Raw genomic sequence first — 72089 nt, 5'->3', positions numbered from 1 at the left:
GTTAGAGGCTCATTAGAGGGCTGATTGCGACAATGTGGAGGAGGGGGTTGTTGTTTTTGTTGATGTTGGGAGCTGGGCTACCCAAACTGAAGGTATGGGCCGGGCGACTCTCTGCTCTCAATCGACATGTATGTTTATTTTCTGTATTTGGGTGAAATCCGAACCAGGATTTACCGCTCCTATACTTAGAAAGGTCTTAACAGCCTTCCATTAGTGGACAGATATGAAAATGGGCTCAATAAATTTTCTCATCTGCACATAGGCCGGGGAGAGCGTTGGTTCTCTGTGCCTTTAGCAGGTGGATGTCCAGTTTATAAGATGCTCTGCTTCCCTCCTGGATGGCGTTTAGGCCGGTATTAACCGAGGAGCCGTTCTACTGACAGTAAATAAAACCAGCTGTCCTGAAGGGCTTTCTGACGGGGATTTAAACAGAGTGACACTGAAAGCCGCACAATGGAATTAGTGAGAGCCCAGAAGCCCGCAACGTTTCCTGTCCACCCAGCGCGATACTGGACAAGAGGCTCTGGGTAGGGTTACCAGGTGGCATTCCATTCAGTCACTCCTCCTTTGGCAAACCACATCCGAATTGGTGGCTGTCCCCTGGGGTCTGCAGCTCGGAGAGGGGAGTGGGGGAAAGGGTGTGTGTGGCCGTCTGTCTGCACGGGGAGCCAGGGCTCAAGCCGTATCTCCCACTGAGACCTGGAGCGGAAGGGCCTGCAGGCAGCTAGACCTGGGGTCTGGTTCTCCGTCCCCAGTCCTGCTCCCTCCGGCCACAGTGGAGGACCGCAGGGAAGGGCCCCGCCTGGTGGCAAATAAAAGCTGATCATTTCAAATTCTCTTGCAGCAACATGGATGGAACTAGACTTTCATCCTAAGTGAAGTGAGTCAGAAAGAGAAAGACAAATGGCATATGATATCACTTATATGGGGAATCTACTACACGACACAAATGAACCTTTCCACAGAAAAAAACTCATAGACTTGGAGAACAGACTTGGGGTTGCCAAGAGGGAGGAGGGAGTGGGGTGGACTGGGAATCTGGGGTTCATAGAGGCAAACTATTGCCTTTGGAATGGATTAGCAATGAGATCCCGCTATATAGCAATGGAAACTATGTCTAGTCACTTATGATGGGACACGATGGATATGTATGTGTGGCCAGGTCACTTTGCTGTACAGTAGAAAATTGACAGGATGCTGTAAACCAGCTATAATGGAAAACATAAAAATCATTTAAAAAATTTAAATAAACAAATAAATAAATATAACGTTTATGACTGCCCCTCCCCCCCCAAATAAATACAATTCTCTTCAACGGGGCTGGGAGAGCAAGAGAGAACTGTGGTACATAAAGCTGGTTCATTAAAAATATTCTTCGGAGGAAGCAGTGTTCCCCAGATCCCCACTGGCACAGGCTTGTGCCAAATGCATGTTCTCTGCCTTGTGACAGGGTTCACTTCAGCCAAGAGCCGAGGTCACAACTGCTCAGCCCTCCAGGGCTCCCCCTCATGTGGTAAAATTGGAGGCAGGCTCCTTGCCCGTCCTTGATCTGGGCTCCGCAGGCCTCTCAGACCTCGCCTCGGATGCCCCGCCCGAGCATCGGTGCCCTGCGCATAGGCCATGCTCAGGTCCGCTTCTGGCCCCTGTCCTTGCTGTGCCCTCTGCCTGCAGTGACCTCCTATGTGCATGGGCGTGGTGGCTCCCTCATCCCTTAGTTGCTCCTTTTGAAGTGCCCCCTCCTCAGAGAGACTCACTGAGACCACATCTGATGTTAACGCCTGTATCCCGCATCCAGCCCCCGGCGCCCTGGTTTATTTCATACATGGCTCTCCTCACTACCTAAAATCGCCCTCTTTTGCATCTTTCTAGATGTCCTGTCACCCCCACAGAGCCAGATGACCAAAGGGAGCAGCGTCCTTGTCTTGTCTCTGCTGTATCCTCAGCGCTTGGCCTCACAGAGGTACCCAGCAGATGCTCCATTCATCCTTGCTGAGAGGCTGAAACCAGAAAGACTTGACAGGGAGGCGGGGCCAGCACCGAATGAAATGTTTTCCCTGGAAAGGCCCGGCCCTGTGTGCTGAAGGGGAATTTTGCCGGCCTGCTAAGTAAGGTCGACCCAGCTCAAAAAAGCCCCATGAAGTGTGCAGAGGGGCCAGCAGGGGGCACTTCGGAAGCGGGCACCAGGGAGAGACTGCCATGGCCAGGGCTGGCCATGTGCAGAAGGGAGCAAACCGCTGCCCTGTCTCAAGGCTCTCCATCACATAAGCATATTGATGCTTGTAAATTTCCCTCTGTTCTAGGCCAGAACACCAGTGAAGGCTATAGGTAACCTTCCCCGGCCGGGAGCCTGGACCACCTGGAGAAGTCCTGGCCAGAGACTAGGCCAGGCCCAGAGTCACCATATGACCGAGGCTCCAGAAAGCCAGACTCACTCAAATCCAGCTGTGTCATGACCAGAGTGACCCCAGGAACCAGCAACCCAGCCCGCAGGGCTGAGAATGACTCTCCAGGCACCAGACATGGGGATCGGCTGTGTGGTAATGGATGCAGAAGCAGCCCCCAAGTTTGGGATAGGCAGGGGCAGGTTCAAGTTCAGAAGGGACCACACAGTCTTCAAGAGCATCCCATTGCGGGTGGCTAGGACCTGCACGGGTCCTACCGGGACCTTCAAGGGAGGCCGTGGGGCCTGGCTGGTGGGCATGGCCTGGGCAGCAGAGGACACAGTGGGGCATGGGTGCTTGCCAGGGGTGAGGAGGGGTGAACACGGGCCTACACTGCCTAGGACGTGGCCTTGCCCAAGAAATGCGGCAGCTCTGTGCCCTGGTGCCCTTATGCATATTCAGCAGGCTGGGCTGGGGAGTGGCCCCAGTCTCAAGGAGAGTGCTTGCCTAGGGAGCATAAGACAACCCATGGTGCTCTTGAAATAGTGTAAATTTTTTTGCTTTTTATAGCCGCACTTGCAGCATGTGGAAGTTCCCCAAGTAGGGGTCGAATGGGAGCTGCTGCTGAGACCTACGCCACAGCCACAGCAACGCCAGATCCAAGCTGCCTCTGGGACCTACACCACAGCTTGCAGCCACGCTGGATCCTTAACCCACTGCAGCCACACTGGATCCTTAACCCACTGAATGAGGCCAGAGTTCAACCCTAAATCCTCATGGACATTGTGCCGGGTTCTTAACCTGCTGAGCCACAGTGGGAACTCCTCTTTCTCAGGTTTCAATACAAGGGCATTGATCCATCCTAAGGTGTCCTCTGAGCACCGCACGCCATGCCCCCACCTCAGGCATACTGAGCCCTTGTCCATTGGAGCACATCAGTGGCTTGCTTTCTGCCCTTTCTCTGCACAGACGCCCTCTGACAAGGGTCACTGGCTCTGAGCTCCTCCTGTGGCTCACAGTCACTTGGCGTGTGCCTGCATGGGGCTGGGCTGGGGAGCTACCCACAGGGCAGATGCTCCCAGCGGTGACTGTCTTGCAGTCCCCTCAGTGGCTCCTCACTCTGGACCAAGACCAAGAGAGCACATCACCGTCCCCAAACTCTGGGCAGAATGGGGTGCTGGGACCCTTCCCTGCAGCCCTCAGTCTACTGGCTTCTGTCTCAGGCCAGGGTGAGCCACCCATCAGTGTCCAGGAGGGAGACTCACCTTCCTGAGGGCAGAGATTGGGGCCCCCTGGGGCTTCACGCATCAAAAAGGAAGTCGGTGGAGAGCGCCCTCAGGTGGCTTTGCAGCTCCAGGCTGACCAAAAGGAGATGCTTCAGGTCAGGTCTGTTTCTCAAGTCGTGATGCTGATGATGGCCAAAATAAAGCAGAATTAAGGGCTCATCACAAAAGTGCAAGGAAAGGACCGACAAGCCCCACCCCTACCCCCAAGAGGAAATACCACTGCTTTTCAAAGATGTTTTCATACATCCACCTGCATGAAAGCACACCCTTCTTGCTCTTCTCATTTCTAGGCCACATTTTGAAGCAAAAAATAATTTGTGTTTGTGTGGGGTGTCAGGTGTGAGGGATAGTGGATTGCCTCGTGTGTGTCTAAATTCTCCTAAGCCATTCCTCCAATGGCTTTCCCCATCTGAGAAGGCTCTCTCATCAGCGCAGCTCCCTGCATTTCTGCAAAGACATACATGAACAAAATAAAAAAGTATAAGGATGGTGCAATGAGACCTCTGGGTCAGGCAAAGCCAGTGGAGTCTGAGCCGGTTACCAGATAAATACAAGGGAGCGATGATTGCTGGCCACGCTGCCGAATCATTTGGGGAGAAAGATTCAATTTCATAAAAATGATTTTCAAGAGCTGTTTTGTGAGTCGTCGAATGCTGGGGATTTTTTTTTTTCCCTTTCACCAAAATGAATAAAAACTTTATGTTCAGTGCGGTACTTAGGTATTGGTTTTGTTAATTTCTTAAAACAAATTGGCTCCCCAGTAAATCCCAGACTTGGACAGCCACATTAAGCTAGCAGTGGGGAGGCAATCTGAGCTTGATTATCCTGCGAGAGAATTCCCAGAATTTCATCCAAACTGTGATTTGTTCTGTTATAAAAGGCCTATAAAACCCAGTATAGAAATTCCTGCAGGAAACTCGAGTGTTTAAATATCGGCAATTACTCTCTCGTGATTAAAGAAAGATATGAAGGACAGGACATCAGGGCCCAACAGAAAGTTCGAGGTGTGGCCTGAACCAGAAGTCACAGAGAGGGGTGGGGGGCTGGGGGTGCCCAGAGGTTCGTTCATACGTCAGCTCAGGACACTTAGACGCCCTGAGGGGGATGGGCTGGGTGAAGGGGAGGGCCTGGGTCGGGGGGAACACAGTCTATCTTGCACCCAGGCTTGTGGGGAATCACCCTAGAAACTTCTGGCAAAGGGAGGCCCTGAGGGGCTGGAGTCTCTGTGATGACGGGATGAGTGGGTTGAATTGCCATCTTGCTTTCTGCCAAAGCGATGCTGCGGACGGACGAGCACAGGTGCTTTCACGCCTCATGAGCTCATCATTCACACGAGCCCACCCCACGCGCTCCAGACTCAGGCCCCCGGTTCTAGAATCTCCAAGTGCCCAGACGCTGGGTCGGCCCTCTCAGGCCATGAGTGGGACTCTTCTGAGCTGGCTCCGGCCGTGTCCTTTGGCTCAGGCTCCATCTTCTAGGGGGTGATCTGTAACTCCCCTCCCCGTGATGGCATCTGAGGAGAACACCTTGGGGCTTCCCCAGAGGTCCCATGTTACAGATGAGGAGGCCGAGACCAGCCCTGGAAGGAAAGCCCATCCTCCGGATTCCATCACCTCCGCTGCCCCGGGGGAAACATCTATCATCAGGAGAGTCCCAGCCAGGCCCCAGGCGCGATCCCCCCTCCCTGCACACTCACCACCCGGCTGGCAGAAGGCTCTCCAGTTCGCTGCTTGGCAGGAAGGAGCTCCAGAGAGCCAGCCTGAAGATAATCTGCAGGGATGATCCGTAGGGACCCCTAAGAGCCTCGGGCTCATAAAGGGGCAGCCTATCTGCCCGTGGCCACATCACCTCCATGGCTCCCCCAGGGATTCCTCCTCCAGGGCCCCAGCTTACCGGAGCCCCCACCAAACACCCTCTAGCCCCAGGCGCCTGCAATTGCCAATATCTGGATTCCTTCTCCATGGCCACTTTAGTCCTCCAACACCCTGGTAATGGTCTCCCATAGGAAACGCCAACGGGGGCGGTCGTGTGTGCGGTGCAGGGCTCCTGGGGGCAGGAGCTGTCAGCTCCCTTCTCCGTCTCCTCCCCTCCCAGAGCCCAGCACAGTGGGCGCTTGCGGGATGTATTTTGAGCAGACGGATGAACGGCCTTGAAGGACGTTCTGTGGCGTTTGCACTTCACCCTGGAGACCGTATGTTGAATGTCTTGGCTAATTCACTCCCCTTCCTTCTCACCAGGGTCCAGAGAAGTAGGGCAGGGCTGCGCGGGAGGGCGATTTTCCCTCTGGGAGTGGCAGCCTGACTTCCCTGGTAACCAGTGAAAAAGAGGACCCGTCCCCCAGCTGACCTCAGAGGGGTTTGGATGTATTGGCACCTGACATCCAATACCAGCCAGCTGGAGCCAGCACCTTGGGGTCTCTCTCTCTCTCTCCCTCTCTCTCTGAAGACCCCTCCTTTCCCGGCTCGCTCTCTTCCCACCACTGCTCAGCTGCTCAGAACTAAAAACAATACACAGACGGGTCAAAGTGGAGGATCGGATCGGGAAGATGGTGGAAACACATGGAGCACAGGTTCGTATAAACCCCGGAACGTCCATATAGGTCAGAGATGACAAATGGCCGAGCCCCGAAGGTGTGTAATCCATTTATTGATCTCTCACTGTCCCTCCCTCCCGGTCTGTGGGCCTCTAGGGAGAGAGAGAGAGCCACAGATTCTTCGGGCTGAAATTGTGCAGGAGGAACACGGGTTTCCTATGGGCCAGACATCTGCAGCTGCTTGGTCAAAATATGGAGCCCATTACAGGGAAATGAGGTTCACGTTTCCGATGGAGACAAACAGCCCCGCTTGGGTGGACAGCCTGGGTCTCTGTGTCTCTGGAAAGGCAGCGGTTGCCCCTTCTTGCTGACAGCCTGGTGCACCAGCGAGGGTCAGGGGCTGATCAGAATAAAGGGCACAATAGCATTGACTAAGGACTGAGGATTTGCTGTGTGATGGGGACTCTTCTCCCACTCACATTTACTAACTTGCAGTGCCCGTGCAAAATGGAGTTGGTGCTTCTCTTCGCAGATCTGCGCTGGCTTGGAGACCACATGATCACCCACCTCCACCCCCGGCTTTACCTAAGCTTCATCGTTCTCATTTGGAACATAGGGATAATCACAGAGCCTTCTATGTGGCCGAAGTAAAGAAGTAAAACCTTTTTGTGAGTTGTATAACTTCCCGGACCATTCATTCTTTCCAGAAACATCTCCATGAAAGATCTGGAAACATTAGTCCCCAGAACAAAGAGGGGAGAGAAGGATAATTTGCAATTCTTTTAAATGGAGGGGGTGGCACATTTTTTCATAGCGAGCCAGATAGCAAAGGTGTCAGGCTGTGGGGGTCTCTGTGGAAATGCCTCGATTCTGCAGACCAAGAGCTGCTAGGGACAATAGGTGAAGGAAGGGGTATGGCTGTGTCCCAGCGAAACTTTACTTCCAGAGACAGGTCATGTCTGCCCTGGGCTGAATGTGACCTCCGGGCCATAGTTTGCCAAGCTCTGCTATAACCAGCAAGGTCTAGTCCCCCATCGGGCCAAGGGCGCATCTGCCATAAAGCCAAGGAGTCATTGAAGGCGGCTCTGAGACATAGACATTGAATATTGCCATCTTCATTCCTCTGGCTTTTTATTTTAGGGGCAGATGAACCAAACAAGGTGACGCTAATCAAAATGTTTGAACCCTGAATAATGGAAGCTCTCTAATTCCCGTAGTGAATGAGCCTGGGGTTTTAATCTTACACATAGAGAGTTCATGAATGTAAGTCTCTGGCACGGTTTACCGAATTATAATTGACAAAAGAAACGGTAAAAATAGATTAATGCTAACATGAGTGATCAATTTCCCCCTGAAGTACCAGGCAGGATTACTTTGCACATTTACCTCATCCTCTAAGGCTTCCTTCTGACAGCCTCAAATCCTCTACAGTAGACGCTGGCATGCCTCATGCTACACTGGGGTGACGGTACCATGTTTCAAAGTTATTCCGAACCTGATTGGCCGTGTTCCTGCAATACATTTTCCTAACCTCAAGATAAAGATCCATGCATCTCTTTACCCTTTAAACAAAAAAGCTATTGTAATAGCATGTAGTCTGAGGCATGGTCTGAATACCAAAATCTGTCCATGCCCTGCTAAACTGTTTAAGTATGGAAGAAGTCGTGTCTAATAGCATCAGGAAATTGAAATTTAAAAATTTTTCTCACTCACTTATTTGATGAGAACTGGGTATGCTGACAGGTGAAGCAGAAAGCCATTTTTCAAGTTAAATGCCAAGTGGTTATATAGCATAATATTCAGTCAAAATTAACCACCTCACTGCCGCACTGACACCGAGCGTATTTAATGCCAACTGTTCCTGCAAAGAAAACGGCAGACCTTTGGGAGTGCCTGCAGAAGGGGAAAGAAACTGTTACTAATACTTCAATTATTGAGTAGGCGCCCCTACTCTCTGAGTGGGAAAAATGGACTGGCAGCTGCACGGACTCCTGCAGACGCCACGTGGAGCTTCCAGGCCCCTCTGGGTCCTCTAAGCCAAACCCCAGAAATTTCTGGATTTACACTGCCTCTGGCAGACTGTCTACTGGCAAACCCTTTTGAAAAAAAAAAAAAAAAAAAAAAAAAAAGCAAGCAGACACCTGCCTGCAGGCAAAGGCGCCAGGAATGTCAGGGAGACTGGTGTTCAGGGCCGGTTTCCTAGTGACTGTAAAGCAAGATTCCCCAGCCTCCAGAGAGCCCAAGACCCACGTCCCATAGCATTGTGGGTGCAGAACAGGCAGAAGGGAGGTGTTGTCTGCTAGGATTTGCACCCCAGGAGGGGACTCCCATCGGGGGAGGTGGCAGGACAGAAACAGCCCCTTGCTAGAAATTCTGAGCACTCTCTTTTCTGACCCATTCAATTCGTGAACATGCCCTTGGCTCCAGCCATTGGCCCGGGTAGTGTAGCCCTCAGATTCCAAACCCCCCCCCCCAAAAAAAGTCAGACTGTGAGAGCTGCTCCAAGCTTCAAATCCTCAGGGATGGAGTAACCAGAGGGACCCCCTTCTTCCCTCCCACAAAGATGGGGCATTTATCTTAAAGTGCAATGGCCCAGGGTAGCTCCTGGGGGTACCAGGACCTGCTGGGAACAAGGGGACAGCCAGGCTAGACCCAGGGCTATGAGGCATGGATCAAATTCTTCCCGCTTAAGGATGATCTTGAAATATTTCATCTCTTCAGCTTTTCAATCCCCATGCAGTGTTTTATTGGCCTCTTGGAACCACCCAAAGAGACAGGAAGGGAGAGGTTATTGGGGTCCTCAGGTACCCCCAGAAAGGGATACCTATGGCCCCCAAGTCATGGCATCTGTTTGTAGATAGTCCAGGCCTGGTATTCTGGTCTTGGCTCCAAATCTTATGAGCCTTCTTTAAAAAAGTAACTGATATTAAAAATATTTTTTAAAAGGAAATAAAGAAAACATTTTCCTTCCTGTTAATATTTATTTCTGCACACTTGGATAGTATGGAAAATTAAATTTTAAAAAGTCACTGCTTTTCCTTCTACCACCTACCTAATGGCATTAAACCCATCGGTCTATTTCTCTCGGTCTTTTTTCTGTTGTCCGACTATGAGTATGAGTGTGTGGGGGGGAGATGTTTGAAGGAGGGGGCCTTCTTTTTCATTAAATTTACCTTTTTAAAAGTTTTATTAAGTATAGTTAATTTACAAGGCTGCTATAATTTCTGCTGTACAACAGAGTGACCCAGTCATTCATGTATATATATATATATATATATATGATATATGCACATATCCATTCTCTACCTGATTCTTTTCCCACATAGATTATCACAGAGTTCCCTGTGCTATATAGCAGGTCCCCGTTGGCCAGTCAGTGCATATACCTCAGTGTGCATATGCCAGTCCCAAACCCCCAGTCCATCCCTCCCACCCTCATTGAATTTAAATTTACATACATCGTATATGTTACTAAAGTCACTTGCAGACATCTTTAAAATCCATCATATGTCAAAATTTATTTAGCCACTCTATTAGCATTGACCATTTAGGTTTTTATTGTTGTTGTCCCTGCAGTTTTGAATGTCTCTGTGCATAAATCAGTATCAGCCACTCTGACTATTTCCTTGAAGGCAAATTTCTAGGTCACAAATTACCAGGTCACAAGCAAGGGCCGGGGCTTGCCTCGATACCCTAGACTACTCTCCTCGCCAAGCCCAGGCTCTCCCTTTGAGCAACGCAAGCCAGACTCGCTGGGCTCATTTAGAATGAATCAGTCCTGGCTCAGGACACCTTTGAGCCGCACCAGGGCTTCCCAACCTCCATGGTGACAGTCATGAGATTGGGAGCCAGGTGATTCCTTATCATGGAGGCTGTTCTGGCCACTGCAAGGTGTCTAGACGTATCCTTGGCCTCTACCCACTAGATACCAGTAGCGCCATTTATGGCAACCAGAAATGGTTCCATAAATGACCAAAGCTGTCTGGAGGGAAGAATCGCCCTTGCCTGAGAAGTCCTGAACTAGACCGTGTCTGGCAACACAACCGAACGGATGAGTTAGCGCCATAACGGTGGAGAAAAATTTATTTCCAAGAAAGAGCCCCCTAATTCTTCCCAAGGCAAGCCGTGTATATTACATGTAGATCTACGCGTATACCGAAGAGTCATTACTCTACGAAATTAACTGTTCCTCCCTGTTCCCAAAGTATTGTACATGCACTTCTAGCTGTTAATCATTACTTAGGTACAGTGGTTATTTTATTGCCTATTGTTTTTTTTCCCCTTCTTTGGACTCCCGCGTCTCTGGAGGCAGAGGGATTCTTACCCATTTCATTGTCTTTGATGTAGAACAGTATTAATACTGAATAGATTACCTCAAATGTATAAATGAATCAATGCGTTACTTCATCGAAAATGAGACCAAGACACACACACACACACTCACACATGCACACCTATGATGTGTGTGTGTCCATATGTACCCTGTGGGTGCACATACACACTCACAGCATTTGTGGAGAAAAGCAAGGGGGACCAACTATTAAACCATCTTTTGTTTTTTGACTACACGGTGATTTCAAATGGTAAAATTTCTTTGTGGAAGCACAGAAAATGTCCTTTAAGTCTGCACAGACTAACATCCAGGGAGGCAGAAGCAATGTATTTTCCACTGAGGTGGGATCCCTCCTTTTAAATAAGGGTACTTAGGGTTGTCAAAGGAGAGGAAACTTTCTCTGTTGCTCTAAGAGACAATTTACTGCATCATTAACATGTGTCGTTTAATGGAAAGTCCTGTTATTTTTGGAGGAAGAAATGCATATTCCATACTAAATATAATAACAACATAAACCTTTAATAAATAACTGTAACAGTTTATAAATATTTAAATAGTAAATCTAAAAGTCCTGAGGGACTAGCGAGAAGGCACGGAGGGAGGATCTGACTTGTAAAGGACTAAAAATAGGTTCTGACACACACGCCTGTACGGTTTTTTTTCTTTTCTTTTCAGGCAGGGCCCTGTATAGTGAGGTCTTTTTGCAAAAACAATGGCGAGGGCAAAGTGACCCTCTTAGAGTTTTAATAACAGTAATGAAACGGTTAAGCGGTGAACTTGATCAAAGGGCTCAACCAAAGAGAGAGAAGCCCCCAGACCTTCCATGGTCTGTCTCTGGCTTTGGCTACAGATAGTTGAAGACTCATCATCAACACTGAATAAGCAGAGGCAACCTGTGCCAGAGCAAGCAGACCCAGTGGACCTGCAGGGCATGCTGGGAAAGTCCCACTATGCGTTTTTGAAAACCACTGTGTGCCCAGGTGGGTGGTGAATATCCACCGATATGCACAAACTTTTATAATTCAAGGCCAGTTATTACCCCTTCGACTACAGATAACAAAACAGAGACCCCGAGAGGTTAAGAAATGCCACCAGAAGCCACCTGCTACTGAATAAAGGAGGAGTTGGGATTTGAGCCTCAGCTTTTTGCTGGAATGGAAGCATTCCCATATCAGGGAGTATGTGATCTTCCCCAGATCTGTGCCAAAGTAGAGAAGCTATATACCTCGATATCTTCAGCAAATATAAATTTCATTCCTTATCCAGTTAGGTGCCATGGCTGGTCCACATGCAGTCCTGCCGTGACTTTTTTCCTTAGCCTTTTAAAAAATTATTATTTTTTAAGTAAGCGAAGTAAGTCAGAAAGAGAAAGACAAATACCATATGATATCACTTATATCTGGAATCTAATATACGGCACAAAGGAACCTTTCCACAGAAAAAGAAACTCATGGACTTGGAGAATAGACTTGCGGTTGCGAAGGGGGTAGAGAGCAGAGGGACTGGCAGCCTGGGGTTGATAGATGCAAACTATTGCATCTGGAGTGGATGAGCAATGAGATTCTGCTGTATAGCACAGGGAACTCTATGTAATCACTTGTGATGGAACATGATGGAGGATAATGTGAGAAAAAGGATATAAATATGTGTGTGTGTGTGTGACTGGGTCACTTTGCTGTACAGTAGAAATTGACAGAACATGGTAAATCAACTATAATGGAAAAAATAAAAATCATTAAAAAATAAAAATTATTATTTTTTAGACTGAGGTATCATTGATTAACCATGTTGTGTTAGTTTCAAGTGAACAGCAAAGTGATTCAGTTATAAATACATATGTGTATATATATTCTTTTTCAGATTATTTTCCCTTATGGATTGTGATAAGATATTGAATATTGTTCCCTGTGCTATACAGCAGGTCCTTGTTGGTTATCTATTTTATATATAGTAGTGTGTGTGTGAATCCCAAACTCCTAATTTATCCCTTAATCCCTTCCCCTTTGGTCACTACAAGTTTGTTCTCTTTGTCTATGGGTCTATGTCTGTTTCATAAATAAATTCACTTATTTTGTTAGATTCCGCAAATGAGGGTTATTATATGATATGGCTTAGTCTGATAATCTCTAGGTCTCATTTGGTATGATAATCTCTAGGTCTATCCACGTTGCTGCAAATGACATTAAAACCTCACATATAACAGCATCCTTACTAAGGCCAGAAGTCAGAAAGCTTGCTCTGTTAATTATTGCTCAAGAAGTTACCTTAAGCTCTGTTTACCTGAGGATGCATCTCATGCGCGTGACACAAAAAGCTTCCCAGGCGTGTCCAGGTTCCTCCCGTGGTCTTTACGGGACGGAGGCTGGAGCTCCCCGCCTGCCCCAAGCATCTCATTTTCCCCTGCCCAGGAGCACCAACCTTAGACTCTGTTCCTTTATACTATGGCTGAAGTTAAACGTGCACATGACAAGGCACCTGCTCCATCGGAACCTGAGGCTCGGGAGGGTTGAGGAGAAGTGGCAGAGAGAGTGCCCTTGCTTCAAGGTGGAATTGGCAGGACGCCTTCCCACTCCCCCAAATCTTCTGCTTGCGGGATGTTCTTGCTTCAAATTCAGCGCTCCTCAGCCCGAAGGAGCTGGGCTTCCTCCTTCTGCTCTCTCCCGTTGCAGAGTGAGCTGGCACTCTGTCCTGGGGTGCTCTCGTTCCAGGGGTGCTGAGCCAGGGCGAACATGCAGGCTGAGAAGCAGGGCTGACCTTCCTCTGGGGCTCCACCTCTAGGCTCCTTTTGAAGCTCATGGATAACTCCTGCTCTATTATCAAGCTCCAAATCAGGTCCCAAGTTTCTTCCACGAAAATACTCTTTTTTTTTTTTCTTGTTAGGGCCACACCTGAGGCATATGGATGTTCCTGGGCTAGGGGTCGAATCAGAGCTGCAGCTGCCAGCCTACACGGCAGCCACAGCCATGTCAGATCCCAGCTGCATTTGTGAACGATGCTGCACCACCAGAGCCTCAACCCACCGATCGAGGCCAGGGATTGAACCTGTATCCTCCTGGATACCAGTTGGGTTCTTAACCCACTGAGCCACCACGGGAACTCCTAAACTACCCTTTTCGTTAAGAAATTTCAGTGGCTCTCACGTGCCCGAAAAGCAGTAGAGCCTGGTCACATGGCATTTAATGGCATTCATGGTCTTCCTGCAGCGCCTGGTTCCACATCACTTCCCAACCTTCCTGACGACTACATATGCCAGGATAGAGATTCACCAGCTCCCCCAAAGAGGTCTCGTGCCCTTCTGCCCCTCTGCCTGTTGCAGGGCGTCCTCATTGCTGTCCAATCAGCCTGAATCGAGTCCTTCATCCTAGGGACTCTCCATCGCCACCTAACCTCCCATGAGGCTCTTTCTAGGGCCTCCCCCAGGCACCTGCCAACTGTTAGCACCCACCGCTATGTGTGGTCACTTGTGTCCAGGTGGGCATGCCTTCTTTGCCTGTCTAGACCTCAGGCTCCAGGGGCACAGGGGCCAAGGTGCCTCCTCTCCTGCAGCACTTACGACCAGGATCTCCGTGAGAGGTAGAGTCCCAAGAGAGGTGCTCAGTTTGCTGCCATTGTCCCACCATAAGCCAGGCACTCACAGGCAGGAATCCCAACCCAGGGGTCTCCGGGACCTTGGCTCACTCCCCTGGTCTGGGGAGCTTCCAGGGCAAAGCCCGCCCTGGCCAGCGTGAGTTGTGATGGCTGATGAAAGGGCAGACGGCTCACCACGAGGTGAGCCTCAACAAACCAGAAAAACCACAGTCGATCCCATTCCGAAGGACCTTGGTTAGGAATTCTCTAACTTCGGACCTTTATTTTATAGGCAACTAAACTCAATTCCAGAGGAATGTCCCCAAAGCCACAGAGCTAATTAACGGAAGAGTCTAGACCAGAATCCAGGTCTCCTGACCCCTGGCAGATGGTCCGTTCTATTGCCTTGCCTCCGTTGATTAACACTCCGTTTTAGTCTAGTTCTGCCCAATTAAGAATTTTTCAAAACGGGTTCTTCAAGTTTTTTGGAGGTATGACAGAAAGACAGGGTCCTGTGGTCAGATAAATTGGGGAAAGTGATGAACCAAAAATTAAACTGATGTATTGACTCAGAACATCTCAGAGCTTTTACTGTGTTCATCCAGGAGGGCAGCGTTGTCTACAGCATTTCCCAAATTTTATCGAGCATGGAATTCTTTCTCGTCCATTGTGTGACAAAATGTCTCGAGACATGAATATGCTGGGGTTAATGAGGGCCACTGGACATACCTAGGGAAATGAGGGCTAATGGACATTTCCATGAATGAAGGTTCATCATCCCCTCATGAAAGCCTGGCATCCACATGGCTGTAAGTCCTTGCCATGCCAGGACATAAGCACCCACCATCGCTAGGAAGCATCCGGGCTTGTCTGCTTGGAGAATTCTAGGCTTTCACTCTTTGGGAGTGTCCAGAGAGTGAGGGGAGGGGGTTGTTTTAATGTTTTGTGAAATTTTACATGAAAATTTACTTGTAAAAGGTTAATTTTTTTTTGAGTTTTTACCTTTTATTTTTTTTTCTACTATACAGCATGGTGACCCAGTTACACATACATTCGTTTTTCTCCTTTAAATCTTAAAAAGCGGCCCTTTCTAATCAGAGCTGTTTGACACGCGGGTGTGTGTCTCACCAGTTCAAAGACAGCCCCCTTCTAAGACTCCTGACAGGTCTCTCCAGAGCCATTGGAGACAGAATGGCACAGAGGGGACCTCAGTTGTGCAACCGACCCATCAGATCAACTCCCCGGATGGCTATGGTGCAAGTTATCTTAAGAAAAGGCATTATCATTACTGCATCTTACCACACATTTCCAATTGAGTTATCACCAGGGTATTACAAAAAAAAAATCATAGGAGTTGGCAGTAACTCAGTAAATAAAATCACCACTTTAATTGCTCCAGTGTAACAGGTCGATCATTATCAAGAAAGGTTTTGATATATTTTTTAATTAAATGGTGACTCTGTTGATCGATTTCACTGATAATCAAGCAATCCTCCTCTTTCCCCACCCTCCAAACAGTCTGCTTCACGAATAGAACAGTTACTTAGTGGTGGAAACAAAAGGAGATCTAACTACTGTGCAGCCTTAGGCAAGTGACTTCCCCTCTCTGTGCCTCAGCTCGCCAATCTGCAAGGCGTGGAGAACGAGCAAGTAGGCGCTGAAGCCCCGCCCCAGTCTGGGATGCTATGATGGGAACTCATGCTAGTGTTTTACTGGGCAGTATTTTTTTTTTTTTTTTTTTGTCTTTTTGCCTTTTCTAGGGCCACTCCCGCAGCATGTGGAGGTTCCCAGGCTAGGGGTCCAATAGGAGCTACAGCTGCCGGCCTACGCCACAGCCACAGCAACTCGGGATCCGAGCCTCGTCTGCAACCTACACCACAGCTCACGGCAACACTGGATCCCCAACCCACTGAGCGAGGCCAGGGATCGAACCCTCAACCTCATGTTCCTAGTCAGATTCGTTAACCCCTGCGCCACGACTAGGCCGTATTTTTTTCAGTGACAGAAACAGACACTTTCATCGTTCACTTGCAAGAGCCCATCAGATATCAGAGCTCAGCACAGGCCAGCCCGCATCCCTCTAAAAGGTCTCTGATATCTTCCCTCTCCACCTGCACCAGAAGGGAGACACTCCCTAAGCCTGTTTTCTGGTTTTCCAAGTGGGATGGTGGTTTCTGGTTTATTTGTAAAATCCAACTGTCCCTTCCTGTGGGTGCAATGAACCTCAATTCCAGGAGCATCAAAAGCCCCCTCTGCCTTGTCCAATCCTGCCCTGTCTCGACCCCTGTCCTTTGAAGACAGCACTGGGGCTGAACTTTCAGGGCATGTGGCTGACGGCCTCAGCTATCACCCCAGTCCACTGCTCACTGGCTAAGTGATGCTTGGCCCCTCTTTATTTTTCTTTTTGCTTTTTGGGCTGCCCTGAGCATATGGGGTTCCTGGCCCAGGGGTCAGATCCAAGCTGCAGTTGCAACCTACACCAGATCCTTTAACCCATTGTGCCAGGCTGGGGATCAAACCTGATTCCTGGCACTACAGGAAGACTATCAATCCCATTGCACCACAGCGGGAAGTTAAGGTACCAAGAGGTGAACAGCAGAATCATTTGCAGGGTTCGGTGGGAATAGGTGTTTATGGTTCATGCAGAGGACTTATAATGGGACTTGATATGGGGCAAGCCCTAGCTTTATTCCACCTCGCCATGACTTCCATAAAAATCATCCACTTAAACCAATGAATTCCTGAAATGATGACAGCAGTGACACTCTGGTTGGTCCCCTGACTAGGGTGCTCTCACCCCCCCCCAACCCCATGCTCTCCCTCCCACCTTCCACAGCTGCACTCCAGCTGCAGGGGCAGCCTGGGAAAGGATGTCGTGCAGCCCAGCCGCCGGCCCCGCTCAGCCCTCCCTCCCCGCCGCCAAAGACCTGACACGGTCACTGGTGAGGTGGGTGATGCTAACACCCCCAACAACCCAGACCCAGACCTGGGAGGACCCTGGGGCCTCCTCCTCCTCCCCCTCCCTGGGCCCCTGGGCAAGCTCTCTGGGGTCTGCCCACTTCTGCAGAACCCCGGGCGTGGCCCCTCCCCACTGCCATTCCCAGGACTCATTACTACCCGGACATAGCCCCGCTTGCTCCACAGCACAGAGGAAGTGGAGCTGCAGAGGAACCACCTCCCAGAACCCCCGGGGCAGCTGCGCTCGGGCACACGGTTTGAGGTCTGCGAGGCACTCAACTGGCAGGAGCTGTTAGAGGCCCCTGAATCAAGAAGACTTTCTGCTTCTTGTTCACACCCCTACACACATACTCACTCACACACACACACACACACACACACACTTCCTCCTCCAGGTTGGCAGGTTAAGTAAAAAGAAAGGAAGAGTTCCCATTGTAGCGCAGTGGTTAACAACTTTGACTAGGAACCATGAGATTGCGGGTTCGATCCCTGGCTGTGCTCAGTGGGTTAAGGATCCGGCGATGCTGTGAGCTGTGGTGTAGGTCGCAGATGCGGCTCAGATCTCAAAAGGCAGAAAAAAAAAGACTAAAAAAGAAAAAAAAAAGAAAGAAAGGAAAAGAGGCAGAACCCTCTAGACTAGGTTTTTGACTTTGGCAGTATTTATGCTTGCCGTGTTTAATGCCACATCTGACCCTGATCTGCCAGATGCCTGTAGGAACCCCTCCAACTGTGACAACCAAAAATGTCTCCAGATGTTGCCCAATGTCCCGTGGTGGTCGGGTGGGGGGCAAACATCCCACCTACCCCATGGAGAACTACTGGCCTAAGTACACCCATCAGTATCACACTGTGTGGTTGACAGGAGGGTCTATTTGGGTCTTTTCTGTTTTGTTTTGGTTTTTTTTTTTTTTTGGCTGTGCCCTCAGCATGCCAGAAAGCATGCCAAAAGAAGTTCCAGGGGCCAGGGATGGAACCTGAGTCCCCCACAGTGACAACACTGAGTCCTTAACCACTAGGCCACCAGGGAACTCCAGAAGAGGGTCTTTTATATTTCCCCAAGAGTTTATAATTTTAAAGCCATTCCCATACCTCTGCTCACCGTTTCCACGTGCCAGTTATTTCTGCCTGAGTGGTTTGCCCTTCACATGCACACGATGACGCCTGAGCTCCCAATACCTCCGAATATGACTGTCTTTGGGTCTTGGAAGAGGTAATTAATCAGTGAGGCCTTCCGGGTGGAGCTTAATCCAATAGGAGTGGCATCCTTATAAGACAAAGAAATTAGACAGAGACCCACACAGAGGGAAGCCCGTGTGAGCACATGGAGAAGGAAGCCACCCATGAGCCAGAGAGGCCTCAGAAGAAACCAACCATGCTGACACCTTGATCTTGAACTTCTGGCCTCCAGAACTGTGCATGCAACAAATAAGTGTCTCCTGTTTCAAGCACTCAGTTCAGGCGTTCCCGTCGTGGCGCACGGGTTCACGAATCCGACTAGGAACCATGAGGTTGCGGGTTCAATCCCTGGCCTTGCTCAGTGGGTTAAGGATCTGATGTTGCCGTGAGCTGTGGTGTTGGTCGCAGATCCCACGTTGTGGTGGCTCTGGCGTAGGTTGGCAGCTACAGCTCCGATAGGACCCCTAGCCTGGGAACCTCCATATGCCACAGGTGTGACCCTAGAAAAGACAAAACAAAACAAAACACTCAAGCACCCAGTTTAGGGTGTGTTATTATGGCAGCCAGAGCCAACTAACATATTATTCTGTGCATCTGGCAGGATAGAGGCCTGATTCAGAGGAAACAAAGAACACCTTTCCCAGAGGCACTGCGCTGTTTCCTGGAGTCGGGAATCCGCACGGAAAACATGACTTTCCAGGCACCTGCCATGAAGCCTTTTCGTACTTGTCAACCTGTATGTAGTAAGGCCACCCTAGGTTTTTCCACTGAGAGAAACTATAGGCTCTGCCTCTGTGATCAGTACAAAGGAAGTAGTACCTGCTTTGAACAGAGCAATTTCTTTATCTGGAATTGTCTCCTATATCATGTTCTGTTTTTTTCCTTTGTTTTTTATTGGTCATAAATCTGGATTCTAGGAACCATGCTCCCCCAATTATTGAAGGTGAAAGGAAACGTACATAGACGAACTTAAAACACTTTGTTAAAAATGTTTAATCAGGGAGTTCCCGTTGTGGCTCAGTGGGTTAAGAACCTGACTAGCATCCATGAGGATCTGAGTTTGATCCCTGGCCTCGCTCAGTGGTTTAAGGATCCAGTATTGCTGTAAGCTATGGCATAGGTCACAGATGCGGCTTGGATCCCGCATTGCTGAGGCTGTGGTATAGGCCTGCAGCTATAGTTCCGATTTGATCCCTAGCCTGGGAACTTCCATATACCGCAGGTGTGGCCCTAAAGAGAAAGGAAAAAAAAAATGTTTAATCATTTTTTTCCTGGTTTTATTTCAGGAAGAAAAAAAATGTCTCCCTATCTTCTATTGTCTATTTTTTTGTGTGTGTGTCTTTTGTCTTTTTAGGGCCATACCCACAGCATATGGAGGTTCCCAGGCTAGGGGTCAAATCAGAGCTGTAGCTACTGGCCTGTGCTGCAGCCACAGCCACGTGGGATCTGAGCCAAGTCTTCGACCTACACCACGGCTCACGGCAACATCAGACCCTTAACCCACTGAGCAAGGCCAGGGGTTGAACCCGTGTCCTCATGGATAAGGGTCGGGTTCATTAACCACTGAGCCACAACTGGAACTCCCCATTGTCTCCTTTTTTCTTTAGTTTTTGCTTGTTTCAATTTTCAGAGATTCCTGGGAGCCTAAGGCAGGTTTGTAAATTGAAATAAAGAAATTGCTCGTCCTTGGTAAACAGCCCAGCACCAGGCACCGCCTCTCTGATTATTTCAGTGGCTACCCCACCAGCCTCGGGAGACTGGCAGCCACCTGGTCTGAGGATGGAGGGCAGGGCTCAGTGCTGCACTGTGGGACCTGTAGGCATGCATCATAAAAACAGGAACACGAATGCCTTACCAAGCCAGGACTGGTGAGACATTCTGTTGTAGGTAGTTCTTTCCGGGAAGAGTGGGACTCACCTCCATTCGGCCAGGTGGGTAAAGATTTGTGACCTGATCTGAATATTTTCTCTTCCAGAAATACCCCCACAGAGGCTAAAGAGCATTATAAAAGGTGGCCCTGGTAGCTGCCAGGGGCTGCCCTTCCCTACCTCTTCTTCTGCTTGTATGACGGGATGAAGTCACTTCCTGTCTGTAAATTTCATGCTCAGCTCCTCAAACTGCCCCCTCTCCTTCCATGAGAAAGTCCTGAGCTCCTGTGATGACAGGGGTGAAAACAGATGGCCCCCTTCTCACCCATGTCTCCAACGGTCTTTGTAAAAGGAGTTCTGAAAAATTCTCTGGGATCAAAAATCCCTAAAATGTCACTGAACTCAGATGTTCTAGCCACATGACATTTTTACATAAGTAATGATTTTCAGGTTTTGTTGATTTGGCTTAAAAAAAAAAAAAAAAAAAAAAAAAACCGGCTGGGAGTTCCCTGATGGCTCAGTGGGTTAAGGATCAGGTGTCACTGCTCTACTGCTCTGGCTCTGATTACTGCTGTGGCACGTGTTCAATTTCTAGCCTGGGAACTTCCTCAAGCTGTGGGCATGGCAAAAAAAAAAAAAAAAAAAAAACCCAAAAAACAAAAAACCAGGCAATAGTAATAGGCATATCAACTCTCTTTAGGATTTATGTTATGTACAAAAAAACAGAAAGGACCATAGATTTGTATAATTTTTTTTTCTTCCAAGAAAAGATGTATTGGGCTGGCACTAGCAGTAAGATGAAGAAAAACCATGAAATTCTTCATGGTGTTATATGAAAATTGTCAAACTGCGAGGCTATCCTCCCTGCCCACCAGCCAGCCTCAAACACAGTGTATTTATACGCAAATTTTTCAGTGTCTTCGGACAGTCGCTTTAGCCTCGTGCAACTGCAAAGTCCCGCAAACAAGTATTTACTTTATCTTGTCAGAAAATGTAGTCATAAAAGAATCATAAATGCCCTCTGTTTATCAGACTGTCTCTGCCTACTGCTTGTCACTGGAGACATAGCTTCTTTTCGTTCTTCTTCTCTCTCTCCCTCCAGAGAAAATGAAATTGTCCATTGCTCTCTTCAACAAAAATGCCGAGGACCCTAAGATATCAGAGAAAGCCTGTTAGTACCATAGTAGCGATAAACAATGTTTTACGCCCCATCATTAAGGTACAGGTAATGAGCAATTATGCAGATCATGAATTAATTATATTTAAAATAGAGGCCATTACAATCAATATTCGCCACGTTTCAACTGCATTCTGGAAGTAATCTAATTAAAACTTTCGTTGGCAGTGATCTGTTTATACCACGTTGTGAAGAATCACAGTTAACAGCTGTCTTTGATAACTACTTCTATGTCTGGGCACACAAACACATGGAGCTGAGGGTGCGAGGCTGTCATCTTTGCTTAGCTGGACTGATCAAGACAAACTTGGGGTGGACAGTTTCCTTGCTCTCCCAAGCTGGTCACCCCCAGAAGAGGGTTCAGACATCTTTATAGTGGGTGCTCGAGCCCATCCTTCTGCTTTTAAGTCTCCAAGCAATTGTTTCAAAGAGACGTTGGAGGGTCAGCCATTGGCTGGTGGTTGGCACGTGTTGGGCCATCCACCCAGCAGAAGCTTTTGCAAGGACCACTGTTTCTCCACACTCAGAGCGTCATGTCAGCATGGCAATGTCACTCTTCTCCCTTCCAGGGTGGGCTCAGGTCTCAGTCCTGACCAATTCCATCACCATGCTTTGCTGGCCAGAGCAATTGGTTCCAACATGGGTTTGGGAGATTAGCAGGGCTTACATACCACAAGTCATTTGCAGTGACTTTTGAAAATGAGGTTCTCTTGGTTTCCAATGGACTTGAACGCTGTAAGATGGGGATCTGAAACTTTTGTTAACCTCCTTCCCACCATGCAGAGCAGGGCTGACCTGGGAGAGACACCAAGTCTTGGTGACATCACTTATACCCTGAATCCAACGGTACCTGAAGTTGTCTCACTTTGGAGACAACTGATATAATCCAAAGAGAAAATCCTCTTTTTTAGCTAAGCCTCTCTGTGGTTCCTCATTTGGTTCCTTGCAAATGTATCTGATAAAACAATTCCCATGCTTGGCTGACTCATTATTTCATTAGATATTTTACAAAGTAACCCTTAAACAGATAAAAGTCCTGGCTAGAAAAAGGGGATACGGGTGACATAGGGCAGAGGGTTGATGGGCGGGGGGTTAGGAGGAGCAAGAAGATGAGTCTCACTTTAAAATGAAACCTCTGTGGGAGTTCCCGTCGTGGCTCAGCGGTTAAGGAACACAACGAGTATCCATGAGGATTGGGGTTCCATCTCTGGCCTCGATCAGTGGGTTAAGGATCCAGCGTTGCCGTGAGCAGTGGTGTAGGTCGAAGACGTGGCTTGGATCCTACATTGCTGTGGTTGTGGCGTAGGCTGGTGGTTACAGCTCCAATTCGACACCTAGCCTGGGAACTTCCATATGCCACAGGTACGGCCCTAAAAAGACCAAAAACAAAACAAACAAAACAAAACAAAACAAAAAAAAAGAAAGAAAAGAAACAAACAGAAACCTCTGTGGCTTTTTCATTAAGTATTCAAAGTACAATTTCAGCTCATGGCAGGTACCCCTCTGAAAATACTGACATTATTTGAAACATAGGCTATGTTTTAAGGCTCGCTCTTTCCAGTTCTTCGCTTATTCCTGATCACAACAGACAACACAAGTCAGCAACAGCCTCTAGACTCCCCTGCAAATAAGTGCCTCTTTCTAATTGATTTGGTGGGTGAGAAGGAAGTTGTCTAAAAATACTAATGATACTCTTCAATGGTATTGGGCGCATCTTACACAAACTGAACTTTTTGTTAGACCTATTTTTGGTACAGCAACTTCCTAGATGCGAAAGGCTTTTAGATCCATTATCTCCTTTGATGCTCACATCAAGCGCCATGGCACTCATCCATTAAACCATCCATCATTTTATCAGAAATGCCAGTTCTCTGAGCAGGTATTCATGGAGGCCTGATAAGCAACAGGTCTAAGGGTTAGACCCAAGTTGCATTGAGATCCAGGAAACGTGGACCCACGCTTCCATTTGTTAGGACACTGCTTCCAGAGATTGGGCCAGGATCAAGGGCTGTGGGCTTCCAATCCACACTCTTAACTCCACTTGAAAAGAAAAGGGTACCCTATTACCATCCATGCAGCAAGTACCCCCGTCTCTCCTTTCACTATCACACTGAACGGAAGGGATTTTCACCTTGAAGCTGACTCACCTTGATCTTCGGGCCATCTTCCCTGCACAGGCTCCTGCCACGTCCTGAGATGGACCTTAGGAACGAGATCATGTGGACATGTGGTTTTGAAGATTCTAGGGGTTTTTAACCACGATTGGTTGATAACCCTGTCTCTTCCCACTTTCACGTCTCCACCACCGTCATTCGTCTTATTTAGCTTGGAGTTGGAGCAGCCAGTGGGCATTTTGGGGTCTGGCTAAGCAGAGTGTGGTTGCATTCGGTTAGGGCTTGGAGGAATGCATTTGTGTATGATGCGTGGTCCTGTGTGTAGTCATGTGCTTGCCACACTGATGGCTCATAGGACTGGCATGAGGACTACGTCTCCTGCCCTCTACACAGATGGACCCCATGCCAGCCACAGAACTGTAGGACCAGGGTCTATGGAGATGTGTGTCTCATGGCAGCTGCATGAGAACTAGCAGGCTGGGAAAGAGTAACAAAGCAGCAAGTGTACGGAGCCAGAAGCTCATCTCTGGAAAGTCTTCCAATCATCAGCCACGTAAAATGACTGTGGTAGGATGGATTATTATGGACTTCTAGTCAATAGTCTCCTCTCGGGGATGTGTTGAACAGAAAACACACTGTTACAAACACGCCCTACTTCCTCTCCTTCTTGATGAAGACTAAGAAAAACAGAATATATGAGAATTCTTAGGGTTGGTAGGGCGCAAATCCAGCATTCAGCAATTCCATCTGAGTGTGAATGTGGAGGTTTTATGCAAACTAGAGGAAGGATCTTTCCATACCCACTATAAAGACGATAGTATAAAATTGCTGATCCAAGAGAACGCAGACAAAGGGTAGGAAAAAAATGAACTATAGAATTGCATCAGAATGTTAATAAAAATTAATTAAGAAAATACGCTATTTTCTGAGATAATTGCGATATTTTAGCTTTTTCAGATATATTCTATTCTTTTCTTTTTCTTTCTCTTTTGTTGTTTCTTTTGAGGGCCGCACCTGTGGCGTATGGAAGTTCCTAGGTTAAGGGTCGAATTGGAGCTGCAGCTACCGGCCTACAACACAGCCACAGCATCGCTGGATCCTTAACCCATTGAGCAATGTCAGGGATCAAACCCGCATCCTCGAAGAGACTACCTCAGTTCTTAACCCACTGAGCCACAATGTGAACTCCCAGATGCAGTTTTTGGTGACTTATTTTCTCCTATTTATTTCTAATCCTAATTTTGTATGTAGATTCTTTTTTTACATTGTTTTAAATTATACTGGATTTACAATGTTGTGCCAATTTCTGCTGCACAGCAAAGTGACCTAGTCACACTCATATATTATATTATCTTCCATCATCGTCTATCCCAAGAGATTGGATATAGTTCCCGGTGCTATAATGTATTCTTTTTTTTTTTTTTTTTTGCCTTTTTATTTTATTTTATTTTTTTAGGGCCACACCTAAGATCCCAGGATAGGGGTCGAATCAGAGCTACAGCTGCCAGCCTACACCACAGCCACAGCAATGCCACATCCGAGCCGCATCTGTGACCTGCACCACAGCTCATGGCAACGCCAGATCCTTAACCCAATGAGCGAGGCCAAGGATCGAACCTGCAACCTCACAGTTCCTAGTTGGATTTGTTTCCACTGTGCCATGCCGGGAACTCCTATAATGTATTCTTAAAGAAGGCCTCTGAAATTGCATAATCTTTTGTCAAATCTGGATCCAGGCCCAGCCGCTTCCTACTCCCCATATTGAATTCTAGTGTAACCCTCCAGGGTGATAGCCGATGTTGTAGATGAGTTGTAAAAATAAAGGGAGGGATACAAGGAGACAACGACATTTGTACCTGAAAAATTTTAATATAATTGAGAAGATAAGACTTCCTGAAAAATAAATAAGTAAATAAAACCAGGAAAGATAAGGTCAAGAAGTGCCAGGAAAGAGAGCAAAGATTTGATAGCAGGAAAGGAAGGGGTAAAGGCTGGAGAGGAAAGGTACCTCGGACAGTATGGACAGAAGAGCAAAGAAGTGGACACTGCCCCAAACATTGTAGGAGAGCAGCCTGGCTGGAGGAGGGGGAGTTTGAGGATGTGTCAATGAATGTAGGGAGGGAGTTCCCCTGTGGCTCAATGGGTTAAGAACCTGACATAGTGTCTGTGATGATGTGGTTTCGATCCCTGGTCTCTCTTAGGGGGTTAAGGATCCAGTGTGGCCACAAGCTGTAAGGTAAGTCTCAGGTGCGGTTCAAATCTGGTGTTGCCAAGGCTGTGATGTAGACCACAGCTGAAGCTCTGATTCAACCCCTGGCCCAGGAACTTCCGTATGCCAAGGGTGCAGCCTTAAAAAAAAAAGATGATAGATAGATAGATAGATAGATAGATAGATAGATAGATAGATAGATAAATAGATATGCAGAGATGGGATGGAGCTTCAGTAAGGAATTATTAGACAGGCTAAGGTTTAAAAGATATTTCTCTGTAACCCATCTGTCTAGAGGTGGCATTTCTGTGGCGCCACAAAATATGTTGGCCTTGATGATAACTGCTAGCTAAGGTCTTCTCCATCTGCAGGCTCCATCCAAGCAGTTGCTTCTCAAAGCCTCCAAACCAGGGACAGACCATAGGCTGTCCCCACTCCTAGATAGTTTACTCAGGTTCCCCACCCTTGAGGTGGGCTCAGCAGGGGCAACCTCACGGTTTATTCAGAGCACATAAAGAAATCTGAACAGTGGAGTTAGCTCTCTCTGCTAATTAATAGCAGAGGGACTCTTCACAATTGCTTGATCTCTAAGCCTTAACCTATTTTTCTTTTTTTGTAATTATTTAATGAATTTTATTACATTTATAGGTGTATGACAATCATCACAACCAAATTTTACAGCATGTCCATCCCAAACCCTCCATGCATCCCCCCACTCCCCAAGCTGTCTCCTTTAGAAACCATAAGTTTTTCAAAGACTGTGAGTCAGTATCTGTTCTGCAAAGAAGTTCACTGTGGGGGTTCCCGTCATGGTGCAGTGGTTAACAAATCCGACTAGGAACCATGAGGTTGCAGGTTCGATCCCTGATCTTGCTCAGTGGGTTAAGGATCTGGCGTTGCTGTGAGCTGTGGTGTAGGTCGCAGATGTGGCTCAGATCCCGAGTTGCTGTGGCTCTGGCGTAGGCCAGCAGCTACAGCTCTGATTAGACCCAGAGCCCGGGAACCTCCATATGCCGCAGGAGCAGCCCCAGAAAAGGCAAAAAGACAAAAAAATAAAAAATAAAAAAAAAGTTCACTGTGTCCATTTTTCAGATTCCACATGTAAGTGATAGTATGTGATGTTGGTGTCTCATTGTCTGACTGACTTCACTTAGCATGATCATTTCTAGATCCATCCATGTTGCTAAAAATGCCATTATTTCTTTCCTTTTAATGGCTGAGTAATATTTCATTGTGTATATGTACCACATCTTCTTTAGCCACTCCTCTGTCGATGGACATTTATCAACCTAGTTTTCTATTGTTTTTTTGTGACTAGAAAATGTCTCGTCGGGTGATGGAGGGGCTCAAAGGAGATGTGAGTTGTCTGTGAAAGGACTTTGCAGAATCTACTCTATTATTTGCATATAAAATCGCATTGGGAAGTTCCCGTCATGGCTCAGAGGAAACGAGTCTGACTAGCATCCATGAGGACGCAGGTTTGATCCCTGGCTTCACTCAGTGGGTTAAGGATTTGGCATTGCTGTGAGCTGTGGTGTAGATCGCAGATGCAGCTGGGATCCCGCGTTGCTGTGGCTGTGGGGTAGGCCAGAGGCTACAGCTCCAATTCGAGCCCTAGCCGGGGAACCTCCCTATGCTGCGGGGGCAGTTCTCAAAAGACAAAAAAAAAAAAATTATTCATCTATTAACCACAAATATCTGTGGAATACCTATGAGCAAGATATTGGTTTTGATGGTTATGATGCACTGACACACAAAAAAATTCAGCTCTGCATTTCTTGACCAAGTGGCAAATCATTCCTAGAGGTCTATGCATGTAATGGGCTAAATTCTAAAAGGGAGTGATAATTACAGGTGCACACAGGCCTTTCTCATCCCATCTTTCCTACTTCACCAGCCACGGGGGCACCCATGCTCCCTGGCAGGCTCACACCTGTACCCATCCACGCATCTCAGTTAGCCAGCTTGGTTATTTATGTATGTATTTATTTGTCTTTTTAGGGCCACACCCACAGCATATGGAGATTTCCAGGCTAGGGGTCGAATGGGAGCTCTAGCCACTGGCCTACACCATAGCCACAGCAACCCGGGATCCGAGCCACGTCTACAACTTACCACACAGCTCAAGGCAAGGCTGGATCCTTAACCCACTGAGAGAGGCCAGGGAGCGAACCTTTGTCCTCATGGATCCCAGTCTGATTTGTTTCCGCTGAGCCACGGTGGGCCCTGCCGCCGGCTTGGTTCCTGCGCATTATCTTGCTCTCCAGAAGGCGCCTTGGCGAGTGGGCAGGCCCGACGGTTTCCCCTCAGCCTGACCCTGTGATTTTCCTCTTTGCCTGATGTGTAAATGAAAAAGGCAGGTTAGAATAACCCAAAGTAATTGAGCGGATTCGCACCACGACGTGCGGTGTTGCCCACAGCTACACCTTGCAATCACCCCATTCATATTTTAGGTTCTGACACCAGAGTGTGCAGTATTTTACAGTTCTCTGTTCCATGTCAGCAGCTCACTGTACGGCTGAATATCAGTCCTATTTAAATCTGCAGGAAAATAGCTGCAGGTGACATAACCTTTCGTGTCGTACCACTGTGTACATACACAAATAATTGGGGCTCTTGACCCTGTCTGGGCCCATACAACTGTAAGTACAAACTTGACATTTTGATACTGCTGCTAGCCTTTCTCGTTGTTATTTTCTGTTTCAATAATCCATTGCAGGTAGAAAAATGAAAGAAGGAAGCATGAATGATTAATGCTGTCAAGCTAAAATAATGTATTTAGAAAAATCTATAAATCTGTTATTTGTGGCATTTTAAAACTGAACACGACACTCCTCGGTGCCGCCGCCGCCTGTTTCCCGGCAGATGAATGGGAGTTTGCTGCAGGTACAGGGCAGCCTTTGCAGTCTGGGCTGAGCGGGGCCGTGGTCATCCTGGGCCAGGCACAGGGGAAACGTGGGGTCTTCCGGTTACAAAGGTCCAGAGCCCAGCCCTTCGGGAGTCTTTGCCGTGTGCTGTCGATTTTGCACTTCACACGTGGGGGAGAGGGTGAGACCAGGCTTTGCCTCTCGAAGTTCCCGGCTTGCCACCCCCAGCGGCTGTAGCCACTAGGCAGCCGGTGGTCTCTTGCCCCAACCCACTCTCTATTGGATTTCGTTCCAGTTCAGGCTGAAAGTTGATCAAGTTAGGGTCTGAGGAGGCTCCACGCCGCTCCAGGCAGTCTGCTGGATGCGGATCCCAGCACACCTGTCTCTGCGGTTCTTAGAAGCCCCAGGGTGGACTGTCCCAGACTCCGGGGTAGAAGCAACCCCAGGACTCTCTCACCCCCAGTTCTCAGGGCAGACACCGGCCCTACCCATGGCGCAAATCTTAATGCTCTGGCCTCTCTACTCTGCTGGAGAAGCTCTGGGTAAGAAAGAACAAAGAAGAGTTCCCATCATGGCTCAGTGGTGACAAACCCTGTTGGGATGCATGAGGATGCAGGTTTGGTCCCTGGCCTCTCTCAGTGGCTTAAGGATCTGGCGTTGCTATGAGCTGTGGGGTAGGTCACAGAAGAAGCTTGGATCGTGCATTGCTGTGGCTGTGGTATAGGCCTGCAGCTACAACTCCAATTTGCCCCCGAGCTGGGGAACCTTCATATGCTGTGGGTGTGCCCTTCCTTTAAAAAAAAGGAATGGGGTCTGCAAAAGACACTAAAATGGCCAGAAATCCAACTGCCAATGACACTTGTGCAGCCCCCATTGATCTCATCAGTATATTTGGTAGATTTGCTCAAAGAGAGGCTCAAATGTCTGCAGACCACAAAATGAGCAGTCAGAGGTCTGATTATCTGCAAATTCAGAACTCTTTAGTACCTGGTCTGAGTTTAAAGCACATGTCACCTTAAACAGACATGGGACAATGTGGGCAAGCCAGCAGAAGTGGGGCTGCCCTGGCAGAGGTGGGGGAGGGGCAGAGGTAGGGGGTCAAGGAGAATAGGGGTTTCTTAGGGAAAACATGGGCTACTGGGAGAGAGAAGGGGTGCCCTGGGAGCACCGATGTCCTGGTAGGGTGTGGGAGCTCTCGGAAGGGGCACCCCTTTCAGAGAGAGCCAATTCCGGACTCTGCTGGCTGGTGGCCTGCACTGCTGATTCTTTGGGAGCAGTCTGGGCCAGGAGAGCAGCAGAGCACCTGTTCTGATCGGGCCCATTCTGTTGCCAGGTTCCCTCCCATGGCTGTAGGTTTGATCTTAAAGCAATCTAGTGCAAGGGACCGCGGGCACCCAGAATGGTGGCAGGTCGTACACACTGCAGGTCACAGGAGGCTTCATACAAATGGGCACCCTTTTGAGAACACTGACCCCATCCAGTGTTAAAGAAGCCTCCGCAGATGCTGGAAGCCACTCTGAAGTCCTCGGACAACAAACTGATGTCCTGCCCCTGAGCAGGAGGGAGCGTGGACCAGAGGCCCTCATGTCATGAGCAACGGGTGTGGTTCCTTCTCTCGTTCACCTGTAACATGATTTTCATTTGTCCTGTGTGTCTTTGCCCCTTGGGACTCCTTAGGGATGTGGCTCCATGCCTGGCACCGTGGCTGGCAAAGAACAGGGACTAGGTCCTGTGAGGCCTCCTACTTCTTACCTGGGTTCTGCAGGCAGATTTCACTTGAAACTCACCCTGCTAGTTGGTTACCTGGCCTGTTTCGCAGAAAACCAGCTCTGGCAGAGCCAACAACAGCACCGAGTCTCTCTCGGCGCCACGATAGATGTGCAACTGGCCAGTGGAGGAGAAAAGGATTTTGGCTTTTTTTAATGGCTGCACCTGCGGCATCTGGACCTTCCCAGGCTAGGGGTTGAACCAGAGCTGTGGCTGCCAGTCTACACCACAGCCACAGCAATGCAGAATCCAAGCCTTGTCTAGGACCTTATAGCAATGCTAGGTCCTTCACCCACTGAGCGAGGCCAGGGATCAAACCTGCATCCTCAAAGAGACAACTTCAGGTCCTTAACCTGCTGAGCCACAATGAAAACTCCAAAAATGGATTTTAATTCAGTCTGTGTTCCTGCATTAGTGGAACCCACAGAGGCCTGTTCTGTTCGAAGATGCTTGCTTTCATCAGGTGCTGGCCCTCAATAATTTAAAATTACCTCAACTTTCTCAGTATATATATAAAAATAAATAATGGCTCTGTCATCATGAGACCTTGACCGGTGTGGAAGGGACCAGTGTGGTGACTGTGAACCTTCCCAGGACGTGGGACCTTTTGCACACATACAGGGCAGGGGTGCGTGCAGACGGCCCCTCTGCCTCTCCTCCGTTGCTATAGCATCTGTAGTAGTAAAAGCTGATGAGCTGCTGTGTAAACCCCCCATGTCTGTGTCAGGGGCTCTGTTCTCCCTTCTAAATACAGAAGGAGTTCCCCCTGCTCCCCAGGTTCTGGTCATTTCTGTGTATTCCCTTTAAAGTGAAAAAGAAGGAATGGTAGGAATAGTACTCAGAGCCCTTCACTCCCACCTAGACTCAGATCCTCTTTAGCTTCTCGGATTTGACTCTGCACTCACCCCCCCACCCCCCCAGCAAATTTCACACCTCTTTTCCCTAAAGGAGATGGTCAAAGTGACAAGACGGAGCAGGGACTGACCTGCTCTCTGCTACCGATGCCTTGGTGTGCAAAGGACAGCCTCTCAAGTGGCTTCTGCTGCTTTCTTGCAAACTGATCTCCCGTGGCCGTGATTCAAGGAGGGTGGATGGGGCAGTTCCTTCTGAAAGAATTGGACTCATCGACTGTCAATCATCAGAGCAGAGGGAATCCCGGGACCAGACATGAATACGTCTGGCCTTAGGCCGGGGATGTTTTCCTTCTCCAGACCTCTTTGCAAGTTGGATCTGGGTCCAAGGCAATGGAGGGGGTGTGTGTGGACACTGCCTTTGCCAAGGATAAGCTGGTCCCTGGCACACAGAGGCTGGCTGGCAGGGAGTTGCAGGCTGCACCAGGCCCTGGGCACACCTAGTGCGGGTGGCCTGGGGGCCATGGGGGCAGCCACGTCTATTGCATTTCGAGGTCTGCATTTCCTGGTTCTATTCCAAGCCTTCAGTCCAGATGTGCCAGGGTCACAGCCTGGCCTCAGCTGCAGTGGAGGTAATGCATAAAAGGGCCTGTTCCCCATTCCTGCCTGGTACCCAGTGTCACCCTGGGAGGTGGGTGGTCTCTGAGTTTTTAGTGGAGTCAGTGGGCAAAGCAGACACCATCCTGTGGGGCCAAGCAACAGCCACAGTAAGCGGCCGGGGAAGCGGTAACCCACAAGAGACGCTGGTGCCCTGGGCACTCGCTGAGACAACCAAGAGAGATGGAAGGTGGGGACTGGACTCCCAGCATGAGCTGATGTGGGCTTGGAACAAGAGGGAATAAAACAGAGATGTGGGTACCACTTCCTTGAGATTCCCAGGCTGCCCGCCCAGGGCGTAGAATTATCTAGATTATGGCCCCAGTGGCAGCTCCGGTAAGGCCGGGACCCTCCTTCCACACTGACCTAAGCTTTAAAGATTCAGGGTGCTTGAGCGGAAACGAATCCAACTAGGAACGATGATGAGGTTGCAGGTTCAATCCCTGGCCTCGTTCAGCGGGTTAAGGATCCGGCGTTGCCATGAGCTGCGGTGTAGGTCACAGATGTGGCTCAGATCTGGTGTTGCTGTGGCTCTGGCATAGGCTGGCGGCTACAGCTCTGATAAGACCCCTAGCCTGGGAATCTCCAGCGTGGGGTGTGGCCCTAAAAAGCAAAAAAAAAAAAAAAAAAAAAGATTCGGAGTGCTTGGCCTGCCCCCAAAACAAGGATCCTTTCTCCAAGGCCACAGTCTCAGGAGGCTCCTAGAAAGGTTACCTGCACCCTCCCCCCATCACGGGCGATCACAAGTGTGCCCCACACTCGTGCACCCCCACCACACTCCCCCATTTCACCCCCCACCAGCCCAAGGCCTGAAACCAGGTCCCACACACCTGCTAACTCTCAGCTCCCTCCCCCCACCCACATGGCTGCTCCTGCATTTATCTACTGGGTGTGTTTTGCTGGCTTGTGCCAGGAGAACGACCTTCTGTATGTTACTTTTCAGGATCAATGCGGCGAGTTCCAAATGGTGTGTGCGGCAGAAAAATCTCTGCCCTGTGTGCAGAGAATACAGACCATTATGTGCCGAGAGAATGGCACTCGGCCCCCTATTTGCTGTTTGTTGACGGCTGTCGAATATAATAAAATGAAATAAATCTCTGGGAGCAGAAAAATTAAGGCACCTTAATGTGCTATTGTTTTGATTCTGTCCTGGACTCATAAAATGGTAGTTTTCTTCCCTTCCCGAGTGGTCAGATAAATAAATTAACTGTAAAGGCTGAAAGAAAAACACATCCACGGCAAAGCGCTCTGCGGAGCCACAGACTCTGTTCTCCCTCCCCTGCCGCCCCCTCACCGCCAGCTCCCTCCCTCCGCAGGACTCGCCGAGGGGGTCCGGGGAAGGAGGCTGACCAGCTGCCCCAGGAGAGGCAGTGGAGCCCGTGGCTCTAGGAAGTCTCCCGGCCCTTGGTCCTTCTCTCCCTGGTTTCAGTCTCATTTCCCACAAAAGCAGCATGTCATTGCTCTGCCCAGATGCCTATGCACGGATCCTAATTTTTTTTCCTCTAGATGCCTCTGACCTGGGGGTGCCAGCGCTTACAGCTCCTTCAAAGGGGGATGGGGCTGCCCAGGGGAGCCTGGAGCCCCGCTTTGTCCCCTCTGAGTGTGAAACGCCCAGGAATTGCCTCACTGCCCCAGACAGGGTGAGACGGAGGTTCAGCTGACAGGTGGTAAAGCCCCAGCCCCTTTGTCTGGATGGATAGATCCTGCTTTTGAGGAATGCTCCAGGGTGCCCTGTGGGATCAGGTGTGCCTCACCCTCGGTGAGACTTTGCCTGGCATTTCACCTGTGCTCAGCTTCTTCCTCTTCCCTGGTCTGCTTCTCCTCCTGCCTTCTCAATTCCCTGAATCCATGCACACAAAACCCAGGGCCAGGGTCTGCTTCTGGACAGGCTTCCTGAGTAATTCTCCAAGCAGGCAGCGGGAAGAAACTCTGGAAGGGGCGGGGGGCGGGGGTGGCGGGAAGAGGGCAGATGTCTTCCTTCTGCCTCAACCGGAGCAGCTCTGCTAAAATCCATCTCAGAGTTCCCACTGTGGCTCAGCAGAAATGAATCTGACTAGTATTCAGGAGGATGCAGGTTCAATCCCTGGCCTCACTCAGTGGGTTAAGGATCCGGCGTTGCCGTGAGCTGTGGTGTAGGTCACAGACGCAGCTTGGATCTGGTGTTGCTGTGGCCGGGGTGTAGGCCGGCAGCTGTAGCTCTGATTCAGCCCCTAGTCTGGGAACCTCCATATGCTGCGGGTGCAGCCCTAAAAGGACAAAAAAAAAAAAAAGAAAAAAATCTATCTCACATTATGGGATTGCCTTTGGAATCCCTTCCATTGCTTAGTATGATTTTTCAAAACCACTGACCAGGTACATTTTAAATGCAGTGTCGCTTGTACAGTCTGAGCATCAGCCTTACTCTAGGTCAGGCCAAGGTTCAGCTTTCTCTAAGATACATGGTTAGAGATGGCTCTAGACTACACCCCTTCCCCACTCTAATCACCCATCCCGTAGTTGTTTCTTTTTTGCTTTTTTGTTTGCTTGTTTTTAAGGGCCTCATGTGTGACATATGGATGTTCCCAGGCTAGGGGTCTAGGAGTTGGATCAGAGCTGTAGCTGCCAGGCCTACACCACAGCTGCCAGGCCTACACCACAGCCATGGCAACTCAGGATCCAAGCCGCACCTGCAACCTATACCACGGCTCACGGTTAACACCAGATATAAACCACTGAGCAAGGCCAGGGATTGAACCTGCATCCTCAGGGATGCTAGTCGGGGTCCTTCCCACTGAGCCAGATTGGGAACTCCCCCTCGCTATTTCTTGGTACTGCATATACTCTTCCCTGGACTTGCAGCGAGTGGAGGGAGGCGGATGCAGGAGGAAAGGAGGCACCTCAGATTCACCAAAGCCATCCACGTAAGGACGTCCCGGAGCTGGAAGGTAAGGGTATTTGTTGTTTTGCTTTGTTCTGATTCTTCTGATTGTCCAATGGGGTTGAATCTCACACACACACACACACACACACACACACACACACACACACCCCTAACCAAAACCAACATACCTTCTCAAGACAGTACGGTCTAAAGTACAAGGAAGGAAAATGTGCCCAATGGCTGCATAGAAACTCTCTCGAAGTGAAGTCAGTGACTTACACAATATTTTGAATGACACTTCTGGTCCCTTCCTTCATCTTTCTGCTCTCACTCTGGGCCCCGTCTGCTCTTCCTGCCAGAAATAAGTCAGGGATGCACTGCCGAGCCACATCGCCCATGGGAGGCGTGGCTGGTGGGCAAAGCCCAGCCTTTCCCCATCGCCTTCTCCTTGCCTTATCTTGTTAGGGATTTCCAGGCTCCCCTGCACATGGGGTGCCCTGGAGGCCCAGGTCTGTCCCGTGAGATGAAGGCGTTCTGCTGGTGGGTGTCTGAAAGATATGTTTGCTCCCTCCTAAAAAGGACAAGTACACAAGACAAGAACCTTCACCTTCCCTGTTCTCGCGCCGAACACCGATTTGATGCCCAGAGCTGCCTCGGTCCTCGTGCCATCGTGAGGCCAAAAAACACGTCTGAAAATCCAACACGTGAAAGGTAAGAGAATGGAAAGATGGAAAAATCCTGAAACCTCGATTACACTGCAGAGCCGACTGCCAACCTCGAGCTTTCTGAACAGTAAATGTCCTTGACGTTCAAGCAGTTAATCTGGCTCTCTGTTACTTAGAGTGAAAAGCTTTCTCAACTGATAGACACCTCTTAACAGCCTATCTCTTAGCTATGCAAAGGCCCCCCCGCAGAAGCTTTGAAATGACTCCCCATAAATACGCCTTTAAACTAGCCAAGAGCCCTCCCCACCTCTGCCTGGAGTCCGGGGGAATACAAAACCAGCCCCCTGCTCTGCATATCCTGTCTCCTTAACTAAGCCCTCTAAGAGGAAGAATGCATTTTTTATGTCCTTTTGTCTCCTCAATAACACCTAAAGTATATCTATGCACAGAGAAGAGGTTTAGAAAATTCCTGGTGAATTGTGCTGAGCCAAGGATTTGTGAATTATTCTTCTAAACAATTGCAGTTGGTTTCCATTTAGTTGGTGTTTTTGTTTTTTGTTTTTGTTTTTTTTTTTTCTTCTATGAACATGCTTCATCTCCCTATTATCTGACACCCTCTTAGGGCAGAGTCTGTGTCTATTCATTTCATTTAGGCTGGAATGCTTCTTGCCAAGCATGTAGCCTGTTTGGGAACCATGTCTGCTGAATATGGGAGGCTTGACCTGGGGGAGGGGCAGGGATGTTGGATACGTATGATGCTTGACTCCCCAAGGCCAAGTCCACCTCTGGATGACAGGTGAAAGCCAATGCTGGTCATTTCATCCCATTCCCCGCAGACTGGTTCAGGAGGAAGCATCAGAGATGCGATGGGATATGAGTGGAAATCTGCCTTCCGTTCCCTCTGGGACGTGTTCTCGTTCCTAAGAGGAAGGCGTGGGGAGAGACAGCCCCTCATCCTTCTTCCTCTACCTGTGGTGTCTGGATGCAACAGCTGATCAGCCGCAGCCATTGTGTGACCCAAGGGGGCCAGGCTTGGGATGAAGCAGCTTCCGAGGGTGGCGGTGGCGGGGTGGGAAGAAACAGCATCCTGGACCTGAAGAGACTATTATACTATGAACGGAGGATCTCGCCCCCACCACCTGCAGCTCTGGATTGGGTTTCACAAAATACATTTCAATAGTTTAATGCCCATGTAGGTCAACATTTTCTGCCATTTGCAACTATTTACACCTAATTTGATGGTGAGGAGCTCTCTCTCCATACCTAACTAGCGTGGTAGAAATCCTTAGGAAGTCAGGCAGTTTCATAGGAAAAAAAAAAAAAAAAAAAGAGAAGAATTGAGGTGTTCCGGATGATGAGGGGTGTGGGATCATTCTGGGTCCTCAGCTGGCTAGCCCTCTCTCTCTCTGAGCTCAGGGTTTCTCTGGGTCTTCTTGTCACTTCCAACGAGCCCCATAGTTGCTTGGTTTGCATCTTGAAGTTTCACAGGAGTGACTAGTTAGCCAAGGAAACTTGGTTGGGGCTTCTCTCAAACCCCAACCATTCTAGTGCACGATGCCTCCAGCCAAGCTGAGCCCCAAGGCAAGAGGAATATGTCATCAGCCCAAATGAACGGGCCCAGAAAGTCTAGGAATAATGACGTGTCCTGATCCTTGACCCTGCCTTCTATGGAACGGGGCAGTGGCGACAACAATGATTTTGCCCAGGCCAGTGGCCCTGGTGACTCCTCAAGGACACCCACCGGTCAAAGGGAAATTGCCCAGAAGTGATAGAAATGGTCTCGCCCTCTGAAGATCTGAGTTCCCTCCCACATAGGTCACTTGGTGGGCACTTGGCTCAAAGCCTTTCAAGTCTCAGTTTCCTCACGGAGGCAGTTGTTTCTCATCATCTTCCAGAACTTTCCTATAAAATGAGGCAGTTGTTTTTCATCATCTTCCAGAAGTTTCCTGGGGCTAATGTTCTTTACAGGCATGGGTATTTCGGAGTCAATTAATAGCCTTCCAGTGGGGCATGTGGCAGCTGAACAAAGCCTGGCTGATGGGAAGTGCGTCTGCCTCTCCACACCGGAACATTTTAATGAAAATATCACCCCCCCTGGAGTTCCCATTGTGGCTCAGTGGGTTAAGACTCCAGCTAATATCCATGAAGATGCAGGTTCGATCCCTGGCCCCACTCAGTGGGTTAAGGATCCGGCATTGCTGTGAGCTGTGGCATAGGTTGCAGATGCGGCTTGAATCCTGTATTGCTGCAGCTGTGGTGTAAGCTGTCAACTGAAGATCCTATTCGACTCTTAACCTGGGAACTTTCAAATGCTGCAGGTGCAACCCCAAATATATATATGTATATATATATATATATATATATATGTATATGTCACCCCAATGCTGCTTTTCAGGACTTACTTGCACAGTCAAACAGGGCTGGGGGAGAGGAGATGGAGGAAAAGTGTGGACGTTGCCCTTTCATTGATTTCCAATCAACACCACCTCCTGTAACAGATGTTGAAATCCAGATATGCCTGGCTGGGTAATAAAAACTTTTTCTCGCACACACAAAGAGTGGTATGAGGCTTGGGGGAGGGGGAATAACATTTTGGGTAGAAATGGCAGAAAAATCTGCAGCTATGGGGGACTTTTAAATTGACTTAGATCTTAAAAGCTATGTTATTTTATATCCGCGCTGAAAGGGTAATATCAAACTTATGAAATATTTACTAACTTGGCTGCATAAACAACAAATCACCTCTTTTCCATTAAATATTTTTGTGAAGGATATTTTAGTAAAATACTGCAGCTTGCAATTTAATTACAATGAGTAATTAAAACTTAGAGCATAATCATTTTTGGCAAAAAGTCAGTTTTTGTTAAAATTTTAAGATAGAAAAAAGATGCATATTACGATCATAATACTGTTAGTAATTAAGATAAATGCATCAATTATTAAAGATGCAAACATGTCAAGCAAGCATAACTAATTATTTGAGCATGTTAACAGTTGTTTAATGTTAACAAGCAGTGAATTATTAAAGACCCCATGTGTCACATTCTGGACTGCATAAAATATAATGTTCTGGAACGTTTTATGATTTTCAGGTTTTCCTTAGATCTTCTCCATCGGATTAGTCAGAAAGTTAAGATAACTTGCCTTTAAAATGTATTTCTCAAATAATTAGCTGTAATCAGGCTAGGCGAGGCCACGTCTCTGAGACTGTGCAGCAAAGAAAAACGCAGCAGATCCAGAGAGAAACCGCAGACCCAGTGCCAAGACGGCAGAGAAGACTTATGGAATTGGGGGAAACGTTTCCCATGAAAGGTCCAGCACAGGGGCAGAAACCGGAAACTGTGGCGTTGGTGCAAAAAAGCAGGAGGAAAGCATAGATCGCGGGGAGTTTCCTGCACACTTTGCAGCTGTATATTTCTCCTTTTTTCTATTTAGAGATACACCTTCTTGAAAACAGCACTTCACGCAATCATATAATCAAGATGCCAATTAAGACACTTGTATAAATCACATGCAAAGCAATGCTTGGATTATTTTTGACTGTCAAACCGCAAATCAACGCCGGCGACATTCTCACTGGAATTCAACCAGTGCTGGGTAGTTCCTTCCCCCCCGACACAGAGCAGGGCCCTCAGGGAACCCATCTGTTTGCAGGCCTGGAGAATCAGGAGGAAAACATCTTATGGGGGTCTTAGAGCCCCGACATTCTGCCTTTACTTGGCCCCCTCATTCTCCACACTCCATGCTTCTAAATGGGAACAAAAGGAGTTTTGCCGAGATGCCGGCTGAACCTCTGGGGCCTGGATGAGGCTCTCAGGGAGCTGGGTGTGGATGGAGGAGGAGAGGAGCTGAAATGGGTGATGAGGGAGGCTCCTGGACCTGCCCTTGCCTTGGGCCCACAAAGGTATTCCACTGCCATTGCGGCTCAGTGGGTGAAGGACACAGTGTTGTCTCTGTGAGGATGTGGGTTCGATCCCTGGCCTTGCTCAATGGGTTAAGAATCCGAGGTTGCCGCAAGCTGCAGTGGCATAGGTTGTAGATGCAACGTGGATCCCATGTCGCTGTGGCTGCAGCTCTGATGTGACCCCTGGTCTAGAAACTTCCAAATACCATAGGTACAGCCGTGAAAAGAAAAATTTTTTAATTTTTTTTTAAAGTATTCCACTGGCAATCAGAGGCCTTCTATAAGCTCACCTTTCCCTCGTTCACAGAGAAGTTGCCACCTCTCCAGTGCCAGAGAAGTGTCACCGAGAGCTCAGTCAGTTCCTTCCATGTGCTCAGCCCTCAGCAGGCCCTAAGGGGTCAAACATGATGAGTCAGGTACAATGCCCTGCACACAATCTACTTGAGTAAAAGGGGAAACGCCAAGCACCGGGGAAACTGGAAGGCAGTGTCTGATCTTCCCACTAAATAAGAATCTTCTAAGGATTTCCACCTGTTTGTCCTTCCACACATTCAATCAGCCTTCCTCCCAACATTGACTTCACACAGGCTGTTCCTCACACCATTCCAGGTACAGAGGTAGGAGAACTTCCTGGGAACATAACACCATGTTTATTCTTAAGACTTCATGGTGGAAGCCACGGGTTCCATATAAATCCCATGGAAAGGGGGGCTTGTACCTCTGGGGTGAGACCAGAACAGGGAATGATCAGTCCGAGAAAGCTGGTAGGAGAAGCAGAAGGAACCCCAGGTACCTTCCCTGTTCCTTCAACTGGTGCCTGGCACTGAGTGAGCTTAGCAGGGGTGCAGCGTTTACGCAGTCAGCCTCTCACCCCATCACAGGGCAAGAGGGGCCTCTCTTCCAGAAGGGCTTCCTTTACCTCGATCAGCTGCTCTCAGGAAGAACTTCAGCCCCGGCATCTTCCATCATCTCCTGTTCCCAGCAGGGCTAACTGGCTGGTGTCTACTACACAGAAGCAGAGTCAGCCTTTCCCCCGACCCCCGGCCTTGGCTCCCTACGCAGGTACCAGTCTAGGAGCAACACTAACAATTTTATAGTCATGATTTTATATTCCTTTTCTTAAGGGCCCCCCACACTGTTTACACTTCAGGTCTCCCAAACCTGGATTTTCTTCCAAACTAGCCAGGCTAAGCAGGGGACTGGTTTTCATAACCTTGCGGCCTTCCTTCCCTTTGGCTGTGTCCCTGGTCACAGCACAGGCAGGGGGCAGGAGGCATCACTTGATGACATCAGAGTTGTCCAGTCCATTTTCCTCTCCCAAATCCTCATGCAAGTACCACAGGATCAAGCCTCACAGAGATTTGAATATCCTCTCTGGACCAAGAGATGCTAATGAGAGGAGGTAAATCATGGTTTTTCAGGAAGCCCTGCTCCGAGTAGAAATATTATTTGCTCCTCTCCCATGGCCTGGACTTGGGGACCAGACAGCATTGGCCAGAATTGGAAAGAATTCTTTTTTTTGTTTTTTTTTGTTTTTTTGTCTTTTTAGGGCCGTGTTTTTATGGCATATGGAAGTTCCCAGAGTCGGGGTCCAATCAGAGGACAGCAATGGGGGATCTGAGACATGTCTGTGACCTACATCACAGCTCACAGCCACACCAGATCTTTAACCCCAGGCCAGGGATCGAACCCACATCCTCATGGATACTGGTTGGGTTTGTTACCGTGGAGCCACAGTAGGAACTCCTGGAAAGAAGACTTCTTAAAGGGGCATGGGTGGTCCGAGCCAGCCTAAATCACAATGGTCACATAGAGCTTGAATCCCCCCCTCACCCCCAGCAGGGGTCTCTAATTACCTGTGTGATCTCCATGACTGAAGAGAGGCCAAGGAGGAAACATTATGGACCTCAGTGCCTGGGGTCAGAGACAAAAAAGAACAAATGTTGAGGCTTCCACCTGCCCCACGAGGGCACCTGGGCTGAGCCCTGCGGAGGGATGGACATTCTTATTTTTCATGAGAATCAAGCGACGCTGGCTGAAGGAAATGCAGAACCTCCAGGCACGTCTGGACCCCCGGGCCTGCAAGGACCGCAGTTCTCAGTGGGGGATGCAAGGTCAGAGGCTACCGCATTTTGTGGGAGAGATGAGAGGGCAGTGGTTACAGACAGGCCTGACTCTGAAGAGTCCACACAAGACAGTTCTGGCAACCCCTGAGGCTCTCACGTCAGTGTCCCACACCGCGGTTGAGCCCACGGCCATCTCTCCACATCCTGGGCACAAGACAGCCATGTTCTTTTGGCCAACGGAGTATGAGACGAAGGGAAATGTGTCTGCAGCACAGCTTTGAAGACAGCCGTGGAGGTGACAAGACTCCATCAGACGGTAAAGCCACAAGGGAAATGGAGCCTGGGTCCCCCTCACACCCCATGCCTGGACAACAGCCTCCAAGCACCTGGACACCCAGGCAGCTCTGTACTTGAAAAAAAAAAAAAAAAGGCTTATCATGTTGGTGTTACATCTGGGGATCCGTTTGTAACAGAATTCGAGTCCATCCTAACTACTATAGCAAGTCAGAAAATGTGCATATTAACATCCCTGGGAGACGAGGATGGAAAGTGTCTTTGGCTTTACTTTGGAAAACACAACACCCAGGAACGGTTCCTTGGCAGGCCTCCCAGCATCCGGTTAAGAAGGGGCCCCGGTAAGACTGGTACCCGCTGGTCTCTCCTCTCCCGTCGAAGCTCCTTCTCGCGGACGTCTCTTTGTCGCGAAGATTTTCGCTTCCTTCTCTCGGCAGCCACTGGTGGCAGCTCTAGGTAAAAAGCAAATCCGAACTTAGTTAAAGGAAGCTCCAGGAAAGCTGGCAGGTCTCCACTATTGTTTTTTATGAACCCTTTCGAAACGCCAGCACGTGTGCTCTTCTTGGACGTGGCGGCCTCCTGAACCCCAGAGTGCAGGGGTCCTTTTCCGGGGCCGGATGGAAAGAGCAGGGGGGACCCTTGCACAGGGTTCTAAATCCTGGAGCACCCAGCATTCCAGATCCTGAAATTGTGGGTCTCCCATCTCGAGCTGGAGCACTCGCGGCTGAATGAGAGTGTACCGCTGGCCCCTCGCCAAATGCATTCCTTCATGTGTCAGCCCTGAATCTCTTCATATGTTAGGGTGAGCTGCGTGTACACTAGTTTCTTCACTTCCAAGGCAGTTTCACCATCTGTTTCTATTATGGGAGTTTATGGCACAGAATACCTCAGACACCAGGGCCTCCATTTTTTCTTCCTGGCGTGCAGTGAAGGCACTTTATGAACAGAATGATTAAAAGGTAGGGGCCGCCTTCATTTTTCCCCATTTTTCTTGGCACGTGATGGAATTCAGACGGATTTTTTACAGTTCGTTTTATGAAGATGAAAGGTGATTTGAAAGAAAATTAAGACATTATCGGGGAATGTAAATGCGGCTGCGATGCCGCTTTTCAAAAATCCTTTAATCGCATCGTGATTAACTGGATTTTTCATATTGTTTCCTCACGGCACCTCCTTAAGGAGGCAGAATTGAAGCAGAGTCTAAAATTTGCAAAGAATGCCGGAGTTCGAGATCACAGAGGCTCCCATGCCTCTGCTATGTTACAGCCAAAGGAAGGCAGCGATGAGCAGAAAGCTCGTAGTCAAAGGGTTTTTTAGGTACATTTCACACCGCATCACAGATATCAAACTACAGAGCTTTGAAGGCAAGACAGGGATGTGTTGAAATCCCACGTCAAAATCTCACGTCTCAGGGTCTGCCTTGAGCACGAGACCTCTGAGCACACACATGCACACACATGTGCCTGCGCAGTTTTCTAAACAACTCAGTGTGTTCTACACAGCAGCTATAGACACAGTGTTCACTCCAGCCCTCTGTGCGTGTGTCTATTTGTGGAAACAGTTGTATACCCTTAGAGAACGTTAGAGTGGCTAATGATGACCTGTGACCTCTTTGAACACGGTAGTCAGAAAACGCCAAAGGAATTCTGTAACTTGCACAGGGAAGTGTGCAAGTGTGCCATAGAAAATCCCCAAGAAATCGCCTTTCTTTGTCTGTAGAAAAGCATTTGCACAGGAAGAAATGGGACACAAGTAAGAGATTCCTCATGACTGCTCAAGAAAGGGCCCCCCCTTTACGCCCTCCAGTAAATTCCTTCTTGCTTTAGTCAAAGAGAACAATGGTACAGAAGAGAGAGAGCCTGCTAGACTACTGCCTTCTCACAGTTTCTTCCTAATGCTTCCTCCCTGATTTTCCTTATGGAACATTTATTATGTAAAGCCAAAGCCCATCCCCATGATGTCACGGTCAAGGCTGGCTTGGGTGTCAAGGCGTTGGTGCCCTCATGGTTCTAGCACAGAGTGGGAGCAGGAACTGGCCAAGGAGACAGAGGACCTGGAGCTACACACAAACATCCCAGGTGAGTCCATTTTGCCTTGACACTAATAGAAGGTTCTTGGAAGATAGCCTTTGTCTCCTGCTCTCCTTTTCCTTCTTTGAAGGTGCCCTTCCTGACCGGCTCCACCCTCCCAGGCTGTGCTCGGTGACAACCACTTCAGCCTCCTGTAGCCCCAAGGGTAGGACCATGCCGTGGGCAGAACCCAATCTCCCACCTTGTGGTCACCCCTCCCTTGGGCTCAGTGCCAAGCCCTTTGTGGGTGTGGGATGAGCCCCAGAGATGGAGAGCCCTCCAGAGACCCTTTCTCTGTTGGAATAAAGTTTCTTGTCAAAGGCAGCCCGATAGGATCTAAGTCCACCCTTGGTGGGCAAGGAACATCACGGGCTTCAGCAGAAGCTTCTGTCTACAGGGTGCTTTGGTCCCCCTGTCTTGAACAACCCCCTCAGATACAAGGTGTGGTTTAAAGAAAAATCATGTCCTTCAGAACCAAAGAGCACACACAAGCCCATGGCTTTTTATTGATCACTGATGAAATCTTCAGCCACAACTCACAGTAAGAAGAAACATGAAAAATGGCCACCTGACACTTCCTGAGCCTAAGCCACAAAATGATGTCCTTGGGAAAGCTGATGGGTTGGAACACAACAGACATTGCAATGAGGCCATGCCAGATTGTGTTACTGCCCACCAAACCACCACATCTCTGATTCCAAGCACCTGCCCGGAATCTCACAGTCCTGCTCAGAACACAGAGCCTAGGGCCGTGCTGTCACTTGCTTCTCCTTAGCTGCTGTCATTTTACCACCTATGCGCCCTACTTAGATCACAGGGAAGAGTGGCAGAACACGCCACCTCCAAATACCCCACTTTGGTATAAGCATTTCCTCACGATTTGCCTAAGAGCAGAACCTAAATTCCCAAAGGTGTTCCTCCTCCTCTCTCTGCCAGAAAGGACTCGAGCTCATCCCCATGGCAACTCAGACCTTTCTTAATGGAGAGGGAACCTTTGCATTTCCCAGCCATCTGGCCTCCCCTCCACCTTTCTTTCTTTTGTCTTCAGCTGAAGATGGTATTTAAGCTTGAGTTCCAACCCATGTCTGAGAGTTACCCATTTCCCCCACGTGTCTCCCGTTGCACATGTTAATAAGCCTCGGCTTCTTTTGCTCTTGTTAACCTGTCTTTGGCTATGGGGGTGGGGGGAATCCCAGCAGAGGGCCTGGAGGGACCCAGGGAAAATTATTTTTCCTCCCCTGCAACAGTACATGAGGTACAGGGTAGTTTCCTCCACAGTCACCCTACACAGTGGTTCTTCACATTTCTGTTTCAAGACGGACTTCTCTGAACTAGAATTATGAACCCCCAGGAAGGGGTTAAATTACACTGGCAAGTTGTGCTCTGCGCACCTGCTCCCCTGTCACATCAGGCAGTGTTGGTCTCCTGGGACAAAGCGAAGGACTTTACTCCATGTAGCAATGTGTCCCTGGAGCACATGGTCTGCTTCCTCTAAGGAACAATGCTAGGCATCCTCACCCCTCAGGGTTCAGTGCCCCTGCCCACGAAGTACAGGGTTCTGAGTGCCGTGGGTTGTGGAGGGGCACAGCTACGAATTGATTCCACAGCATATGTTTTCACTGGCCAAACAGGAGGACTTTTGATGAGGTGGGATATTACACCAGGGGCTGTTCCCACCTCAAAAGGAGATTTCCAACACCCTGCATCCTGTGACTCTGCCGGGTCATGAGGAGGCAAAGAACTCCAGAGAAGTGGCTTCTCTGGGGCCAGATCCCTCTGGAAGGCACACTGCCAGCAGAGCGGGGCAGCAGCACCTGCCCCAGTGCCCTCAGCACTCCCCATTCTTCTCTCAACCCTGGGCATGTCTCCTCACCTGCAACAAGTTTCCAGAAGACAGGACCATCTCAGAGCCAATGTTCCATCCCCTACTTGGCCACAGTACCAAACAAAATATATGTAAAATATATGTATTCTTCCTCTTCTTCTTTTTTTTTTTTTTTTTGTCTTTTTGCCTTTTCCTGAGCTGCTCCCACAGCATATGGAGGTTCCCAGGCTAGGGGTCGAATCAGAACTATAGCCACGGGCCTACGCCAGAGCCACAGCAATGCGGGATCTGAGCCACATCTGAGACCCAAACCACAGCTCATGGCAATGCTGGATCCTTAACCCACTGAGCAAGGCCAGGGATCAAACCTGCAACCTCATGGTTCTTAGTCGGATTCGTTAACCACTGCGCCACGACAGGAACTCCTAAAATATATGTATTCTATAGCTGTGTAAGAAACAGGTCTTTTCATTAACACACCGTTCTTTTTCACTTGTGTTATGGAACTATTCAAGACGTACAAAAAAGAGAGTAATATAATGAGATCCAATTTACACACCAGCCAGCTCTGATGATGATGACCATCTACTGGCCTGTCTCCCTCCATCTGTTGCCTCTTTACATGCATCCCTTCCCACCGCCACCAAGGTGAACTATTGTGACACATGCACATCCCAGGAAATATTTCAGTTCTTATTTCCAAAAAGTAGAAATCGATAAATAAATATCAATTTTCAGTTTCATAAATAAATATTTCCATTTGCAGTTCTACAAACAACAGTCTCACACCTAAAAAATGAGAATTATTTCTTAATATCATCAAATACTCAGACAGTTTTTTTAAAAAAAATAATAGACAATGGGGGATATTTTATTTAGTTATTGGTTAATCCTTGGTTTATTCAATTTTCTTTTTTCTTTTTCTTTTCCTTTCTTTTCTTTTCTTTTTTTTAATGTCTACACCCACGGTCCATGGAAGTTCCCAGGCTAGGGACAAATCAGAGCTGCAGCTGCTGGCCTATGTCACAGCCACAGCAATGCGGGATCTGAACTGCATCTGCAACCTACACCACAGCTCACAGCAACACCAGATCCTTAACCCACTGAGCAAGGCCAGGGATCAAATCTAAGTCCTCAGGGATACTAGTTGGGTTTGTTGCCACTGAGCCTCCATGGGAACTCCCTTTACTCAATTTTCAATATCTAAATTGACTCTCTAGATTTTTTTTCTCCCTGTATTTGTATTTGTTGAAGAAACCATTTCCTTTATCCTGGAGACATCTTTAATGCTAGATTTTGCTAGATGCCGATTGCATCTCCAGTGTGTCCTTCAACAGGTTTCTCTATTCCCTGTACTTCCTAAACTGGTACAAGATGGCTATGATTCAGGCTTTTTTTCTTGCTTGCTTGCAAGACCATGTCAGAGGTGGCCCTGTGTCATCAGGAAGCAATATGATGCTAAGTTGTCTCTTTTCTTATGGTCATTAAGGGCCATTAAAAACATCATTGTCTGATTTTTTTTTTTTTTTCAGGGACTGGAAATTTTTTTTCTTTTTAGGGACACACCTCAGCATATGGAAGTTCCCAGGCGAGGGGTCAAATCCCAGCTACAGCTGCTGGCCTACGCCGCAGCCACAGCCATGCAGGATCTGAGCCACATATTCCATCTACACTGGAGCTCACAGCAACACCTGATCCTTAACCCACTGAGCGAAGCCAGATATCGAACTTGCATCCTCATGGATACTAGTCAGGTTTGTTACCACTGAGTCAAGACCTGAATTCCAGGGGCTGTAAATTCTATCATTCTTTTCTCCTTTGTTATCTGCAATGTTTCTATAAAGGTGAATTTTCTCCTATCAAATTATTCTGAGATATAGTTCTTAACGGGAAGAGCAATTTGTATATGAGATTCTTTTTACTTACCAGTTTTCAGAATGAGTGGATTTTCCATTGGTGGCCAATTTGATTTTTTTTTTTTTAAGTATCATGATGAACAATGCACTTTGGTCAGTATGCATATAAATTCTTTCTGATCACCCAAAATTGTTGCATCACTAGCCAGGAGAAGCTTCAAATTGGCTCCTATGTTCTTTTCACATGACAGTCTTCATGCTTTATTATAGGACAAGATGTTCTAAATCTATCTGTACAGTATCGTGAGTCTTGAATCATCTATTCTGGTGGAAAATGGTATTTAGAGACCACAGTCTGACGGTAGGAATTCTCGGTACCCCTGAGCTGATCATTGTATTCAGGCTTTTCAATGAACACATAGGAAATAATTCTCCTTCCTCAAGAGAAAATACATCACAAATTCAAGCTGATATTTTGTATTTCAATTTAGGCTTTCGTTTTTATTTTGTATCTCTCTTTTTATGATAATAGTATTCTAATTGCATTAATATAATTTCTTCCTTGCTTTTTCCTAATATATACATGTCTGTGTGAGAGGTTCAGAATAACAATATTATTACCAAATAATGTAATATTGAAAATCATGTTTTCAGGGTGTGTGTGTGTGTGTGTCATTAAGGTGAAAGCCACTAAGGGCTCTATTTTAAATTTAACTAAAGTAAATTCTTTCTATTTTTATTTTAGTTAAATTTAAAATGAGGGGAGAGAGGAAAAAGTGAAAGAGAGGGAATTCGGTTTCATCTATTTCATCTTGCTTTTGGTTTTTAGGAATTGCTTTTTTAATTTTAAATTGATTGTGTCTGATAATTACGTAAAATGCTTATCTGGTTCCAAAAATCAATTTTTCGCACAAGTCCAACTTCTCTTTCCCTCCCTTCCACTTTTTCTTTCCCCCTCCCTAGAATCATAGCTATGGCTTATAATTTTACTTATTTAAAAAAAAAAAAAAACAATATATACCAGTATCCTTCTTCTCTTAAACAATAGCATATCATACGCATTGTTTCCCTATCTTGTTTTGTTTTACAAAACTATATATAATGAAGATTATGCATCACAATATACAGACATATACCTCACTCTTTTTTATAGCTGTAGAGTACTTCTTGGCATTTCCCCTCATTCTTAAGTACCAAGAAAGACATTTAAAATGAAAAGTTAGAGAATTCCCATCGTGGCACAGAGGAAACAAATCTGACTAGGAACCATGAAGTTGCAGGTTCGATCCCTGACCTCGCTCAGTGGTTTAAGGATCAGGCATTGCCTTGAGCTGTGATGTAGGTTGCAGATGCGGCTCGGATCCCACACTGCTGTGGCTGTGGCATAGGCCGGTGGCTATAGCTCTGATTCGACCCCTAGCCTGGGAACCTCCATATGCTGTGGGTGCAGCCCTTAAAAAGAGACAAAAAGAGAAAGAAATAATAAAGCAATTATTACTATTACATATCAACCACTTACTCTGTGCCTGGAATGGGTACCCCAGTTTTGGGTTTGTTTTTTTTTTTTTTTTTACCAGAACTTTGCATCTCTCACCTTTGACATCCTGTAATATTTCATAATTTATAAATGAGCTATAAAAAACTTACTTTTTGTGACATGGATCCATCAACCTGTGGACACCACATCAGAGTTCCAAGTTCAAGTGATCCTGTCTTTATGATACCCAACAGAGCCAAACTTTCCCAAGCATTTCTGTAAATTTATCCTGCAAATGCTAAGCCAGGCTTTCACTGGAATTTGGGACCCCTCTGAAATTTTTTTGTGAAGTCTTGGAAAAATCCAGGGACCATAAAAATTCCCAACTGAAGGCACTTAACTCAAAATAGCCCTTGGTGAGTGATGAGTACAGTTAGAGTATCACTGACAAACAGGTGCTGATAAGCTTGGGCAAGGTCAAGTTACACCAAGACCCCACCACATGCTCAGACAGGAGTTGATGGGTTGCAGCCGCTGATTCCAAGCTGTACTGGTGTGTGGTATCGAGCCTACCCCACCCCCATGTGCCCTCTCTGTTTAATCCTCCTGCCTATTAGTATGGCCCGAGGTGTGCATGAAACAATTTGAGGTGAGTTTGTTTGATGATGCTTCCCCTGTTTTTTGTTTTTTTCCACTGCCAAATAGCTATGTTTCCAGCCAGCAAGTCATGGTTCCAATGCAAATGGGCGTTCTCTAGCCAATTTCCAGCTATGGATACACCAACTACGTGTGTTTGGACTCCATACCCTGGCACTGGAGTCAGTGAGCATGCTTTCCCAGAGGCTCCTCCACTGACCAGTCCCAGGAGAGCAAATGGAAGTGGCTCCCTGCAGGGGCTCCACTGGCATTGCCTGTCAGGAACTGCTGCCATCTTGAAAAATGCATCGGGACCCTACGATTTTGCAAAAGACGTTTAGAGACAATATTCTGAGACCTACTTTCCCCTCTCGATTACTGAAGTTAACTCTAGCTCCATATTTTCAGCTTCCAGTGGGCACTATAGCTAGTTCTGCGACCCCTTGAGATCGCCACTGTAAGTCCTACCATGGGACAGCCTTCCAGCATAGAAGATCCTTGGAAGAAGGTGGTAGACACTGATTTCTGCAGAAAACCCCCGGGGCAACCACTCTAACCTGAGGGATTGCTCATGCCTCAGAGGTGGGTAGACCACTCCACTATCAAGCCAAACCAGGGGTGGCTTGACCAAGACTGCAGCTTTTTAATGCTCTTTTGGACTCACATCCTTGTCACCCAGATGTCGTAGACAAACAAGACCCTGAGGTTTTCAACAACCATCCTTGGGCTGGCTCCACGGCAGATGTGAAAGACATGAGCACAGACACTGAACAACAGTGAGGACTGTGGCACCACCTGGGCGGCCGGCTCATGTTGCAAGGTGATGCTGACTCAAGACAAGAGTGCATCCTTTTGAAGAGACCCAGATGCAACAAGGATGTTATCACTCCCCAAACCACCTTACCCGGACCTTGCAGCAGGCTTGCACGCGGGGATGGGAGGGTAATGTGTTCAGAACGTGAACTCTGGTTTGAATCCTGCTCTGCCCCATCCTGTCTGAGCTGGGGCAGATCACCTGGCATCCCTAGCCTGGGTTCTTTTCTGTACAACGGACATAACAGGAAAAGTACCTACCTCACAGGGTTGTAAATGAGAAAATTCACCAAAGAGCTCAGTGGCGTGCCTGACATAATAGCAGTGCTCCCCAATGTTTTTGTTTGTTTGTTTGTTTGCTTTAGTCTTTTTAGGACCACACCCGCAGCATATGTAGGTTCCCAGGCTAGGGGTCTAATCAGAGCTTTTGCTGCCGGCCCATGCCAGAGCCACAGCAACGCCAGATCCGAGCTGCATCTTTGACCTGCACCAGAGCTCAAGGGAACGCTGGATCCTTAACCCACTGAGTGAGGCCAGGGATCGAACCTGCAACCTCATGGTTCCTAGTCGGATTTGTTTCTGCTGCATCAAGGCTGGAACTCCTTTTTTTTTTTTTTCCTTTTTTTGTGCTCCCCAGTGTTGATGAGCCCTGGGTGCTTGGATATACAGTCACATATGCCCCCAGGAGAATGGATTGGCACTTTTTTGGGGCCCTGCTCATGACATTTGGAAGTTCCCAGGCCAGGGATCAAACCTGCACCACAGCAGCGACTCGAGTCACAGCCATGGCAATGCCAGATCCTTAACCCATTGAGCCACCAGGGAACTCCCTGGAATGGCACTTTTTATTTCCATAAAAAACTGATGTCAAGAATGTTCTTCCCATTTCATCATATTTCCAGGACAACACTAGCTTGCTTTCTGCCCAACCCACATCTTCAAATCCTTGTTTCCCATGCAGACTAGCTCTGCTCTATAAAAAGTCTTAAGTAAAAGGAGCATATTCGCATTTTTTGTCAAGATACATCACATTTTCTTCTAGGGGAGTCAGAGGCTAATCTTCACTATTTTAAAAGAGAATTATATTGAAATTAGGCCCTGAGACGGTAGACCAGGAATGCTAACTACCTCGACACCTCGATCCCTGGCCCAGATGCTTTCGGGTCCCTGGTGGATGAAGTGAGCAGAGGCCTGATTTTTATTTATGGGGTTCAACGTATATGAATCACATCCTTTTTGGGGGGGCTCTGCACATGGCATGTGGAAGTTCTCAGGCCAGAGATCGAATTCACGCCACAACAGTGACAACAGTGACAACCCTGGATTCTTAACTAGGCTACCAGGGAACTCCAAGAGCCACATCTTTTTCTCTCTATCTCTTTATTTATTTATTTATTTATTTTTTAGGGCTGCACCCTTGGCATACAGACCTTCCCAGGCTAGTGGTCAAATCAGAGCTACAGCTGCCAGCCTACACCACAGCCACAGCAACGCGGGGGTCTGAGCCACGTCAGTGATCTACACCAGAGCTCATGGCAACGCCAGATCCTTAACCCACTGAGCGACGCCAGGGATCGAACCGGCATCCTCATGGATCCTAGTTGGGTTTGTTATCCCTGAGCCTTGATGGGAACTCCCAAGCGTCCCATCTTACGTGATTCTCCTTCAGGACGTGTGGAAGGACAAACACCTACTCTTCATATCTCTCGCTAGTCAAACATGGCCAGCCCAAGGAACCAAACACAGAGAGGAAGAGGATGCAGCACACAGGCAAAGACAAGCCCTCAGCTTTCATTTCTGGCTCAGATTTTTGAAACAAATTCGCGAATCGGATGCCTAGGGAGACTCTGGTCACAACACAGCAAAGCGCTTGCTGATCTGTATGTCCAGAGGCTGAAAATCTTTCCCTAAAACCTCCCCTAAAGCAGACCTCCAAACAGTTGATTTATGCGAGTCTCAGACCAGACCCAAGCTGTCCTCTCACGTGTTCTGACGGCAGCGGAAGTGTGCTGGTCCTGGGGTCAGCGTACCCAGTGGGGGAGATAACCTCTCACGGTCTACCTGCCCCCCCCCCCGCACTTGCATATAGAACCACTCCGGATCCCCAGGCCGGACCCTATCCATTCATTACCCACCCTCATCCCGGAAGCACAATCAGGGTCCTAAGGGTTAAACCGCGAGCCCCTCCATCCCAGCCCCGCTGCTCTGCTCTCCCTGGGTTGGCTCCCTGTGATTTATGGAAGGCTCCATCCCTGAAGGGAACTGACACTCACTCTCATTTTCTTGTGTTTCCCCCCCTTCACGGCCAAGGTCATGAGCGAAGGGGCCCCTCCAAGTTTTCTCCACTCGTCCTCCTCCACCCTTTCTCCAGCGCGGCCTCATGAATCATTCCGTCTTCACATTGAACTCCTGACGCTTCCCTAGCACCAAACTGCCCGACTTCCACAATTTTTCTTCATTCTCACTAACAATTTGGTAATGAAATATTGATTTTTAGTTAGATTCAAATAGATGTTATTAAGTTTGCATTGATAAATCGTTCCCTTTCTCAGGCTGGAAGTACCTCAGTCAAATTCTAACTGCGCTTTCATACCTGGTGATGTATTAATCTGACGGTTCTGTCGGCCAGGCTGCCGGGGCCCCGAGCCGGGGGTGCCAACCTAATTGCTGTTACCTCACACGGAGGGTGTCATTCCAGCCCGTGTACTGCAAGGATCTTAGCCCTAAGACCCAAGTGGGGATGCATTTCCTCTGGGGCTCCTATCTTGAAGAAACAGTTTCATTTTTCCAAGAAGATGAGCCTCATATGGGATGCAGAGGTGGCCCAGGATATTTGATTTTTTTTTCCCCGCAACCATGCTTTCTGTCAGTGAAGGCTGTACCATCCAGGCCATATTATAAAAGACTGAACAGACTGATAAGAGCGTGCTATCACCTCCTAAATGTTGAGCAGATCTAAACACGCGTGGGCAAAGGCCAGAGACCTGGGGCTCCCTCCAGCGTTGGGCACATCACCTGGGAAGGGCCTGCCGCAGGCATGGAAGACCCTTCAACCATGAGCTTCTGATTGGCCTGCATGGGCATGTGGGTAAGGGCTCAGCACTCCCCCACGTCGCCTCTGTCCCCGACCCTCCCACCTTCTCCCTCCAGGCCCTCCTCCCACAAATCGCCCTCAGGACCCAACTGCTTGGTTCTAGGAAGCAGACACACAGCCCAGAGGGGCCAGCCAGGGACATCTGCCACTTTAAGGAGGGTGGCGCTTTACTCCAGGGAGGCCTCCCCACCTCCCTGCTCACTCTGTCCTGGCTGAAAATCATCCCTGGAGCCAAGCCAAGCGGATGGGCCGTGCTCTATCCTGGCCTTAATAATTGTTCAGAGTTAATGCAAGACCTAAGATAGGTCCGTCGGCAATCCCCTCTGGCATGGCTGCAAATGAGGACAGGGGGAGGAACCTTCTCTCGCTGGTTCAAAATAAGATCATGGACCTGGGCACCCTGAAAGTAGGTCCCCCACCCCTGTGGGGGAAGGAGCTCATTGTCAATGGTCAAGGGGAAGGTTGATCCCAGTCTCAGAGCCTCCAAAGACTAGACGTCCTTTCCTGACATGAGCAGCAAGGTCGCGTTCGTCTCTGGTTTCTCTTCTTTGCCTTCGGAGCCCAACCCTCCCTGCCCCAGCACCTCCTCCTCCCAGGCCCCTTCCATCTGCCCAAGGCCGGCTCTGACATCACGCTTCTGGCCACACTCTCCAGTGGTTTCCCACTGCCCATCCCATAACATCGCAAACCCTTAATCCAATGGTCTAGCTTTTCCATGTCTATTTCAACCCACTGCTCCCCACAGTTAGCGTCTGGCTCAAGGCATCCCTGTGCTTTCCTCGTTTCTCCAATTCCGTGGGCTTTCTTGCGCTGTTTTCTATTCTTAGAATGGCTCCCTTCCTCTCCGCATACCAGGCCTCTTTGTTCTCCTTCTAGAAAACGTCCCTGGAGTTCCCGTCGTGGCTCAGTGGTTAAAGAACCCAACTAATATCCATGAGGATGTGGATTTGACCCCTGGACTTTCTCAGTGGGTTAAGGATCTGGTGTTGCTGTGAGCTGTGGTGTGGGTCACAGACTCGGCTTGGATTCTGCATTGCGGTGGCTGTGGTGTAGACGGCAGCTGTAGCTCTGATTCAATCCCTAGCCTGGGAACCTCCATATGCCATGGGTGAGGCCCTAAAAAGACAAAAAGAAAAAAGAAAAAAAAAAAGGGAGAAAGAAAAAAAGAAAAGAAAAACTGCCTTAGGTCCAAGCTGCAAACCATTCTTCCTCTATACCCACTTCTCATAATAAACTGTGGGCAGGGATTACCGTCTCTGTTAGACCAGAAGCCTGCAGGGGGATAAGCTGTCATGACTCAGCCTCTAATTATAAGCATCTTGCACTGTGCCCAGGCACACAGTGGATGGCTTAATATAAGCACGGGTTGCGTGAAATTATCAATTCGTTTATGCATTTCTTCTCCTCTTAATAACACCCCATCTAATCTTCAAAGGCACGATTAAACGCTACCTCCTCCTCTGAGCCTTCTTGAATTTCTTCCATCAGAATTAATCTCTCAGAGTTCCCGCCATGGCGCAGTGGGTTAAGAATCAGACTGCAGTGGCTTGGGTTGCTGTGGAGGGATGGGTTTGATCTCTGGCCCAGCACAGTGGGTTAAAGTATCCGGCGCTGGCACAGCTGCAACTTCGGTCATCGCTGTGGCTTGGGTTCAGTCCTTGGCCCAGGAACTTCCATATCCTGTGGCTGAGGCCATAAAATAAGAGAAAATTAATTAATCTCTATTCCTGTGTTCCCACGTCATATCGTTTTCAGCTTCTAATTCGTGCGTATCAATTAATGTGCAGATTTGTACGCACACCCTTTTAACAAGAACTTCCTATTTACTTCCTTAAACTGAAAGTAGTTCCTAGGGTATCTGTTTTCCACAATTTTTTTTTTTTTGTCCACATCTGCAGCATGCCAAAGTTCCCCAGCGAGGGATCAAACCCACACCACAGCACTGACAATGCGGGATCCTTAAACCTCTATGCACCCAAGGAATTACCTGTTTTCCACTCTTGACTGTAAGAGCCTTAAAAATCAAAATCAGATTTGATTCCTTAACACCTAGAACAGGGCTTGAAAAGAGTTGGGTAAATACTTGTTGAGTTGATTTTAATAGAATGAATTTAACTGAAATTGATAGATGGGAATTTGATGGGCTACCTTTGAGCCATAGGTATTTGTCTCATGGCAGTTGTAAACTGAGTTAGGCAAAAAAAGAGATTTTTTTTTAATGTTCATATAGCCTGAGTCCAGGACTAGATCTGGCCTTGGGCCCTGCTGGATCCCTGGTCCCAAATAATGTCATCCAACTCAGTCTCTTTCCATCTCTCCCTTTGTTTCCCTTTGCATTGCTTTCAAGTAGGCCTTTTCCTCATGGTGCCAAGAAGGCTGCCAGAAGCTCCAGACTTACATCCACTCCTTTCAGTCACTGGAGGAGAAATTACTTCACTCTCTAAATTGTTTCACCCTAAAAGTCTTAGATGTTCTGATTGGCTTAGCTTGGGTCATGTGACTATCATTTGGGCTGGTCCAGTTGAGCCGTATGAACTGAAAGGAAAAAAGTGGTCTCCAGAATAAAATAGGTACCGATGCCAGAAGAAGGGCCTGGATGCTGGTAGGCAACTTTAGTTCACTCCCTGCAGAAGCTGCCTGATGTCCCTGGGGGCACAACCCTGGTACCTGTGCAATTCAGAGTACAGTTGCTTTCTTGGGATGAGAATAGGAGATACAGGCCTTTTCAACATAGCCTATCTGGGTCTGTAAAGAAACTGTAAAGAGGGAGCTCTCTTGGGCACAGCGAGTTAAAGATCTGGCATTGTCGCTGCAGTGTCTCAGGTCCCAGGAGCGTGGGTTCCATCCCCGGGCCTGGGAACTTCCACATGCCATGGGTGGCCAAAAATAAATAGATAAAACTGTAAAAAATGGCCAATTATGGGGGTTTTCTGGTGGCCTAGCAGGTTAAGGATTAGGTGTTTTCCCTGCTGTGGCTCTGGTTTCTGCTATGGCTTGGGTGTAATCCCTGGCCTGAGAACTTCCATATGCTGCCTCTGGGAGTTCCCATCGTGGCGAAGTGGAAACAAATCCAACTAGGAACCAGGAGGTTGCAGGTTTGATCACTGGCCTCGCTCCGTGGGTTAAGGATCAGCATTGCCATGAGCTGTGGTGTAGGTTGCAGGCAGGGCTGGGATCTGGCGTTGCTGTGGCTGTGGCCCTAAAAAGCACATAACACACACACACACACATACACACACACACACACACACACACACAAACACACACAAAACAAGAACAGCCTATTTTGAGGAATCAGTGGTTCCCACCACCCCTACCCCCATCTGGCATCTGCCAGGAGATGAGAAAATGGGACGACACCAGGGCTACCACCCTCTAGCTGGAATAGGAAATTGGGTACCTGCTCCCTCGGACTTCTGAACTCCGACCAAGAAGGTCAGAAGTCAGGCTCCTTGGTCTGCATTTCAGCTCTGTCTAGCACGGCAGAGCCGTCCCAGGCTGAGGAAGGGCTTGTTCCAGATGTGCAAATACCAGGGATGGGTAGTATAGATCGAGTTCAGGCACAGAGCGGCAGTGTCAACACAGGTCTCAGCCGTGGAGCCGCAGGACTGACCCCCACGTCAGGCTAGAAAGGGCTGGATGTCACAGCTGGGACAGCTGGGAGACACAGAGAAAGGTCCACTACCCAGGGGCCAGGGGCTCTAGTCCAGGGAACTGGCTCGGGGCACTACCCTTCAGCCATCACCATCTGCTTCCAGGTTCTTCCATCCAGCATCATTGGGGAAAAAAAGGAACAGGTACATTTACGGTGGGAATTATTGCGCCCCCACCCTCTCCTCACCCCGCCAACACCATCCAGAAAACAAAGGCAGAGCATTTGGGGGGCTCTTTCTCCGCCACTAGCTGCAGCCTGTCCTCTGTCTGAGCTTCAGAGTCAGGCCTGTGCCAATTATCCCAAGAGACGCCGGAGGCCTCTGCAGGCTCTATGGACCGAGGTCCCGTAGCTCCCACTGCTCCCAGGCCGAGGTAGAGCCAGAGGGGAAGGGGAGGAAAAAGCCTCGCGTTCACCCCCCCCCCCCCCCCGCTGTTTGGGTTTCCCTCTCTCAGCCACAGTGAGTGTGGTTTAGATGTGATTGATTTTATCTGTGAAATGAGCTGAAAATCCCTCCCAGCGCGAAGTACTCATCTCCATCCTCAGCCCAGACACTCCAGATAAATCAGATTGCCCACCACGCAAGAGCACGCCTGGGCTGAGGGCCGGGGGAGAGCAGAGCAGGGGCTGGAATGGCTGCAAGGTCGCTCACGCCACCCAGGGGCCGTGTGGATGCTGGGGATGCAGGATGCGGGGGTCAGAACCATCCCACCTGCAAACGCCTTGCCCTTAGCAGGTGAGGCTGCCTTCCTTTTGGTTTCTGCAAGAATAAATCCTGGGACAAGGGGAGTTCCTGTGGTGGCTCCATGGGTTAAGAACCCAACGTAGTGTCTGTGAGGGTTCAATCCCTGGCTTTGCTCAGTGGGTTAAGGATGTGGCATTCCCCCAAGTTGTATGGTGAGTCATAAACACGGCTCGAAACCCGTGTTGCCATGGCTGTGGCGTTGGCCAGCAGCAGCAGCCCCCATTCAACCCTTAGCCTGGGAACTTCCATATGCTGTGGTTGTGGCCCTAAAAAGAAAAAAAAAAAAGGAGTTCCTGTCATGGCACAGGGGAAAGGAATCCGACTAGGAATCATGGGGTTGTGGGTTCGATCCCTGGCCTTGGTCAGTGGGTTAAGGATCCTTCGTTGCCATGAGCTGTGGCGTAGGTCACAGATATGACTTGGATCTGACATTGCTGTGGCTGTGGTGTAGGCCGGCGGCTACAGCTCTGATTCAACCCCTAGCCTGGGAACCTCCATATGCCGCAGGAACAGCCCTAGAAAAGGCAAAAAGACAAAAATTCCTGAGACAAAGAAACTGGGCCATGGAACTGATGTGGGAGATGATCCCAGGAGGTAGCGATGTTGGGAACAGAGCCAGGGAAGAGAAGAAACCCAACAAAGCATGAATTCTGGAGCATGTTACCTCTGCCGACAACCCGAGCCCATCCCACCAGGCAGCTCGGAAAGGCCTGCATTGAGATGGTCTCAGTGGGCACCAGGTCCCAGCATTGATCCACTACGCCCTGTCCTGCCTTCCTGGGCTGTTCAGCAGCCCTGCCTGTTTGGCCTGCCCTGGTCACCCACCTCCCTTGGCCAGAGAACGCCCTCCGCCAGACTCAGGAAGCCATCCGCATGTGGAGGAAGCACCTGCTGGTGACATCCGAGCTAGGCCGGGGCATCATACGGCCAGGCCAGTGAGGTCGGCGCCCTCTACCTCCGCAGCATCCCCTCCACCCACCGAGATATTCCTCCCCACAATCTGCATGTCCCCATTCATCTCAGCAAGCCTTTCCCAATTCCTCTATCCAGAGGCAGGACACCCCGAGTTCATTAGGAACAAAGGAGAAAACAGAGCACCCCTGCAGGTCGGAGAGGGACTTAGCTTTGGGGTCAGGATGTGAGCAGGCAGAGGGGAGGACCGCCCCACCCCGCCTCCCTGCATAAGGGCCCAGGCCCCCATCCTGTCTTCCCATGCTCGGCAGGCCCAGGGCCCCCGCTTCCATGTCTCACAGAACATTAATGCAAATTATTACAATTCCTCTCTTCATTGAAAGAGACTCTGGCGCGGTTGTCTAAGAGTCACTGATGAAGCTGACGTGAAAAATTCAGTAATTGGTTGCCAATATCCAATTACTCCAGGGTAATATGAAAGTGATGGGAAAGCCAGCCAAGAGGCCATGGCCCGGGACAGTCAGGCACACAGAGGCAGCGGAGGCTTGGCCCGGGCCCACGAGACTGGCCATGTGCCCCGGATAGAGAGCAGATGTGGGGGCGCAGGGGACCCCTCTCCAGATTCCTCCCCAGGCTGGCCCTTCACTGAAAGGCTGCTCAGTCTCTGCCAGAGGTCCCCTGTGGAAATGCACCTGCCAGAGGAGCGGGCGAGGGAGCGGAGAGCATCACGCCAGGGTCTCGTAGACCTGGATCCCAGCCCCTCCCTCGTGGACCAGAGGCCTCCCTCCAGCAAGGCAGGAAATGGGAGCCCATCCCCACCTGCTTTGCCCTGGGCTGTGAACTGGGTGCGAGGGAATAACGATGTGAAGGCAAGTTTGCAAACTGACAGGAAGGCACGAGGGTATGGGGCCCTTCTTTTGAGGCAAGTTCTCAACAGCTCAGGCCTGGGAGGGTGGCTTCTGGGAACCTGGGACCGAGAAGAAAGGGCGTGCAGAAGACACTCAGTAAGTAACTACAGTGGGCACCCCCAAGTACCCTAGTAGGAACCTGTGGGGCTCCTGAACCATCCTCCCAGGGTAGTCACCCCAGCCCAGGGGAGGCAGCTCAGAGCTGTGTGCCCACGTCCAGGTCAGGGGTGAGGTCAGGGGCCGGGCAAGACAGAGGATGCACCCTTCTGCTGTCCTGCACTGCATCATGTCTGCAAATAAATGGAATAATTCAGTTTCCAGGACTCTTAACCTTTTCACTTGGCATAAATTGTGATCACCCAAATAAATACAGGCAAATCACATTAAAAACATATATATACGAAGCTCATTTATTCAAGACAGTTTCCAACCCTGAAAAATACCTGTGTCTTACCAGGAGGAAAAAAAAAATACCAGCTCAGTTCAGAGCTGCTCACATCCACGTCTATCTCTGTTGGCTGCAGATGGGGGCGTCTGATTCCTGATGGCCCTGATGACCCCACATCCCACCTCAAACAGGTCAAAGGTCAAAGAAACCATTTCTCCTCGGTTCCAAATTGGCAGAGAGAGGGTGAGATGTATGAGCCGATTGTAATGCGGTGCCAGGGATGTTTGAGCAATAATCAATTGCAAATTATATCTTACCAAGTTAAGAGTCAGACGGAGGGGGCTGTGGCTGAATATTTTATCAAGGCAATTTAATAAGAATGAAAATGACCATCAACCTTTAAAGAGAGGTTTTGAAGCATCCTAAAGAGCTGCCCCTCCTAGGTAGCTCTGGAAATCTGTTCCTCCGTTTACAAAGAGCCAAGACTGGGAGTTCCTGTTGGGGTGCAGTGGAAACGAATCCGACTAGGGTCCATGAGGATTCGGGTTCAATCCCCAGCCTTGCTCCTTGGTCAGGGATCTGGCATTGCCGTGAGCTGTGGTGTAGGTCGCAGGCACGGCTCAGATCCTGCGTGGCTGTGGCTGTGCTGTAGGCCGGCAGCTACAGATCCCATTTGACCCCTAGTCTGGGAACTTGCATATGTCACAAGTGCAGCCCTAAAAAGCCAAAAAAAAAAAAAAAATGCCAAGATGGGAGTGAGGCAGAGGCCTGTGGCCCCAACTTCCAGAAAGGCACCCTCTGGCCTCTGGGCAATGGCAGTCCACCCACCCCCCCACCAGCCTTAGCTCCAAGCCAGGACCACTTCCCTCCTGGGACCTGATTCACAGGGAAGTGGGATCCACCTGCTCCGGGGCCTGGGCCACAGCTCTCCTTAGGACACGGTGCCTCTGCTGAGACCTGGCCTCCCATTCATCAAGGTCTGCTTACTCGGGTTACGGACAGGTCAGGCCTCCCAAGAATGCCACAGGGTGGACAGACCAGGGCCAGCCTGGTGAAGGGGACTGCTTGGCCCTCAGCCCTGGGGGCTCCATGCATCCTCCTCCGAGGGCCCCACCGGATGCTGTTCTAGAGCCCAGGGGATGCTGGGTCAGGTGGAGGAGGAGAGCAAACATTGAGATTCGCTTTCTCCTTTTTCCCAAAGTCCTGAACCAAGCCCTGAGGATTTACCAAGTTTCTAAGGTCCTGCTTTGCCCCCGTACCCTGCTAATGCCCTCCTGGCTTCCCAGGGAGAAGGAGAGCACAGTCACCCCGTCCTTATGTTTGGACTTGTCCCCGCCTGCACATTACAGTTTACAAGGCCAGCCAGGTCAGAGGCTCACAGAGGGGACGGTGGGCCCAGGAGCATGATGGGGACCCCCACCCCCCCGCCAAGGTCACGGTCCCAGAGTTGGGAATGAAAGACAAGATCAGCACAGGATGTGCCTGAAGGAGCCATGAGGATCTGAGGCACGTTTCCTGAGGATGGTTGGTGGAAAGAGGACGTCCTTGTGGATGGCAGTGGCACAGGTGACACTGGGTCTCAGCTTGTCTCCTTTGGAACCAGAGCTGCATGCGAGCCAGGTTGGTATGAGGGAGTGGGCTCAGGGAGACGCAGGGCTGGTGGTGACCCTGTTGAATGGGGAGAGACCCAGGTTGGCCTGTGGCTGGAGACCAGCAGATGTGTCAGTCTGCCTGGGAGCAGGAGCTATTGTGTAACCTGTGGCTCAGTGGGGAAAGCATTTTAGAGTCATATCTTCAAAGGTAGCGCAAGGACACAGACTCCACTGTGCTCGCCAACCATAGAGCCTCAGGGAGCTTATTTATACCCAGGGAAGGAAAATAGAAGTCACCCCCAGCTTTCCACCTCTTCGGTGGATACAACCAAGTCATCCATTGCTGGTCACTGATAGATTATTTCCAGCTCTTTCTCTCACATCCCAAAAGTCCAGCTACAGGGGGACCGTAGTTTGCTGGGATGACAGGTGGGGGTGGTAGGGAGTCTCAGGGGGCTTTGCACAATTGCATCCGCTCCCTGCAAAAACAGAGCCTGGGCCCCAGTCACCGAGCTCAAGCCGGAGAATATCCTTCCCGATGCATCGTCGTTGAATGCTCGGCTCGCCTCCTGCCCCAGGAGTGGACAATTCCAGGACCTGATGAGCCAGCACCAAGGCAGTCCTGTTTTGCCAAGATCACCCTTCCTGGAGTAATCTTTACAGGCCCCACCATCCCAGCCATACCTGGGAGCTTGCAGGGCGGGAAGCAAGCCTTACCTTTGGGCTTTAATTACACTTGATTTCAGCTTCTGCTGAGTGATCACTCGTCTTTTTCTAAGCCCCCATTTTTTTCCCAGAGCATTTCTTGATGTTATTAGAGATGTCTATAAAATATGAATCCCAATTCCATGATAGTCATAAAAGCCATAAAATTCTATGTCTGCCATGAAAATATTACATGATTTATCTTTGTGTGAAGTACATATTAAATCTCGGTGCTGGAATAAGAGTTGGGCTCTTCCACAGCACGAACTTTTAATAACACACCCTTTGCCTTAAATTGCTATTATTTTAAGTTTCTTTCTTCATTTCGTAATAGCTCCCATTTCAAAAGAGGATCAGAAAACAGTCCTGGTCTTATTTATAGGGTAATGTGTGTATTCACTGTAGCTTAAATTTTTCTCCCTTTTTTACGGTGTTCATTTTGTTCTATATATGATGTGATGTGTTGCGTTTGATGTGTTTTTGTCTTATGCCAAGTGCCTTTGGAGAAATATCAGGTGATTAACCAGACCCTCTGACAATGGATCTGATACCTCCATCTCCAGGGTCAAAGGGTGGGTCGGCATAAATCCACACAAGTAAATGCATGTAACTGGATGGGAGTTCCCGTTGTGGCGCAGCAGAAATGAATCTGACCAGTATCCATGAGGATGTGGGTTCGAGCCCTGGCCCTGCTCAATGGGTTAAGGATCCGGCATTGCCTTGAGCTGTGGTGTAGGTTGCAGACACAGCTCGGATCTGGTGTTGCTGTGGATATGGTATAGCCTGGCAGCTACAGCTCTGATTCCACCCCACCACTAGCCTGGAAACTTTCCTATGCCATACTCATGACCCTAACAAAGAGAGAGAAGGAGGGAGTTCTGTTGTAGCTCAGTGGTAGCAAACCTGACTTGTATCCATGGGGACTCAGGTTCGATCCCTGGATCCAGTGTTGCCGTAAGCTATGGCTTAGACTGGCAGCTGCAGCTCTGATTCAAACCCTAGCCTGGGAACTTCCATATGCCGCAAGTACAGCCCTAAAAAGACACACAAAACAGGAAGGAAGGAAGGAAGGAAGGAAGGAAGAAAGCGAGAGATATGAGATTCACACAAACGGACCGGTTGGAGGATGCTACAAGGCAGAGCTAAACTACGTGGCTCATATTTGCATGTGTTGGGGGAATCAGAATGGAACCCAAGAATTGGGTATAGTTTGCTGCAGAAGGCAGGACTTTGTTGGTCCTGGAAGGACAAAGGGAATTTAGGGAGGGTGATGAGATGAGGACAATGCCAGGCAGAGGAGGGAGCCCTGCTTACCAGAGGAAAAGCTAGTGGGACCTGGAAGAGGATGAAGGAAGATTGGTGCCCAGTAAGCACAGCACCAGCCCAACCAAGGCCCAATTCCATCCCCGACTTGCCATTTTGCCAGCTTTTCTGCCCAAAGTCCTACACCACTCTTCAAACCCTATCAAGGGCGGAGGGAAGACGGATGTTCAGCCTGGTGGTTGCTTGTGACATTTGGAATGAGTTGCAACTGATCTGAGAGATTTTCATTTCAAAAGATATCTGATCCGATGTGTCGATGGGGTGTTTCACACACCTCATCAGAGTTCAAAGACAACAGCCATGAGAATGGTGCTGCCAAGGTGGGAAGCAGATGTGGAGAATCGGAGCAGGAGGGGATCTTAGCCTCTTCAGACTTGGCCCACCCGCCATCTGACATACCATTGAGACAAAGCCATGTGTTTGATCCAGACAGCCCTGGGGTCCACGGTATCTTGGCATGGGTACAAACAATGCATTTTTTTTTTTTTTTTTTTTTTTTTTTTTTTTTTTGTCTTTTGTCTTTTGTCTTTTGCTGTTGTTGTTGTTGTTGCTATTTCTTGGGCCGCTCCTGCGGCATATGGAGGTTCCCAGGCTAGGGGTCTAATCGGAGCTGTAGCCACCAGCCTACGCCAGAGCCACAGCAACGCGGGATCCGAGCCGCGTCTGCGACCTACACCACAGCTCACGGCAACGCCGGATCGTTAACCCACTGAGCAAGGGCAGGGACCGAACCCGCAACCTCATGGTTCCTAGTCGGATTCGTTAACCACTGCGCCACGACGGGAACTCCAACAATGCATTTTTTTGTATCCCACGCCCTGACCCATTCTTTGAAATCTGCGAGCCCTTCCCAAGGCACTGCGAGCGCATTGTCATTCACCCAGAAACTATCGGATGCTCCAATAGGATAACTCAGGAGAAACTGCCCAGCCCAGTGGTCCTGAGACTGTCAGGCATCCGCTTGGCTGCCAGTTCTGGAGCACCCGCTGCTTAGCCTGGGTGTCACATGAGGCATAACTTGGAGCAGAAACCTACATGTTACCTACCTTTGTCAGGGATGCCAGCCCAGGAAGGAAGATTGAGCTGTGGTGTAGGTTGCAGACACAGCTCGGATCTGGTGTTACTGTGGGTATGGTATAGCCTGGCAGCTACAGCTCTGATTCCACCCCACCACTAGCCTGGAAACTTTCCTATGCCATACTCACGACCCTAACAAAGAGAGAGAAGGAGGGAGTTCTGTTGTAGCTCAGTGGTAGCAAACCTGACTTGTATCCATGGGGACTCAGGTTCGATCCCTGGATCCAGTGTTGCCGTAAGCTATGGCTTAGACTGGCAGCTGCAGCTCTGATTCAAACCCTAGCCTGGGAACTTCCATATGCCGCAAGTACAGCCCTAAAAAGACACACAAAACAGGAAAGAAGGAAGGAAGGAAGGAAGGAAGGAAGGAAGGAAGGAAGGAAGGAAGGAAAGAAGGAAGAAAGAAAGAAAGAAAGAAAGAAAGAAAGAAAGAAAGAAAGAAAGAAAGAAAGAAAGAAAGAAAGAGAGAGAGATATGAGAGTCAGCGCCAAGGGAGTGAGGCAAGGAGGAAGGAAAGCCAACAGGAAGTGCACCGTCTAACGACTCATCCCTGAGAACAACTGACTACTCAGCCTCATAGCACAGGCACCAGGGACCAAAGCCAGGGGTGGGGTGACAACACCAGTGGAAGACATTACCCACACATTGGTCAAAGACATGCCCCCTAGGACTTTTAAGTCTCCCATCTCTCGCCTGGACACACGTGGGCACCTTCCACGACTTGGAATAAACAGGGAATCACTGGCATGGGGGTTAGAGGTCAATGCCAACTGCGAGGTGCTCTCAGGTGCACCTGTGTGAAGCAGGGGGAAGCCCCCAAAAGCTGGCCACGAAGCAACAGGCAAGATATGGGGCAGTGAGGCTAAGAAGATCTGCAGGGTGCATGGGGGTGTCTAAGATCCACCATCAGGTCCTGCAGAGCCTGCTCTGCATCCACTCACCCCCAAACCAGACTGTAACCACTAGGGGGGCATGCGAACGTCCCCCTGTGGGTTCTTGGTGTAGATTCACACTGGAGAGCTTTTCTTCCTCAGGCCATGGTGCTGCCTAGCCGAGGATGCAGAGGAGCTGCGAGGGAAGGACCTGGGAGCAGCTCCCAGAGTCCCCAGGCCCTGCGCTTCCAGAAACAGGCAGCCGAGGTAACACCTATGGTTTGCTTACGACAGGAAAAAAGAGTCTCGAAAAAAAATAAATAAATAAAAATAATGGCGTTCCTGTCATGTCACAGTGGTTAACAAACCTGACTAGGAACCATGAGGTTGCAGGTTCGATCCCTGGCCTTGCTCAGTGGGTTAAGGATCCAGCGTTGCCGTGAGCTGTGGTGTAGGTTGCAGATGCGGCTCGGATCCTGCAACAGGCAAGATATGGGGCAGTGAGGCTAAGAAGATCTGCAGGCTAAGAAGATCTGTGGCTGTGGCTCTGGTGTACGCCGGCAGCTACAGCTCCGATTAGACCCCTAGCCTGAGAACCTCCATATTCCATGAGTGCGGCCCTAAAAAGACAAAAAAAAAAAAAAAAAAAAGAAAAGAAAAAAGAAAGAGTCTCCACGAAGCTGCCCGGCCTAGATGGCACCCCATCTGGAATGTAGGAGAAAATTTCATCTCGCCACCATAACAAGCCTCTTTTCAATATGAAAATAGCTACAAATTAAACAAAGAAACCCTAATGTTCAGTTCTTTAAATCATATACCATCAAATAACACAGCATGTATTACACAGGCAAGAACCAACTTGATTCGGGGGGGCGGTTCTTTGCCAAATTGGCTAATGCCACCGCTTCAATTAAAGTAAGAAAAAATAACAGGAAGAGAAAATAAGTTCAAACTGCAGAAAGGAACGAGAGACGAAAGTCGAAAATACATATGCTTCTAGTCTGTTTTTCCAAAGAGCCTTTCTTGACTGAGTGGCAGTTGGCAGGACAAAAGGTAGAGGCATCTGGAAAAATATTAAGAGTTTTGTGAAAGAAAATCAATCAAGAAAGATACACAAACCTGATTAGGAAAAGAAAAAAAATGTAGGTTATAATATATAGAGCAGCCCAGGAACGGGTGGCTGATTCCCAGAAGAGTAGAAAAACAACCCGAGATTAGGGTTTCGTCTCCTTCGCTCTACGCTTAGCATCACCCACCTGGAAGCTTCTTCCCCAGCTCCAAGCAATTTGCTGAGAAAGAATATTTTTGCTGCTAAATGATCTTGCTCCCTAGTGGCTCCTACAGCCACTAGTTTTGAAACAAACGACCTCACTGGAGAACGGATGGATTGCAGCCTTGGCATTCAAGAGGCCCTTCTGCAGAGCCCATGCCCCGCCCTGCTGTCTGCTCCTGGGGTTTTGAAAAGGTTCTGCTTCTAAAATGGAAAGTCAAGGGAAGAATAGAGCTTCCAGGGCTATAAGGCTCTCCTTGGAGAGGTGACCTGCTTTGGGTCCAAGCTGGGGGAGGGGAAGTCTAGGTTCGAGCATCTCCTGGCTTAGCTTTGAGGTTGTAAATTGAGAAGGTGCCAGCGAAACGGCCTGCCAGGCCCAGAGGACAGAGAGGGTGCTTGTTTATAGGAAACCTGTGCCTGGCTGCTGGCTCTCAGGCAGGACACGGGAACAGAAGGCCACCCGTGGTACCAGGCCTTCACCCCAAAGCCAGTGGAGCACAACCCCAGAGAAACGTGCTCCTGCTGAGATGAAGAGAGAGTCGGCCGAATTCCATGGTCCTTTTGCTTTAGGGACGGATCTTTTGATATCGAAATTCAATGAACAATATGTACATGGAGTTCCTGTCAGGACTCAGCGGCTAACAAACCTGACTAGTATCCATGAGGACACGGGTTCGATTCCTGGCCTCGCTCAGCGGGTTCAGGATCCGGCATTGCCATGAGCTGTGGGGGAGGTTGCAACGTGTCTTGGATCCAGCGTTGCTGTGGTTGTGGGGTAGGGTGCCGATGCGGCTCAGATCCCAGTGTGGCTGTGGCCTGGCCCAACAGCTACAGCTCCAATTCGACCCCTAGCCTGGGAAACTCCATTGCCGAGGGTGCAGCCCTAAAAAGATAGGAGGAAAAAAAAAAAAAAAAAAAAAAAAGAAAAACCCCCCAACATATACAGATGTGGGAAATTAACAAAAGATGTTGACCGTGACTTCGGCCTTTGTTCAGCCCCAAACGGGAACATCTTTTCCTTCTCCATTTGCTTTTTATACTCACTATTGTACATACAGGAAGTAATCCGATGGCTTAGTTTCGGTAACCCATTTATTTATTTATTTTTGTCTTTTTTCCTTTTCTAGGGCCACACCTGCGGCATAGGGAGGTTCCCAGGCTAGCGGTCCAATCAGAGCTGTAGCCGCTGGCCTACGCCAGAGCCACATCCACGCAGGATCCGAGCCACATCTGCGACCTACACCACAGCTCACGGCAACACCGGATCCTTAACCCACTGAGCGAGGTCAGGGATCGAACCCGCAACCTCATGGTTCCTAGTCAGATTCGTTATCCACTGAGCCACAACGGGAACTCCCCATTTATGTTTATACTTATGTTCTTCTGCCCTGCATTCCCGTCTCCACGCCCTGGAGGCCTGGCTATTAATGACGCCAGTGCGAAGGAGGCCACCATGCCCAGCGCCTGACTGGCTGGTGCAAAGCAGTCTCCACGTGGACACAGGAGGTGAGAAGCTGCCTCTTAGGCCCACAGTAAATTAAATGCATGTTCAAAGATTATCGCCTACATTTATCACAACGAGATTTTGCATTTATGTCTCTCTCTCTTTTTAAATGGGAATAAAGATCTCATATACCTTTTCTAATTTATTATCTAGTATTTATTGTACGAAGAGAGTTTTGTCTAATCACAACTCATTAAAATCGCATATTATTCACAATAACCCACCGCTAAAGATGCATCGTGGTAGCAAGAACGAATAAAAAACTGTTTTGAAAATGAAACTTCATTTTAAGCATTTCTCTTTGGATACATTCCAACATGTTAAAGAAAAGAGTGGAACGTGTATAATAAAATACCTTGGCAAAGAAAATTTGCCAGGAAAAAAAAAAAAGAAGAAGAAGAAAAAATAACGCCAAGGAGAGTCAAAACACTTTGCAAAAAAAAATAAAGTAGGAACTCTGTGACCCAAAGCAATGTGCCTGCTTCTAAGTACACCCTAGTGGAGAAAGAGAAGGAAAAAAAAAAAAAAAAAATGGGCCAAGGATTTACCTACTCTCTCTCTTGCTTTTTTTTTTTTTTTTTCTTTTTGCTGCACCCACGGCATGTGGAAGTTTCCAGGCCTGGGATCAAACCTGTGCTGCAGGTATGGCCTGTGCCATAGTTGCAGCAGCTCTGGATCCTTAACCCACTGCTCCACAAGGGAACTCCCTCTCTCTTATTTTTATTTTATTTTATTTTTTTAGGGCCGCACCTGCAGCATATGGAAGTTCCCAGGCTAGGGGTTGCATCGGAGCTACAGCTGCTGGCCTACACCACAGCCACAGCGATGCCAGATCTGAGACGCATCTGCAACCTACACCACAGCTCATGGCCACACTGGATCCTTAACCCACTGAGTGAAGCCAGGGATCGAACCTGCGTCCTCATGGATACTAGTCAGGTTCGTTAACCACTGAGCCACGATGGAAATTCCCTCTCTCTTGTTTTTAGTATAGTTCCTTTGCATCCTCCAGCACTGGCTCCTAGCTCACAGGTATCTTGCAAGCTGAATGAAGCAGTTCTTTGCTTCCCTCAAGTTCCAGCCAGAAGTGACTTTCAGGTGATTATTATATGCACAGAGACAAGAGTGACGCATGTGCAATTCTCCTGAAAGTCACCCCATCCACAGCAGGCCACTGGAATCAGGGTTACCTCCCCTCGGTTTGCAGAGGGAGTGGATTCTGGCATCAGCTCGGTGGCATTTTCCACATGTTTAGCCTGAAAGAAGACATTTGTTTGGACTCTATGCTTCTGTGTACTTTTTTAATGCAATAAAATTGACAGATGACTCCTTTTTGCAACAGGTTTGGAGAAAGAAAATGTGGTGGTGCCACCCTCCCCTTTCTTCTTGATGGCTGTTTAGACAGCAGTCTTAAAAAATCACTAGTCAGTAAAATCCCTCATGCCCATTTCATATTGTGTTGATTCATATTAAATTCATGACAACAAAAAAGCAACTTGAGGCACTTTTGGAAATGACCGCTCTTTAGTGCCGCTCCTTCCTCCGGGCTCGGTGGGCCCAGCGCCCATAAAGCTGCCTGCTGTCTTGTGTCATGAAAAGAAACAGCTTTGCCTGGGAATGCCATTACTGTGTAATGAGGCATGCAGCAAAATATACCTTCAGCAGCCACTTGATGAAGGCTTGCTGACACACCAGACCAGACAGAAATGTTTTTTTGTATGTTCTTCCTTATTTTGTCCATCAATCACATCATTAGTCAAAGCAGACGAGCCTGTCAGCCGGGCCCAGATGCGGAGTGGCAGGCGATCAGCGGACAGGTGTTCCAGCTCCCCCAAAACGAAATCCTGAAATGAGAAAGGAGCCAAGACCTTGTTTCAAGGGCTGGAATGTCGATGAGAGCGAAAAGACACCGAGGGGGGACGTTCAGAAGCCGACTTCTGAGGAGGTGATCGGCATGGCTCTCCGGGGTTACCCGACCACGGAGCCAGAGCGGAACAGGGCCGGGATCTGCGGGAGAAGGAAGGACTCGAGGCCCTTCCTGCGCGCGCGCATGCGCGTGGGGAGGTAGGCAAATCGAAGTCTCCCAGACAAAACGTAAATGCAACTTCCCCGGCGCCCGTCTTCAATATCCCAAATGCATGAAATCAGGTTGGGTGGTTCAGCCGCCTCGGGCCACCCAAGCCCATCCAAGCTGTCTCTCTGATGCATCTGCTGCAGCCTCACTCATTTCCAGGGAAATCAGCCACCCTTCGTGTGGCAACCGCCCCTCCTTCCCAGCACATCCTAGACTTTTTTCCTTTGGGGCATTGGTTTGCTTTTGTTTTTGTTTGTTTGTTTGTTTGTTTTTATTATTTGTGTGTGTGTGTGTGTGTGTGTGTGTGTGTGTGTGTGTGTTTCGTTTTGTTTTTGCAGCGCTTTCTGTCTGGAAGTTAACAGGTTAACAAAACCAGCCATATGGAGTCAGCGTCAATGGTTAATGTCTAGCTTTTCAAGCAAGCCCCGAAATGAATTTGCGTAATGAGCTCATTGCTCTGTTACCTCCTGGTTACCAAGAAGGACGGACAGGCTAGCTCATGAGGTCCCGACCCCCACCCGGCCAGCTCAGCCACAGTAGCCGCGGTGACGCTTGGTGATGGGCCAGCAGAGTTTCAATTTTAGCATGCACCATTTTTGCTTTTACATTTTGAAATAGACCAATTTTTTAAAAACAGTTTTAGATTTACAGGAAAATCAGGAAACTAATGCAGAGAGTTTTCATATACCCTGTACCCAGATTCCCCTATTACCAACACCGTAAATTAGCATGGTACATTTGTTTTAATCCATGAACCAATATGGGTACAATATCATTAACTACAATCCACATTTTGTTTTCTTAGTGTTCCCCTCATATCCTTTGTCTGTTCCAGAATCCCATCCAGGACACCACGTGACCGCTATAGCTGTCATGTCTCCTTAGGTTTCTCAGACTTTCCTCATTTTTGATGGCCTTGACAGTTGGAGGAGTATTAGCATGTTCCATTTTTGATGAATCATTTCTGTTTTTTTAATGGGGAATTTGTGTGTATGTGTGTGCATGAATCCAGCCTCCTTTACACTTCAATAAATAAGAGGGTTTAAAAAGAAAGGGAGGAGGGAAAGAATTAGGAGAGAAGGAAGGGAAGGAATTCAGACCACTGAAAGGTCAAAAGTCTTTGTACAGCACCAGGGAGGAGATTGTAACACTCCCATCTTTCCCAGAGTTGACCTTTCCAAAGAAATGCTGAGCAGGAAGGGGGTGATACCTGATACGAGATTCAGACCCATACTTCCACCTTTAACCGAGAATTAATCCTGCAGATATTTCCTCTGGGGCTTCCACACGGAAAGCAAGCCCATCATTAATCTAACCAGCCATTCGATGCCACCATGGCCTGATTCCATTTATCTGGGCCAGTGTCTGGGTTGACTGGGCACTGTGGAGACATCCAGTGAGGGTGATAGGAAGAGATGGGACCAAGAGGACCAGGGCCATGGCTCATGGGAGGATCTGGATGTACCCAGCTTCTCAGGACCAGGACAAAAGGTCAGGATGTAAACCCATCCCATTTCTTTGGAGATGCTTCGAAGTTTCTCTTCCTCTCGGCCACTTATATCGCTCCTCTTGCCTTTTCCATTTTTTCCCATAAAGCTCAGAGGAGCCAGGGAAGGAAGAGGTAGTCAGGTTGGGAAATATGTGGTTACTTGGGCTGCCTGTGAAAGACCATTCACTTTTTTCCTCTGTCTCCATATTCTAGCTAGGGAAGAAACTGTCTCTTATAAGTTCTGCCATTGCCAAGGCACCAAATCCCACAGCAGC

Source organism: Sus scrofa, chromosome 6 (assembly GCF_054392235.1).
Source record: "Sus scrofa isolate SSC_HxYL_T2T_F1_AM1 chromosome 6, Sscrofa_HxYL_maternal_Yorkshire_Landrace_v2.0, whole genome shotgun sequence".
Taxonomy (NCBI): domain Eukaryota; kingdom Metazoa; phylum Chordata; class Mammalia; order Artiodactyla; family Suidae; genus Sus; species Sus scrofa.
Note: the sequence above shows the minus strand (reverse complement) of the source record.